Source organism: Medicago sativa, chromosome 4 (genome assembly GCF_051527215.1).
Source record: "Medicago sativa cultivar Bolivia chromosome 4, Bolivia_mono, whole genome shotgun sequence".
Classification (NCBI taxonomy): Eukaryota; Viridiplantae; Streptophyta; class Magnoliopsida; order Fabales; family Fabaceae; genus Medicago; species Medicago sativa.
Window position 1 is genome coordinate 26,855,940 of NC_140752.1, and position 72,089 is coordinate 26,928,028.

The 72,089-nt window shown below is 34.9% G+C and overlaps 2 protein-coding genes, 1 non-coding gene and 1 pseudogene across 5 annotated transcripts; all 4 read left to right on the forward strand.

Annotated features, from left to right (window-relative positions):
- Window positions 1-5,104: 5,104 nt before the first annotated feature.
- LOC146927372 (putative serine/threonine-protein kinase WNK5) lies at window positions 5,105-17,789 on the forward strand. 3 transcript variants are annotated; one of them, XM_085700657.1, is made up of 7 exons: window positions 5,105-5,907; window positions 6,790-7,055; window positions 7,615-7,838; window positions 8,280-8,437; window positions 10,384-10,708; window positions 10,907-11,272; window positions 17,138-17,789. In XM_085700657.1, exons 1-7 carry the CDS (start codon window positions 5,833-5,835, stop codon window positions 17,584-17,586), a joined length of 1,863 nt encoding a protein of 620 aa, XP_085556783.1. In that variant the 5' UTR covers window positions 5,105-5,832; the 3' UTR covers window positions 17,587-17,789. The 3 variants fall into 3 exon arrangements, with proteins under 3 accessions (XP_085556783.1, XP_085556785.1, XP_085556784.1); XM_085700659.1 differs by having other exon boundaries at window positions 17,258-17,789; XM_085700658.1 differs by lacking the exon at window positions 17,138-17,789 and adding an exon at window positions 11,966-12,767.
- Window positions 17,790-18,859: 1,070 nt separating this feature from the next.
- Window positions 18,860-19,530, forward strand: LOC146927373 (uncharacterized). The gene is made up of 3 exons (XM_085707063.1): window positions 18,860-18,985; window positions 19,131-19,181; window positions 19,276-19,530. Exons 1-3 carry the CDS (start codon window positions 18,860-18,862, stop codon window positions 19,528-19,530), a joined length of 432 nt encoding a protein of 143 aa, XP_085563189.1.
- Window positions 19,531-42,617: 23,087 nt separating this feature from the next.
- On the forward strand, window positions 42,618-42,812 carry LOC146927374 (U2 spliceosomal RNA). Its single transcript, XR_015009042.1, has one exon. It is a non-coding gene; the product is annotated as a U2 spliceosomal RNA (small nuclear RNA).
- A 4,542-nt stretch (window positions 42,813-47,354) lies between these two features.
- On the forward strand, window positions 47,355-51,141 carry LOC146927375 (uncharacterized; annotated as a pseudogene).
- The last annotated feature ends 20,948 nt before the right edge of the window (window positions 51,142-72,089 follow it).

Consider the following 72,089-nt stretch of genomic DNA (forward strand, 5'->3'; position numbering starts at 1 on the left):
ATGATTCCAATGGCGATGTGGAGAGATACAAAGCTTGTCTTGTCATATAAATGGTTTATACAAAAGAAAGCTTGTCTTGTCATATAAATGGTTTATACAAAAGAAAGGCATTGATTTTAAAGAGACTTTCTCTCTAGTTTATTTGAAAGACTCTTTTAGGACTAAAATGACATTGGCGGCATATTTTAACCTTGAGTTATATCAAATGGATGTAAAGACTTTGTTTCTAAATGGCAACATTGACGAGACACTTTATGGTGCAACTAGAAAACTTTGTTTCAAAAGATTCAAAGGATATGGTTAGCAAACTTAAGAAATCCATGTATGGGCTCAAGCAAGAATCTCGACAATGGTATTTCAAATTTCATCAAGTGATCATCTCGTTTGGTTTTGAGGTGAATTTGGTTGATGATTGGATATATCATAAGTTCTGTGGGAGTAAGTATATATTTTTTTATATGTTAATGATATTTTGCTTGCTAATAACAATATAGACTTGTTGCATGAAACCATGAGATTTCCAGCAAGAATTTTGAGATGAAAGATCTTGGTCATGTATCTTTGGTATTGGGCATTCAGATATACCGAGATCGTTCTCGGGGTATTCTTGGATTATCCCAAAAGAGCTATATTGAAAAAGTTCTAAAAAGATAAGGCATGCAAGATAGTAAACCAATAGATACCCCTGATGGCTAAGGGAGACAAGTTTAGTCTCAATAAGTGCCCTAAAATGATTTTGAAGAAAAGAAAATGCAGAGGATTCTCTATGCATAAGTAGTAAGGAGTCTAATGTATGTTCATGTTTGTACGCGTCTAGATATTGCGTACATTACAAGGATGTTGGACATGTATTTAAGTAATTCAGGTTAGAGCATTAGAAAGCAGCCAAACGGGTCATGCGGTACTTAAAGAGAACAAAAGACTACATGCTCACATGTTGGAGGTCAGATCAGTTTTGAGATCATTATGTATACTGACTCCAACTGTGTTGGATGCAAAGATTTTATTTTATGAGGCATCTAACCATAGTACATAATTGAGATAATTTGTCACGGGGCTGCACATAGTGAATATGGAATTGAAAGACCACTAAAGTTATTTTGTGACAATTTATCATCAGTTCTATTTTGTAATAACAATAGGAACTTGACAAAGTACAAACACAAAGAGATCAAGTTATTGGTTATTAAAGAAAGTTTTCAGAGTGAATAGTTGTCTATTGAGCATATCAGGACAAACTCCATCGTTGCGGATCCGCTTATGAAAAGTTGTCACCCAAAAGGTTTCATGAGCATACTGCTCGTATGGGTTTTATGGCATTAAGTGATATTCAGTTTGTGTGGGAGTTTGTTATTTTAAATGCTTTTATGATATAGACATATTTCAAGTTAGGTAAGGCTTAAGGATATTTTCTACAGAAATAAAGTTTTGGTAGTTTACACTCTGAATTTGGTTAAGGTTTGATCTCACTAAGGATTAAGGAGGACCAATTGGAATTAGGCATGTTTAGATCACATGACATGAAAATTCCATGCTACATATCCACATCATGATCCATGTCATTCTTTTGTGTTAGCATATGTGACCATTGATGAGTTTAGTTACGATAGTTGTAACGAAAACTGCTTTGATCCTATGTTGGCATTATCGATGGACCGGATTGGTTATAGATACATTCAGTAACAACAGTCATTTGAGCTCATAAGGATAATTTTTGCAATGCATAATTATAGGGTTGCACATATAGTCCAAGTGGGAGATTGTTGGATCATTAATCCAACATTGGCCTTATATGTGAATAATTATGTTTTGTGGACTGTCATTTAAGTTAAGCCCAATTAAAGTGATCTTATAAGGTTTGGCTAAAGTGGGCTTATGAGTATCTAATAGGGTGTGGGCCTTTAATGTGTAGAGACTAATGGGTAATTCTATTTTTATGATGGGCTAAAATAGAAATACCAATAGTTAACCCTAGTTTGGGTGCTATAAATAAAGAGGTCATGGTCCCCAGGTCACACACCAAGCCGCCGTTCTTTGTTGACATCCCATCATCACAAGGAGATCAAGAGAATAACAAAGGGTTCTCTCAGTGAGAGTGTGTGTTGATCTGGAAGGCCATTACCGCATCAACAATCTCCGAATATGAATTCAGGTACGCTTCCGCATATTGATTTGTTATTTCTGATGATTAACATGATTGACTCTAGGGTTTAAAATTAAGTTTGGTTTCAACAAAGAAAGGAGCGGAAGAAGAGAAACCCTAGTGCAACAAGGTCAAGTCAGAAACCAGATTTTTCAAACGAATCGAGGGGAGGGAAAGAGGGGAGGGAAAGATTATTTTACTCATGGGTATTTTAGCGGTCTTGGATAGAGGGGTTTGCGCTTGACCTCGACTTTGGCCTAGTTTGTGTGTGTTTGATGTTTTAATAAACCATTTATTGTCTATGTGATTGTTATTGATAGTGAATATTTTGAGTTGTGCTAAATGCGTTGTGTGAATGGCTAGTTGATAAATTTTATTCTCCAAGATATTGTGTTTGCCAAGTTGGATGTGGTTGAGGGCGCCACATGCGATAGAGTGCTACTATAGGATGACCTGATAGGAATTTATCCATAATTGAATTAGGAGAGCTGGTGAATAGTTGATTTTGAGCTAGTGATCAATGTAGTTGGATAAGTTACTATAAGAATCTGTAGAATTTTTGTTACATTGATTACTTGAGTGTTGTAGGTCTAATTGGAATGTAAGATTTTACTATTGTGAGTGTCATTGGCTCTCAATATTAATCGCATGGATAAATGCAAGGATGGTTTGTGGATGGTTTTTAAGTGAGCGTGCTCAGAAATAGTGCTTGTTTGCTGGATCTATATTTAGTCTCTTTTTTTTCTTATTGTATGCATAAGTTAATTGAGTTTGGAATTGATCAAGTATATGGCCTTTATTTTGGAGGATTCATAGTATTATATTACATAGGGGAATACAGATATAAGACTCAGCCAAATTTGTGAATTTTAGGATACTTTAGTAGCTTATTTTGAATTTTTACTTGAATCCTATAGATATTATCATGTTAGTTTTTTTCTTATGGCATGTGTATAGTAGTTTTGATTAGTATTGGAGCATAGATAAAAGTTGTTATGAAAGTACTGTTCTGTGGTATAAATTATAATTGATGAGTTGAGATATCCCTTTTAGTCATATCAGTGAAAACCATTGGAGAATAAAGAAGTGGCTTTGTGAATCTAGCGTTATAATGTGACCTGTGGTGTGCTGCCAAACATTGTCAAATGCCTTCTAGGATTGAATTAGATCACTTTAAGAATGGTCTTAAGAGGGAATCTTACTTGGGATGAAATACTTTCCTCTTATTCTAGTTTTTAGTCTCACGGTGGATATATAAAAGAGTTTTGTTATTTGAAGGGTTAATGATGTTTTACTCCTGTAATTTTTTTTATTTACCCCTTAATAAGTCATTCGAAAACGAAAATTTTTGCAAAAAAAAAAAGTTGGTTTTTGAATGACCTATTAGGGGGTATTCTGAAGAATTTTTTTTACAGGGGGTAAATCAATTTTTTTTACATGGGGTAAACCCGGAAATGACCTATATTACAGTGGTATGGTCCAGATGTTAGCTCAGGCTCAGGGGTATGGTCCTCATGATCATGGTGAGGCGGAGGAGCGAAAGCTAGATTGTTTCATGCGAAACAATCCATCGACGTTCAAGGGACATTTTGATCCGGATGGTGCACATACATAGATGCAAGGTATGGAGCGGAGTTTCCGTGCTATGGTTACCAGCGACGATCAGAAAGTGAGGTTGGCTACGCATATTCTAGCAGAAGAGACTGAGTATTGGTGGGCAAGTCCTAAGAGGAAACTTGAGGTTGGTGGTGAAGTGGTATCCTGGGAGAGATTCAAGAGTGAGTTCTTGAGAAAGTACTTTCCGGAAGATCTGAGAAACAAGAAGGAGGTGGAATTCTTGTAGTTGAACCGTTGCGGAGTATGCCGCTAAGTTTGAGGAGTTGTCGAGGTTTTGTCCCCATATGACTTGATTTTATTTATTTATGTAAAAAAAAAGTGGTAAATGGACGTGTTTAATTTAGGATGTGACAAGTGTTAAATCCAGAAAATAACTTCTCCAATTACAAACTCACACCATTATTCCGATAGCGTTGACAAATTCATACGAGTATACATCTAGTTTTTGGCTGAGAAAGACTGAATTATTGTTTGTACAATACTAACAAAATACTTGAGCAAGTTGTCATGTTTATGAAACTAAAAAAATAAGTGACATAATCAAGATTGTGAATTTTTCAACTCTACCATTGTTTTACTAAATTTAATATGAAAACACCAATTAAATAATATAATTGACTTGTGCCTCTAGATTAAGTGAATTCCAAACTTATATATATTTTTCTCTATTTTTGTGGTGTAACTTATATACCTATTTTTTAATCAATGGCATAGACCCATTATTGTTATAATTAATTATCATGACATGAACGTTAACCCATTATTGTTATAATTAAGGAAAATGCTACATCTCGCGAAGCCAGGCTTCACGAAAGCTTCCCGAGCGTGTTGCTTCTTAAGTAACAAGGTGGCAAATGTTTTCCTTTCTACTCAGTTGCACTGCTTCAAAGGTTAAATTCAACTTTTAACATAAATACGTTATTCAATTTTGACAGAGTTTTTTTTATCTTGAATAAGTACTAAGCTGTCTTGATTGTCCAAGATAGAGTAGGTAAATTTGTGGGAAGAAAAAATAGAGTAGGTGAAGAAAAGGTTGGTATGTGGAATCATGGAGAGAAGATTTGGAATAGTCTTTGTTGCAGAGGATTAGGAGGAACAAAATAATAGTGAAGAGGTGCAAGCGGTTATCACACAAAAAAACAGTGCAAGCGGTGTAAGTGCAACACTTTAACACAAGCTGTATGGTCATTCGTGAGGATTCGCGATAAATTATATCGGGACATATAGCATTGCTCTATAATTAATTATCATGACATGAACGTTAACTATGCAATGTAAAATATTTATATAATTCCCTACTTAGACTATTCTATATTACACCCCAACCACAACTCATTAATTTCCACAATCCACATAATTAACCAAATCCTTAAACCTATTAAGATTTCTTCTTTGTTCTTTCAACTCCAAAATTCAAATAACTCATACCCTATCATCCTTAGTTTCTTGTTTCCACTAATCCTAAACGATTTGATTTATCTTCATCTCTCACAACCACAAATGTTTCTATCAAAGCATGGCCCAAAATTCTTCAAGTTTAGAAGTCCGGTTTATTTCCTATGTCATATCTTTGGTCTATTCAATTTCTAAGATACCCTTTTAATTCTTTTCAAAATCTCTTCTACCACAAATATTTTCAACCAAAAAACTCATCACCCTTTTGGCTCATAACACACAATTAGTGGTGTGTGACTTTTTTGTGGGACAACACAAGCATCGTTAAATAGTTTCATTTCCTTACTATATAACTTCTTCTAAAATATCTTAAAGGACACCATCTCTTAATTTCTTGTTTTCTTCTTAAGATATTTTTTGACACCAATGGTTCATAAAAAATTCTACGAAATTTCATTTGGTTTTGTTGAAATGGCTTGGATTTTGCTAAGTGTTGACTATTCAAGACTTTTATGGCAATTATTTGGTGTTTTCTCATATGAAAATCATTGGAAGCCTCGGATCATCTAGCACCTAGCTACCTTGACTTGAATCTTATAAGCTATAGTTGAAATTGCATAAATATAATTTTCAGTACTTATATCTAAAAATTAAGGCAGAATATAGTTGTTAGAGCCATGTATAAGGGAAGAATAGGAGGCAAAGCTCAGCTTGGATATATTGAAACGGACCCTTCAGGTCGATATGGACGTGTAAGTATTTCTAAATGATTCTCATATTCATATTGTTAATTTTTTTGTAGACAAAATTATATGGTTAAGTTTTAGGGATGTGAAATGATAAATTCATGAAGTAAAATGAAAGTATGATTTTTAATTTTTTTTTAGAGGAAATGAAAGTATGAATTGAAATCCTTTCTTTTTGCATTGAGAATAGACCAAAGAATTTGAATTGATATGAAATTGGTATGAGTTGATATCAAACAAATTTCCTGAGTTGCATAACTATGCTGCTTAATTTGCACAAAATTAGTCTCCCTTGAAAATTGATTTTACTTTGTGTCTTGTAATTTAGAGTAATTTTGCAATTTTTTAATGATAATAATGGAGTAGATTTTCTTATCTTAATTATTTTTCAGTTTCCATCTATGATTGAGTCAATTAACTATAAACAAATTTTCTTATCTTAATTATTTTGTCCTATCACCAAGTCTTGGTTTCCCTTAAAAAAAAAGTCTTGGCTTATTACCACCTTGATCACACATGGTTAGCTCTCTAATACATCCAAGGGTCACTCATATAAAACCTGTATCAAATTGAATTATTGAAACTCACTTGATATATTATTACACCACACATATGAGTTTGACTTTTAAATAAAATTGTTAAACTAATATACATAAACTAATCAGAGTTTTATTCTAGACATCTAATGAATCCATAAATCACTAACAACAAAGCCTACACGACAATGATACTAACACATCGACATTGGTAATAATAAGAGAAAATAAATTAATTGAATGTAATCATATATATGTCGGTTTTGTGTCGGACACTGCCAAAGACACTGCACACAATTTCTAAAAGTGCATTAAAGATTATAACTAAATTATGATTACTTGGTGTGTATAGTTCAGGGATATCCTTGGCAAAGGAGCTATGAAGGTAGTGTATAGGGCATTTGATGAAGTCCTAGGAATAGAAGTGGCTTGGAACCAAATCAAGCTTGATGATGTTTTTCATTCACCAGATCAACTTCAACGCCTCTATTCAGAGGTTCATCTCCTTAAAAACTTGGATCATGACTCTATCATGACTTTCCATAGTACTTGGATTGATGCCAATTGTAGAACCTTCAACTTCATCACTGAATTGTTCACCTCCGGCACTCTAAGAGAGTAATTTTTCAATCGCTTATTGTAATTACTTTTACATGTTTTTGAATCATTTATGAAGGTTTTAAATCACAATAAAATTGTAGTAGTTGCCTTGTGATCCCTAATTTTACACGAAAATGATGACATATGTAGTTGATGCGGTCCAAATAGTAGTTGTGGACTGCAATTAAGAACCATAGACGATGTAGATAATCACAGTCATATAATAGTCACATAGAGTTAGACATGAAAAACTAGGGCGTAACAACCATAATTTTAAATTATAGTCCACAACCACAATTGTGGCCGCAATATAAATGATTTTGAGATCTCCGCAGCCGCATAGAAATTACAATTTCTACCACATTTCAAGCATACTCCTAATTTTTTATTTTTTTTTACAAAATAAAGGTTTGAAGCATAACCGCAAATGTGACCTCAATTTAAAATCATGGTTGCATTAAATTGCAGTTGTTGACATCTTAAAACCCTACCTTTTACCTTATTATACCATTTTATTAATTCATACATGATTATAATATTTGTATGACATTATTCCATGTATATATATTAATTTTAGGTATAGAAAGAAGTATCCTCGTGTAGATATCAGAGCAATAAAGAATTGGGCTCGCCAGATTCTAAGTGGTTTGGAGTATTTGCATAGCCATGATCCTCCTGTGATACATAGAGACCTAAAGTGTGATAACATCTTTGTCAATGGCCATATGGGAAAGATCAAGATTGGTGATTTAGGGCTTGCAGCAATTCTTCGTGGCTCCCAACATGCACACAGTGTCATAGGTATAGTTCCACTCATGGTGGCTAAACATCTTCATATAAGTATTTATGTAAAAAATATATAAAGTCGAAATATTTTTCATATAAGTTATAAACTGTTTTCATAAATCATCCTGAAGAGTTTATAAAAATAAGGTGAAAATAATTCATGGACATTTCATAAACTATTTCTTTAAACTCTTGTAAGTAGTTTGATGCTTATGTCAATACTGAAGAGTTTATAAAAATAAGGTGAAAATAATTCATGGACATTTCATAAACTATTTCTTTAAACTCTGGTAAGTAGTTTGATAAGTGCTTATGTCAATACATAGACTCAAATAAATTAATTCAAACAATACCTAACTCTTGTATTGTTGGTACTTCAATTGTTAACATAAGTAATCTATACTAAATTATGTCTATCAAGTTGATAGTTTTTGTGTGTTTGTTATGATTTTTCAGGTACACCAGAATTTATGGCACCAGAATTGTATGAAGAGGAATATAATGAGCTGGTAGATATATACTCTTTTGGCATGTGTATGATAGAGTTGTTCACTTCTGAGTTTCCATATAGCGAGTGCTCCAACCCTGCTCAAATATACAAGAAAGTTACTTCTGTAAGTTTTATTTAAAAAACCAACAATTTTTTTTTTTTTTAACAAATCAAAATGGATTATATTGCTCAAACGAGAAGTGATTCACCCCGCACAAGGTATGTTAAAAGTGATGAATCACACAATCTGTTACAAATACAAGGCCCCTAGCAAAAGGAATGCCGCCACCAACTCAAAACAAAAAGACAAAAACTACATGACATCCATACAAAGGAGCGGATGCCTCCACCAATCATGAAAACTAAAAGCTAACGGAATGCGATTCGAAGATAGCCAAAGAAAGGAATTAAACTTCACTTTATCAAGGATGCTTTGGGGATCTAATACCGCATTTTTGAAGACACAGTTGTTCCGTTCTTTCCAAATTGCTCAAGTAGTAGCGAGCCAAATTACCTTAAAGTAAATATGGGAAGATCTCGGCATACCCGCCAAATTCGTAAACTGTAGAAAATGATCAGTTACCAAACCTGCGAGAACATAAGAAATGCCAAGCCAATTACAAATTAAGTACCAAGCACTCCCAAAAATATTGCAGCCGATGAAAAGATGATTCGTCGTCTCTGAGTTTCCACACCCACCGACACACAGGTTGCCGTTCGGGTGTAAAGCATGTCTTCTTACCAAATTAACGCTGGTTGGAACTCTATCTTGAAGTAGTCGCCAAGCGAAAATAGAAACTTTAGAAGGGACTAGCTTATGCCAAACATTGGAATAAGCGTGATTCACCACGTATCTTCAACAGATGTAAGATAACGATATGTCTCACGCACCGAGTAGCCATGTATAGGATCAAGAAGCCACCTCCAAAAGTCCTGCATATTATCCTGCAAAATAACATTACTTAACAAATCACTGCACTCCCTGACACTCTCATCCTCCCACGCCAACAAACGTCTTTGCCAAACCCACGCCCCTCCACCATCCTCCCACCCTAAAGCTGCCATATCCGCCACCGAATACTCCTTATGCTATGATAAATCAAATAAGCGGCTGAACTGAAGCTTTAAAGGCACTCCACCCAACCAGTTATCAGTCCAAAAGTATGTATTCCTACCATTACCTACTACTCGCCTAATATTATCATCAAACCAATTCCCTACTCCCAACCTTACACCCTCCCTCACGTTACACAACATCCGCCACCAACCTGAACCATTTCTACCCCCCTCTTGTATGCGGCCTCCCACCTCCCCATAACGTGCTTTGAGCACTCGGTACCACAGTCCCTCCTTATCACACAACAACCTCCAACACCACTTCCCTAACAAAGATAAATTAAATTCCCCTAACCTCCTAACCCCCAAACCACCACAATTTACACGTAAACAAATAGAATTCCATTTTATCCAAGCAATTTTATTTTGAGAGACATCACACTCCCCCCCAAAAAAAAATTTAAAAATAGATTTTAAAAAAATTAGTGGATGGTGCCAAAATTAATGGTTTGGTTGACAATTTTCTCAATACAAAGTTAATTTGGGTGAACTAATTTAACTTCTTCGAAAAGAAAAAAAATAATTCTCTGTACAAAGGGAATAATTGCACTTATTGAAACCAACTCTCTCTTTGGATCAAAGTTTATCATATCATATAAACGGAACCTTGAACTTTTCTAACATACTATTTGTGTTTTTTGAAACCAACTCTTATATTTAAATATTAATAAATTGTTTACATTTATTCAACATCTTATTTTCTCTCTATCTTTCTCTTGCTACCACGTGAACAACATATCACATCTATCATATCATTTTCTCTGTCTCTCTCAAGGTGTAAATGAGTTTTGAATGTCTATGAATCTTTTTCTTTTCGACCGACTTTAATCACGGCAATATAAAAAATATCGTTTCCCATATAATTAACAAAAATGTATTTGTTATTAATAGTTTAATTATTCGGTCATATACACCATTTAACTTCAATACTAAATAATTCATTTATTTAAACAGGGGAAGCTACCAAAGGCATTTGACAAGATCCATGATGTAGAAACCCAAAAGTTTATAGGAAAATGTTTGGCAAATGTGTCAGAGAGGCTGTCAGCAAAAGAGCTCTTGATGGACCCTTTTTTAGCTACGGCCCATCATGACTCACCATTGCCTAGTCCAACTTTAGTTAGCAAACATACTCAACAAATCAATTTCAATGCAACAATTGCCAAAGAACAACCACCATTGAAGGACAAAACAAACAGCACACACATGACAATCACAGGGACTATCAATGAAGAGGATGACACTGTTTTCCTCAAAGTCAAAATTTCTAACAAAAATGGTAATGTATAGTTTCATTACAAGATACTACTTCCTTCGGTTATTATTATAAATCAAGATTTATTTGTCAGATTTATTGAATAATATATATTATCGATCAGATACATCAGATATTCAATGAATCTGAAAAGCGGGGTTTTGTTATAATAATGACCCGGCCCAAATTTGGGTTTCCTAAACAAATGTACTTTTAATACAGGGCACACAAGAAATATATACTTCCCATTTGACACCAAAAAGGACACTGCCATTGAGGTTGCAAATGAGATGGTCAAAGAACTTGAAATTAGTGACTTGGAACCAATAGAGATTGCTGAGATGATTGAAGAAGAGATATCAACTATAGTTCCAACATGGAGGGATTGTTGCAGTTCTGAGTATCAAAGACAACATAGTTTTATCTATGGTGAAGAGGATGATCATGATATTAGTAACCACCATCCTTTCTTGTCACCATCTTCTAGATCTTCCTCTCATGGTTCTCTTCCAATATTTTGTGCTTCCTATAACAACAATAGCAACCATTGTGGGAACCATTATTCTTTTGCTCAAGATTGGCCACAAGGTACTTTTCTTTTTTAAACTTATCATGCAAGTAACAACAATTTCACTTTGATCACTAAATAAAGTTTTTCTTAACAAATTTAAACGGAAGGAATCATCAATTTATGATTTCAACTTGTAGGGGTCCAACTATTTAGAATCTAAAGTAAAAAAAAAAAATTCAAAATGATCATTAAAATCGAAAGTACTTGACCACATTAGTCTCCGTCACATAATTTCAAATATTAAATTGAACAATCCGAAACAGATTTGCACCTACATCTCACATATTACCATTTAAATATATGTGAAGATATTTTAGAAAGTAAATTCATGAGTTCTACATGGATCATTTTGGCAATTGTTAGCTATCGCTCATAGTTTATCTATAAGTACGGTGAGGTCGTTTGAATATTCATCAAATTGTGGAGATTATTAGGTATGCCTCATAGTTATTGATAAATGGACAAGTTGCTCGGGTGGAAGTTGTTGAGTATGGCTCAATGTTAAACTTGTAAATAGGATCGTCGTATTTATGCACGAGTTTATTCTGTAGAATACTAAACTCCTTGATCGAACATCATGTGTTCTTTGTTTGCGTTTTTTCTATCTTTAATTTTGAACCAGAAGTGTTGTTCCAATGGCAATTTACTCGGTTTAAAAGTGATTGTTACTATTAATTTTAGTGTCACTTAAGACTTAGAACTATTTGCAGATGATCTTCATTATATGAATGATGATGCAAGCTCCCAAAGCTCAATTAATTCCTTCAAGTCTTTCAATTACCATTGCAATGATTCATGCAATGACGACGACCAAGGTACAAATCTAGTAGTAGGAGAAGAACCCCTTTGCTGCAATCCGAAGGGTCAAAACAAATGGACAAGATTTTGTCCTCCAGAAGATATGGTGGAGGCTGGTTTCACCAAACAGTTTTGTAACAAGAGAATGGATTCTCACAATCACACTCATATGAATCATCATGGTCAAAGACATGGATGTCAAAGGCTTACAAGGATTAACTCATGTGTTGATGTAAGGAAACAACAACTACAACGATCATTGATGGAGGAGATGCAAAAGATAAGGATGTTCAACACAGTTGGTGCCGTTGAGAATGTTGGGTTTCAAAATCCAGATGAAGGTGGATGGTTTTCTTAACCAATTCAAGCTCTATAGATTATTATTTTTTGAAGAAGCTAAATTTGTCCATCCAAATTAGCGTCTGGGAGAATCGAACTGAGACCTTGAGGAGGAGCGCATTCCCAGGTCTCAAGTCAATACCATCAAGTCAATCCAAGTGGGTTCAAGCTACATGAATTTAGATTATACTACTTTTCTTATTTCACCGCGTTTGGAGTGTTTATTAATTTGATGTCTTGCATGATATTGTAAAATAATTGTAATATATTTGGTAGAAAAGTGCTCTAATGTTGTACCAAAAAAATAATTGTTCTAATGTATTTCAATAATGTAAATAACAATGTGAAACTTGTTTTTTTTGTCAAAAAATAAAATGTGATACTTGTTTTTGTAGAAAAGTGCTCTAATGAAATAAATTGTTTCTTTTTTTAGTCATTCATTCCTTACTCTAAATCACTATAAAATATGTTGAAATAAGGATAAAAGTATAAGGAATTGATAATTGATCCAGCTTTCCAATATCTACATAAAATGGAGTTTTATTTTACATAAGATTTCTTGCAAAATATGAAGTGCCTTAAAATATATGGGTAAAATAACGTTATTTTGGCACCAACTTTCGTTTATAATGTAATAGATAGCAAAATGACGGACACTAATATCTTCGTGTGTATGCTTTTTTTATAAAAGCAAAATAAATTTTGAAAACAATCTATTAGGGTTTCCTAGCATGAGTGCCTCAAGATGTCAGAGCATCTGGTAAGACATCAGTTCACCAGAACGCACACACCCACATGCATTCATATCAAGCACATACTAGCATAAATCTATTCGAGTATAAGCAAGCTAGTAACAGATAAAGCTCCCCCTCAATGGTAGATCATAAAGAAAATTATGCTCCCCTTCAGGCAATGCTTCCTTAGTAAATGCATAATGAAAATCTACCATAACATTTGAGATCACATATATGAACTACTTCCTTGCATATCACATGTACTCATAGCAGAGCATATAGCAGAGTACTCCCCCTTAGATGTAGAACTCATGCATATTAGAAACATGTCAAAACAACATGCATAAAATCTAAGATATCTAAGATACATCTAAGATACTACTCCCCCTTTTTAGCCTAAAATTATGACAAACTTCCAAGCATAAAAAAATTAAGGGCAGCAAAGTAACAGAGTCCAGAGTAGAGATTCCAGGACATAAGTAGCTTGTCATAGACACAGGTCATAGTGGTGCAGAAAATAAAAGTGCAAAATGTAAAGTAGCAGGACATATAGTGTGATTATTATAGACCAGGCACATATAATGCTCAAGAATTCAGGGCATAGCCCACAAATGGAAAAAAATAATCAGAGAATCAAGCCTCAGCCTCAGCTTCAGAGTCCTCCTGATCATCATTCTCATCTTCTGTGTTCCGAGCTACTTCTCCATGTTCATCATCAATACTTCTTGCAGTTTCCTCTTCAGTGTTCCCATTAGCTTCCTCATCTTTGATGCCTCCGACATCATCATTCCCTTCACTCATATCTTCATCCTGATTTGACAGGGCCAGAATCATCTTATCCACACTTATCTTCCTCTCAGTGATGATTCTTATGGTCTCCTCTAGAGTCTTGGACATAGCTTTCAATTCCTCAATTATCCCTTCCTTTGTTGTAGAGCTAGCAGTCTCTTTCCCTAATGTCATGACAATGTTTGGGACATGTTTCCCTATGAACAACTTATAATGCAATGAAAGAGAAGATTCCCTTTTGCTTGCTACATCATCACTTACTAGGATTCCAGGGTGTTGATTTAGAATTATACCACATATAAGAGATGGAAATGCAATAGGCATCTTCACAGCAAAGGTGTTGGCATGCTTCATAGTTTGTTCAAATACATATGATCCAAAATCAAATTTAGTCTTAGTTCCAATCATATAAATGAACTTTCCCAACCTAGTTGCAATAGTGGAAGTGTGATTTGTAGGTACCCAGTTTGCAGCTGATAAGTGTTTAAAAGTGATATATTTCATATGGTAGTTTAGGCATTTTAGTGACTTGTTTTGCAAGATTCTCCATGGAAAACTTCAAATATTATGCAAATATGTCATTTATGCTTTTGAGCCTTATTCTACCCTTTTTGTGCAGGAAAATACAAGCAAGGAGCAAGAAACGTCAAAGTTCAAAGCCATACGCTATTAGCGTGTTCTACGCTATTAGCGTGAGCAAGAGATGCGAAAGTCCAGATAGATACGCCAATAGCGTACCTGGGGCGTGATTCTGGGCACATATGAAGAGATACGCTATTAGCGTGATTTACGCTATTAGCGTAACCACCCCAGAGAGATACGCCAATAGCGTACCTGGAGCGAAGACAAGGAAAAGTGATCAAGAAACACGCTATTAGCGTGAGATACACTATTAGCGTAAAAGCTCCAGAGAGCCACGCCATTGGCGTAGTTTGGGCGTAACAGGGCAAAAAGGACCAACGTGGCAGGCTTCCATTGGCCATTAAATAGGCCGACCTACTACGCTATTAGTGTACATTTCGCTATTAGCGTAGGTGTAAAAACACAGCCCATTTAAATAGCATTCTTACCTCTCTTTTAGGTCATTCACTATTCCATTGATATTTTTATACATTCTAAGAGAGAGGTCAGAGCTATTTCCAAGAGAGAAACACAAAGCAAGTGGTTTAGGAGTAGATTCAACTCAAGATCACTTTGGACACGAAGGATCTTGACATGGAATCTTCATCTTTCCTTCATCCTTTGCATAGTTTACATGTCTATGTGTAGCTATCATCTTCTATTGTAGTATTGAGGTAACAAAACAAGCTATTATGTAATCTTTTGATCTTTTAATGTATAAGGTTCTAGCTTAATGATTCAATATTGTTGTTATTCTTATGTTTAGCTACGATCCATCATGACTCACCATTGCCTAGTCCAACTTTAGTTAGCAAACATACTCAACAAATCAATTTCAATGCAACAATTGCCAAAGAACAACCACCATTGAAGGACACAACAAAGAGCACATACATGACAATCACAGGGACTATCAATGAAGAGGATGGCACTGTTTTCCTTAAAGTCAAAATTTCTAACAAAAATGGTAATGCATAGTTTCATTACAAGATACTACTTCCTTCGATTATTATTATAAATCAAGATTTATTTGTCAGAATCATTGAATAACTGATAAATCTGATATATATTATAGATCAGATACATCAGATATTCAATGAATCTGAAAGGCGGGGTTTTGTTATAATAATGATCCGGCCCAAATTTGGGTTTGCTAAACAAATGTACTTTTAATACAGGGCACACAAGAAATATATACTTCCCATTTGACACCAAAAAGGACACTGCCATTGAGGTTGCAAATGAGATGGTCAAAGAACTTGAAATTAGTGACTTGGAACCAATAGAGATTGCTGAGATGATTGAAGAAGAGATATCAACTATAGTTCCAACATGGAGGGATTGTTGCAGTTCTAAGTATCAAAGACAACATAGTTTTATCTATGGTGAAGAGGATGATCATGATGTTAGTAACCACCATCCTTTCCTCTCACCATCTTCTCGCTCTTCCTCTCATGGTTCTCTTCCAATATTTTGTGCTTCCTACAATAACAATAGCAACCATTGTGGGAACCATTATTCTCTTGCTCAAGATTGGTCAAAAGGTACTTTTCCTTTTTAAACTTATCATGCAAGTAACAACAATTTCACTTTGATCACTGAATAAAGTTTTTCTTAACAAATTTATATGGAAGGAATCACCAATTTATAATTTCAACTTGTAGGGGTCCAACTATTTGGAATCTACAATAAACAAAATTTCAAAATAATCGTTAAAATCGAAAGTACTTGACCACATTAGTCTCCATCACATAATTTCAAATACTAAATTGACCAACGGCCCGGAACAAATTTGCACATACATCTCACATTTGACCATTTAAATATATGTGAAGATAATTTAGAAAGTAAAATCATGAGTTCTACAAGGATCATTTTGGCAATTGTTAGCTATCGCTCATAGTTTATCTATAAGTACGGTGAGGTCATTTGAATATTCACCAAAGTGGAGATTGTTAGGTATTATTTGTTAAGAGTCACACATCGGATAGGAGATAGCCTGACAATGTGTTTATAAGTGGGGGCAATCCTCACCTCACAAGCCGGTTTTATGGGGTTGTGTTAAGCACAACCACGATTTCTAAGATGGTATCAGAGCCTCTTCAAGATCCATTGTGCCACCTGTTATCAGGTTTCCGCTATCGGACCACCCACCATTTATGTTCACGAACCAAGCTCAATAATGTTATGTTGGTCGTGAGGGGGTGTGTTAAGAGTCCAACATCGGATAGGAGATAGCCTGACAATGTGTTTATAAATGGGGGCAATCCTCACCTCACAGGCCGGTTTTGTGGGGTTGTGTTAGGTCCAACCACTATTTCTAAGATTATTCATACTTATTGATAAATGGGCATGTTGCTCGGGTGGAAAATTGAGTATGGCTCAACGGTAAAATTTTAATTAGGATCGTCGTCTTTATGCACAAGTTTTATTTTGTAGAATACTATACTCCTTGATCGAACATCATGTGTTCTTTGTTTGCGTTTTCTATATCTTTTTTAATTTAAAACTATAATTGTTGTTCCAATAGTAATTTACTCGGTTTAAATGTAATTGTTGCTAATAATTTTAGTATTACTTAAGACTTAGAACTATTTGCAGATGATCTTCAATATATGAATGATGATGCAAGCTCTCAAAGCTCAATGAATTCCTTTAAGTCTTTCAATTACCATTGCAATGATTTATGCAATGAAGATGAACAATGTTCAAATCTTGTAGAAGGAGAAGAACCCCTTTGTTGCAATCCAAAGGGTCACAACAAATGGACAAGATTTTGTCCTCCAGAAGAGATGGTGGAGGCTGGTTTCACCAAACAGTTTTGTAACAAGAGAATGGATTCTCACAATCCCACTCATATGAATCATCATGGTCAAAGACATGGATGTCAAAGGCTTACAAGGATTAATTCATGTGTTGATGTGAGGAAACAACAACTACAACGATCATTGATGGAGGAGATGCAAAAGATAAGGATGTTCAACACAGTTGGTGCCGTTGAGAATGTTGGGTTTCAAAATCCAGATGAAGGTGGATGGTTTTCTTCTTGAATTCAAGCTCCATGGATTTAGATTATACTATTTTTCTTATTTCACTGCGTTTAGAGTGTTTATCGATTGATGTCTTGTATTATATTGTAAAATAATTGTAATATATTTTGTTGTAAAGTGCTCTAAAGTTGTACCAAAAAAATTATTGTTCTAATGTATTTCAATAATGTAAATAACAATGTGATACTTGTTTTTGTAGAAAAGTGCTCTAATGAAATAAATTGTTTATTTTTTTAACCATACATTCCTTACTCTAAATCACTATAAAGTATGTTGAAATAAGGATAAAAGTATAAGGAATTAATAATTGATCTAGCTTTCTAATATCTACATAAAACGTAGTTTTATTTTTCACAAGGTTTCTTGTAAAATAAGAAATATATAGGTAAAATAACTTTATTTTGACACTAAAGTTGTCCTCGTGTGTATGCTTTTCTTAAAATATATCGGTAAAATAACTTTATTTTGACACTAAAATAAGGATATCTTACTTACTAAAGTTTGTCTGGTCAAAGCTAACCCTAACCCTAAATTTAATTTAGCAATTTCCCTCTCATTCTAACGCATTTAATTCCAAGTTTGACCTCCTCACCCTTTTAACACGCAATAAATTCATTTCATTTCAAATTGTTTGGCAATTTCTCAGGTTTGACCGTGTTGTTGTTTGGCAATCCATTTCATTTCATTCATTAAATAATTTAAGGCAATTCATTTCAAATTTGAGAGCATTTCCTAATCAGCCGATCTGAATTTATTCCTAGCTTTTCCCTTCCATTCCAACGCAATTAATGACACGGTTGCAAATTTCCTTCAAAAAAAAAAAAAAACACCGTTGCAAATTAAAATAATATGTTTCAAGTCAAATTGGGATGACATCATATTTTAGGTACTCCATATATTTTGCATGTTGAATATCTTTCTGGTATGATTGTAGAATATTTTTAAATCAATTATATATTAACTGCCATTAATAACACACGGTTGCAAATTTCCTTAAAAAAAAACCACACTGTTGCAAAATAAAATCAGTCTATATTATCATTACTATAATTGTTTAATTGATTCAGCCTCATTTCTTCTTCCATTATTCTATCATTGATTCAGGAAATGGAGGGTCGTGGTATTGAAACTCTGTTGTCCTATCTCGTTTGACAGGTGATACGGTTATTTTTTCTCACAATTACGATGTCTGTTTTCAATATCGTTTCCTATATTTTAAAGCTTTATAATGTTGCAAAGAGCAATCAGTTGGAGGTGTTGGTGGACAGAATTGATGGGTCTGTGTTTTTCCCCAAAGGGATGGAAATCCTTACGTGATTTTTATGGTATCATCTTGGGTGCTTGGGTTTCTCTCATATTTATGGATCAAATGAAGTTCGTGATTAAGTTGAAAGATAAGGTTTGGTAAAGTGATTAAGCCTCCCGTATTTGATCCTTATATGCATTTTATGATTGACAAAACAAATGTTGAGACAACTTTTGATCCTAATCTCCCCCCTTTCACTCCTTTGATTTCTTATCATCACGATGTCAACAACTTTCAGATAGAGTTTGTGAAGCAGTTAACAGAATTTGATGTAGCCAAGGGTTTTTTGGTATGGAAAATGTTTGTTGTGAGCATATTTATATTTATCAGCGCTTGTCTTTTTTTGTTAGGTTGTTGACATGTTAATTTATTTTCCGTGTTAGGTGCTGATTTATGAAGGAGAAGTTGCGAAGATGATGGATATCAGAACTACTTCTATCAGGTTGGTGGATGATTGTGGAAATGGCTGGGATTGCGTGTTGATTTTTGGATCTACTCCATACCAACACGCCATGATTGGTGGACAGTGGAAGCGTTTTATGGATGCTCGCAGGCTTCGTGAAGGGGTTCAGATCAGACTTGGTGTGCCAATGACTAGAGAGAATGATACAATCTATTTAATTGTCATTGTTGGTTAGGATTGGAGGTTGGGATGGTTTATTGTTGATGGAATTTGCCAATTTATTTTAATGTTTTCCCTTTCTGTTTTTTTCCTTTGCCTTTTCTTTTTATGGAGTGTAGTATGCTTCATCTTTTATGCTTTCTTTTTTGTTTTGTCAATCAAAAACTATGATGCTTCAGTTCTGGACTATCATTGTAATGAAGCATCATCTTGCCTTATTATGGACGCTATTTTAATTTAAGGAGATCTTTTCAGATTTTACCTTGCATTCTTCTCTCAATGTTGTTATATATATTACAAACAAAACTTTAGCAAGTAATTTCAGATTCTCTCAATGTTGCATTCTTCTCTCATTGTTGTCATATCTGTTGACCATATTTTTAGTTCGAACTTTAATTATTGTGATGCAATTTGTCCTTATTTACAATTTTTATTTTTTATATGGCTATAAATTGGATTTACTCTAAATTAGGTAATAATTCTTATTTTTCTTTTTTATTAGCAAATGCAAGCAAATCATTTTAATAAATTATGTTTTCAAATACGTGACAAATGGTACGATTCATATGTCGTTGAAGGACATATTAAGACACATTTTATCGCTATATTGTATATCTAATAAGGATCTGTCTAACATGTGCAACATTGCACATGTTAAAACAACTAAAAGTAACAAAAAAATTGAAAAAATATATTTTTTATTAAAAAATTATATATTTAATATAAAATGCACGTTTCAATACAAACTTACTATTTTGTTTAAAAAAAAATACAAAGTTATTATTTTAAACTTCTTAATATGTGCAAATTTGCACATGATGGAATAAATCATCTAATAATCACATGTGTTTTTCGATAGACACGTACATGTCACATCTTAAATATAACTTATTGATCATTATAACAGTCGATAGGACCCATGCGTCGCACGGGTCGAAAGTCTAGTTGTTGTAGTGCTTATAACTCGGAGGGACCATGAAATTATTCATATATTTAAATTTATATATATACAGGGCATATCAAATGAAAGAACTTTTAATGTGAGAGATGAGAGGATCAAATGATAGTCATTGGATTGAATTACATTAACATCAACAGCTTCTCTCTCGATACACGCTTATGTGTTTTGGTTTCTGAAACCCTTCATTCCCATTTTTTTTTCCAGAATCTGTTTAATGTTTTAATTGTACACACCTCATTTGATACAAGATCTACACAACAAAGTATATGTAGTCTTGTGAAACTAAGACACACCAAGTCACCCCCATCGTCAAAATTTAACTCTCCTTCATAGTAAGTTATTGTTATACCCTAATTTTGGACCTAAAAATACTTGTTTCTTCTCTTTCTTGCATTTCAAGTTATTTGAATTGTCACTGATCAACTGCATCTTTCTCTGCATTTTATTTCAATATTGTTTGCAAAATTCACAACAGAAGGCTATTTTAGTCATTTCCTATGTCAAAATTTCTTTCAGTCTTTTGAAAATTTGTTTGAGTCTCTTCATTTGGTTTGAATAAGTCTTTGTTTCATTCTATGTCAAAATCCAGTTCAAAGATTGCACTTGAAGTCATTTTAAGTCAAGTTTTGCCCCTAGGGGCATTTTGGTCTTTTCACATGTTAAAACCCTGTTTAAATCCTAAAAATTGTCTCTGAGTCTTTTAATTCTGCTTGTATGAGTCTTTGCTTCAATTTCTTGTAAAAAAATCCATTTCAAAATTTGTATCTGAGTCATTTTCAGTCGTTTTAGCCCTAGGGGCATTTTGGTCATTTCACACGAAATTTCGGCAGAGAGAGGTTACTTTAAAGTACCTCATTTAGGCCATTGGTTCGTTTTAGTCCGTTTTGTTATTTTTAGTTGTTTCGCTTTACGTTATTTTCCATTCACAAATTTTAATTCAATTTTCATTTAGTCCTAAAATTTCCAATAATGGCATTTCAGCCCCTTTTTAGTCTTTTTTATTATTTTTGCAGATTGGTCCTTTGTTTGTCATATTTTGCAGAAAAATTCCAAAGTCAAAGCAGTTACAAGGCGGTCAAAGTTTGTTACAAGCCTGTGTCCACATGGCAGTGCCTAATTGGTCCAGATATTCCAAGTGTCAGTCTATAAAAGGGGCCAAATCATCACAGATCCATTCAACACAGTCCAACTCAGCACTAACAACTTTTCTTTTCTCTCTCTCTTTCATTTTCGGATCAAACGCCACAGAATCACAGAAAAAAAAAACCTCAAGAACGTTCAAGAACAAGATGAAGATTCATCTTCATCTTCAACTCTAATCACCTATTGCCAGTTCCAGAATCCTCATCAATTACACGAGGCAAGCACAAATCATCAGAAAACGAAGCAAGAACAACGCTAATTCGAAGATTCACAGCAAATTCGAACAGCTCTCAGGTGATTTTCTTCGAAAATCTTCATCACTGAGCTGGTTGATTCCTCTCCTCGCAATCCAAGCCAGAGGCGATCACGAGAAGAAAATCAGAGAAGAGAAAAAGGAAAAATGAAGAATCAGTGAGTGTGAAGAGAAACGGTCCAGAAAAATCAAATTCAACGAAGATTCGAAGCAATTTCATCAGAATCGAATCAGTTTTGTCCCAAACCGAATCAACATTCACAGCAAAACCGGTTCGAATCCTCAATCTATGCCTAATCCAAAACCCTAGGGTTTCGAATTGGACACGAAATCAAGAAGCAACAGCAAAAAGATCTTGAACCTGCAAGAATTGGAACGGTTAGGGTTGAACAATTTCCAAGGAATCAAGAAGACGTAGACGGAAGAACGAGAAGGACGAACGAACAACAACAACGATTGTTCGAGCATCTCCAAACAGATCGAAAAAGAGGTAAATCGTCTTCTCCTTGTTCGTCTTTCTTCGTTTCATCCTCAAAAGCCGTAAGCATAAATACATGGATTCATGACTAGTCCTCCTTCCTCCTTCGAAATCAAGCTTGGATCCATAAAGAACATGAAAAAGGATTCACAAAAACTGAAAAGGATTTGAAAACCATGGGGATACCGAGTTTGACGGAGAAGACGAGAGCTTCTCTCTCTTCTCTGCATGTTAGAGAGAGAAGGAGAGGGATGTTATGAGCCTCTGGACCGGTTTTTGACTTATATAGGAAGGTGAACCGGACCGGTTCACGTGAACCAGTCTGGTTCACCTTTGGTTTGTTCTAAATGCCTGGCCGTTAGATCTGAACTAATGTGACATGTATGGCCTAGATTCGTTCCTGTTGTGTACTGGATCTGTGTTACCATGCGCCTTTCAATATAGACCATTAGATGTAGGGTTTGCTAGATCTGGATCGATCCAATGGCCCCTGAGGCATCTGGATGATCCAGATCCAGTATTAGTGTTGGGCTTGGGCCTAATATTGCTGGTAATTTCGTCTTCCTTCATTTTTTTGGCTATTTTTACACTATGTTTTGATTTTTACGCCACTGCCTTGCCTAAAATCCTTTAAAAAAAAAATCCTAAAAATTTTTCCTATGTGTTATCAATCTTTTTTTTGATATTTTTGTGACATTATCACATGTTGAATCTTGGTTAAAAAGTGTGTGGAATTTTCTTGTTAATTGTTTTCTATTTTTTGTAAAAGATTGTGAAAGATTAGATGTTTTGATGTCTAAAAATGCTTTAAAAAATTCTAAGAATTTTCATACACATTTCTTGATAATTTTGTGGTGTTCTTGTGATAATTTTGCATATTAAAAATTGGTGAACATAATGTGGCTAATTTCCCTACTATTTTGTGATATTTTGTGCTAAAAATGAATGAAAATTTGCTTGGTTTTAATCCAAATTGCTTGATGAATATTGGTGACCTATACCTCTTGATTTCATAGGGTTTTAGCTACTGTTTGTGTTTAATATTGTTGCATAATTGTGAATCTTGGTAGGTTACTTAGTTTACAAGTCATTGTGTAAGTAAATAATGTAAATGTACTTAGGTTTGCTTCTAAAATGTCAAGTTAGTCATGTTGCCTAGATATCCATTCCAAAATTTGATTCTAAACCTTTAAAAGTGTATTGGAATGTGAGAATTATAGGTCACATGAGCCTTGCACTTTATGAACAAATTTTAGTCATGTTTGCATTCATTTTGCCTTTATTTTGGTTTGTTTTCCATCCTTTATGTTATAGTGTTTTTCTTGCTTTATTTCTTTTGGTATTGCCTTATGCTACTAACCTTTTCATTTCATGTTTCATATTCATCATAAGCATCTCCATTTCATCCCATATTCATCTCTATCTTTCTTGCAATTTAATTTGTACCAAAGTTAGAATGTAACACTTAGGAATTTTGTAATATTCCTATGCTTTTAATTTCTTGGCAAAGAGGCCATAGAATGTATCTAGGGTATGATGTAAAGGACAATGGACTCTAATGATGTACACCGACACGAGCACCGACACATGCACACACATCACTCTAGGTATATAACTAGAATATGCATGTTTAGATGTATGTTTAGGATTGTATGTTTAGATGAATGATTAGGCTTTATACTTAGAAAAATCATTTTCCAAAAAATATGAACAAACTTCACTCAAATGGCTTTCTTAATAAACCTTGGGATCAAAATCCCATTGTAATTTTTCCTTTTATTTTCTTAATCAAATTTCAATGAACTCTAATCATGTTTAGACCTCATTTTGTAAATGACTAATCAAACCTCACCTTTTCTTAAATTCTCATGCCCTTGAGGCCTCTCAATCTCTATTCTTCAAAAATCCCATTTTCAAACTTAAAATCAACCAACAAAAACAAAAAAACATTTTTGGAAGAGAACTACGGTGGATTTGATCCCTTAAACGGGTACGTAGGCAAGGAACAAAATTCCTTCAATTCAACTAAAATAAAAATCCAAAAACATTCTTCTCCCTCCAATTCTTCACTTAGAACTCTTAGGTTTAAATCAACAATTTCAAAAAAAAATAGCATTTAAAAATAAAGTGCGCGCGTAGAAATTAAGGACGGTTCATATAGGATACTATAGTCGTTATGGGTGCCTAACACCTTCCCGTAGCGAAAACAACTCCCGGACCTCGATTCTCAAGGGTTTTGCTTACTTTTTCCCTTCCCAAGAAAAAATAAGATATCACCGGTTTGAAAGGTTCAAACGTAATCAATGTTTGACACCCGAAAACCAAGATAAAACAGCTGGCGACTCCACTGGGGAGATTCGAGAGTTACGCCTAGTCTTTATTTCCACGCTTGCGCTTGTATTTTTTACTTGCTTCTTTTACTTGCTTTCCTATGTGAATAAATGTTTAATTTCTTGCAAACGTGTGGGGTGAGAACATCAAAAGTCCTGCACCCGGGCTGAGTGAACTTAGGATTTAGGAGGGATGTAATCGACAATTCATTCCGGGGGTTGCCTCGTGTTTTGGATTATGCGATCAATCCCACATAGCTGAGGCATTTTGGGGGTGATGTTGTCGGCGCGTGTTGTCGCGTTTAGGCACTTTACTTCTAATTGTTCTATGACGCTATGAACCGTAGATAACCAAACCCATCCATGGCCATTTTCTAGGATGTAGTGCGGAGGCTAAACCGAGTGTTGTCTCGAGTTTTAGTCGTCACGCGATACTACACTCAAGTTAGACTTTCTTACGGATAATCGTGGAGCGAGTGTTGTCTCGTGACACCATGATATACGTCGGAGAGGTTGCAACTTGGGAACCTTTCTAGAACCCGGTTACTATCATCCTAAAGCCCTAGTTTCACCGGACGCCGTGTCCACCCACGACTCCTCGACTTTGAACTTCAAACCCACCATGTTTTCTCCGAATTTGAACATAATCATGCATTCATGCATACATGCATACATGCATAAACTTTTTGTCATGCATTGTTATCGAAGGGCTTAGACAAGTTGAATTTGTAAACATTGTAGGAATGAAGAAGACTAAGTCCTACAAGTTCAAGGAAGTGGATTTGGCTAGTTTGAGAGATTTGGCACTCAAGGTTAAGGATCCGACTGGTTTCCGACGTCGTTACGGGGCTTTACTTACTATTCTTCATACTAATGTGGATGAGAAGCTTGTGCACACTCTAGTGCAATTCTATGATCCGGAGTGTCGATGCTTTACTTTCCCCGACTTTCAGTTGATGCCTACTCTAGAGGCTTATTCTTCCTTGATGGGTCTATCTATTGCTAAGGGGGTACCTTTCTCAGGACTTGAGAATCCTCCTACTCCATTGGTTATTGCTAAAGATCTCTATCTCAAGACCACCGATGTCTCCAAGAATCTTGTCACTAAGGCACGTATCCGAGGGTTCACTTCAGAGTATCTTCTTGGGAAAGCCAACCTCAACACCACTTGTCAGGACACTCTCGAGGCTATTCTTGCACTTCTCATCTATGGGCTTATTCTCTTTCTGAATCTTGATGGCTTCGTGGACATGAATGCTATTATGATCTTCCACTCCAAGAATCCGGTTCCTACTTTGCTAGCTGACACATACCATGCTATTCACGATCGTTCCGACAAAGGTCGTGGATACATTCTTTGTTGTGTGCCTCTCCTCTATAGGTGGTTTATTTCGCACCTTCCGCAGTCTTTCCACGACAATCCGGGGAATTGGTCTATTTCACAGAGGATTATGGCTCTCACTCCTAATGAAGTGGTTTGGCTCACTCCCGCTTCTAGAGTTAAGGAAATCATCTTTGGTGGTGGAAAGTTTCTTAATGTACCTCTTCTTGGTACCCGGGGTGGAATCAACTATAACCCGGAGCTTGCTTTGCGACAATTTGGTTTCCCGATGAAAGATAAACCCATCAATCTTGCTACAGCTCCTTACTTCTTTCACTACTCCAATGCTCCCACGGGAATAAAAGAGGATTTCATGGATGCTTGGTCCAAGCTTCGGAAGAAAGAGGTGAAACACATGGGTGTAAGGTCCGGTGTTGCTCATGAGGCCTATACACAGTGGGTGATAAACCAAGCTGAGGAGATTGATATGCCTTACCCCTCTATGAGATATGTGTCCGCATCTGTTCCTACCATGCCTTTGCCTCTACTCCCACCTACCCAGGAGATGTATCAGGAGCATCTAGCTATGGAGAGTCGGGAGAAGCATCAGTGGAGGGCTAGATACTATGAGGCTGAGAATTTGATCATGACTTTGGACGGAAGGGATGAGCAGCAGACTCATGAGGTCCTGACACTGAAGAAAGAGTTAGCTAAGGCTAGGAGAGAGATTGAAGAGAAGGATATGTTGCTTATGAGAGACTCTAAGAGGGCTAGGGGTGCCCGTGACTTCTATGCACGATACTGCAGCTATGAGTCCGACTCTGAGGACGACGCTTCCACTTCCTATGCTTGAGGATTTCCATTTCCTGTTGTTATTTCCATTTGTTTATGTTGAAATTGTCGTGTAAAACTATATGTTGGTTGTTTGTTTCCCGTTTATGTTAATTGTTGTTTAGTAATGTTTACGAGTTTATAATTTGTCTAAAACCCTTCGGTAACACAAAAAAGAGTCTTTTTGCATATGCATTAACACATTTCATGCATCATATGCATTCATTGGTCACAAAAAACTTCTCTCGTGCTCATTGCCTCCTGGTTTTGTCCGCCGCAGTCTGAAAAGTGGCTCGTGTTCGCAAAGTCTACCAACCAGACAAAATTCATCAAACAAGATTTCACAAGAGAAGAATGATGGCTAACTTTGAAGAAGAAAATGCTCAGCTCCGTGCCGAATTGGCTGCTATGAAAGAAGACTTGGCTAAGGCTCATGATGCTATGTCCGCTATGATGGCTGCACAGGAACAACCAGCCACTTCTGTTCCAGTTACTGCTGAGGTGATTCCTTCTATCCCACTATCTACTGTGGCTACTGATGCTCGTTTTGTTATGCCCAACGGCCGTCCCTATGGCCTCTCAGCTTATTACTCTCCTAATACTGCTGCTGGTGTCTCTGGTGTTGCTGGTCAAGGACAGATTCCTGTATCCACTGCTATGCCTCAAGTGACTACTGTTGTCACCGATCCTATTGTACACACTGTGCAACAGGTGATTGATATTGACACTCCGCGTGGACAAAATCCCGCAATGGAAGCTATGAAGAGACAGTTGAGGGAGTTGGCTGGAGAACTCCGTGAGGTCAAGGCTAGCCGAGGAAACAATGGTGCTCCTGCTAAAGCTCGTGATCTATGCTTGGTGGCCCGATTTGAGGTTCCTAAGAAATTCAAAGAGCCTGAATTTGACAAATACAACAGAACTTCTTGTCCACAAAACCATGTCATCCGGTATGTCCGAAAGATGGCTAATTACGCAGATAATGATACACTGATGATCCATTGCTTCCAGAGTAGCTTGACAGATGATGCAGCAGATTGGTACACTAGCTTGAGCAAAGACAACATCCATACTTTTGAGGAACTCGCTGCTGCTTTTGAAGGTCAATATGAATTCAATACCCGTCTGAAACCAAATAGGGACTCTCTTAAAGCCCTATCTCAGAAATCAGATGAAACCTTCCGTGAATACGCTCAGAGATGGAGAGGGGCAGCTGCCCGTGTTTCTCCCCGACTTGATGAGGAAGAATTAACACAGACATTCCTGAAGACTCTAAAGAAGGAATATAAGGAGAGAATGATAGTCTCTGCTCCAAACAACTTCTCTGATATGGTTACGATGGGAACTCGTCTAGAGGAGGCTGTCAGAGATGGTATTATTGTCCTTGAGAAGGGTGAATCTTCATCCAGTGCACCAAAGAAGTATGGTAATGGTCATCATAAGAGGAAAGAATCTGATGTAGGGATGGTGTCTGGTAACCCATCTGCAGCTGCTACACAATTACCTCTGCCCTATCACTACATGCAATACTCTCAACATCCTTTCTTCCCTCCATTCTATCAACAGTATCCTCTGCCACCAGGTCAACCACCAGTGCCCGTCAATGTTATTGCACAGCAAGTACAACAACAGCCTCCTGCTCAACAGCAACGGCAGCAACAACAGGGTCCCCGACCCAAACCTTCTTTTCCACCAATACCAATGCGGTATGGTGAGCTGCTCCCAACTCTACTGGCCAAGGGACACTGTGTCACCAGGCCAGGCAAGCCTCCGCCTAATCCATTACCTCCCAGGTTCCGTCAGGACCTAACATGTGAATTCCACCAGGGTGCTCAAGGCCACGATGTTGAAGGTTGCTTTGCTCTGAAATATATTGTGAAGGACCTGATAGAAAAGGGACGGTTGACTTTTGAGAATAGTGTTCCTCATGTTCTAGACAACCCGCTTCCAAACCATGCTGCTGTTAACATGATCGAGGCCTTCGAAGGAGTCCCTGTTCCTCAGGAAGAGCCTATGTTGGATGTCCGCAATATTGTCACTCCCTTGGTGCCATTACATGTCAAGCTCTGCCAGGCTTCTCTGTTCAAACATGATCATACTTCTTGTTCAGAATGTCTTCGGAATCCTATGGGCTGTTGTGTTGTGCAAGATGATATCCAGGGTCTGATGGATGACAAACACTTGATTACCAGTGATGTATGCGTGATTGTGCCAGTGTTCCATGACTCTCCTGTTGAAAGTGTATCTCAGACGAAGAATGTTGAGCCTTTGGTGATCAGGTTACCTGGTCCGGTATCCTATACCTCTACCAAGGCAATTCCTTACAAATACAATGCCACCATGGTCGAGAATGGAGTGGAAGTACCTCTGGTATCCCCAGCTACGGTTGACAATGTTGCTAGTGAAATCACAACTCTGAGAAGCGGAAAAGTCCGTCCACCCTTGTTTCAAAAGAAGGTGGTTACACCCATTGCCACAATAACTCCACCAGTCGCTCCTCCTGTTGACAAGAACCTCGGCCCATCAAGCCAATCTATTGAAGAGTCTAATCTGGATGAAATTCTGAGGCTTATCAAGAAGAGCGACTACAAGATTGTTGACCAGCTGCTGCAAACCCCGTCAAAGATATCCATCCTGTCTCTGCTCATGAGCTCAGAGGCTCACAGAAAGGTGTTGATGAAGATACTTGAGCAAGCTTATGTTGACCACGAAGTCTCTGTGGATCAGTTTGATGGGATAGTGAGTAATATTACTGCCTGCAACAACTTGGGGTTTGGTGACGATGAACTCCCCGAAGCAGGGAAACACCACAACTTGGCTCTGCATATCTCGGTGCACTGCAAGTCTGATATGATATCCAATGTGTTGGTGGACACTGGATCGTCTCTGAATGTAATGCCTGAATCCACACTAAGGCAATTGAGTCATCATGGAATTTCTCTGAGGGGTAGCAGCTATCTGGTTAAAGCTTTTGATGGATCCCGCAAGGATGTTCTCGGGGAGGTAGACTTGCCAATTACCATCGGTCCTGAGACATTTCAGATTACTTTCCAAGTCATGGACATCAATGCTTCTTACAGTTGTCTCCTCGGAAGACCGTGGATTCATGACGCTGGGGCAGTCACTTCTACTTTGCATCAGAAGCTCAAGTTCATGAGGAACGGTAAGATTGTCACTGTACATGGTGAAGAAGCATTTCTGGTTAGCCAAGTATCATCTTTCTCTTGTGTTGAAGCAGGGTCCGCTGAAGGGACGTCGTTTCAAGGCTTGACTGTCGAGGGTGCAGAACCCCGGAGGGCTGGTGCTAGCATGGCCTCGCTGAAAGATGCCCAGAAGGCTGTCCAGGCAGGGCAAGCTGCTGGCTGGGGCAAGGTGATTCAGATCTTGGAAAACAAGCGTAAAGAGGGCCTTGGATTCTCTCCAACCTCTGGTGTTTCAAAGGGAACCTTCTACAGTGCTGGGTTCATCAATGCTATTACTGAAGATGCTGCTGAGAGTAGTTACGTGCCCACATTTGTTATACCAGGAGGCACTGTGAGAAATTGGGAGGCCATTGATGTTCCCTTGGTCATGCATGCTTCCATGTAATGTGTCGTGTTGCTCATGTTTTTCTGTTTTCAAAATAACAATCCTTTCGCTCTGCCCAAGGCGAAAGTGATATCATTGTAAGGGCGTGTTTGTTTCGGCATTGCCGTTATCAATAAAAGTTGTCGTCTTTTTTCACGACTCTTTGTTTTTTACTTTTTTAATGCCTTTTTCTAGGAAATAATGGTAATGCCAGAAAAAACCAAAACATCTGTATTTTCTTATTAATTTCAAAAATCTGCATGAAAAACATTTTTCTAAAATCATCCCAATCATATCATGCAGATTGAACCATAATAAACCCGTTGAACACAGTGACCCTACGGTTCCTCCAAATTTTGAATTCCCTGTATATGAAGCTGAAGATGAGGATGATGATGAAGAGATACCATATGAGATCACTCGACTACTTGAGCAAGAAAGAAGAGCCATTCAGCCTCACCAGGAAGAGATTGAGCTTATCAACCTGGGTACTGAAGAGAACAAGCGAGAGATCAAGATTGGTGCTGCACTTGAGCCCGAAGTGAAAAGGAAGATTATTCAGCTTCTCCATGATTATCCAGATGTCTTTGCATGGTCCTATGAAGATATGCCGGGTCTAGATCCCAAGATTGTGGAACATCGGATACCGACAAGACCTGAATGTCCTCCTGTCAAACAGAAATTGAGAAGGTCTCGCCCAGACATGGCTCTTAAGATCAAGGCTGAAGTACAGAAGCAAATTGATGCGGGTTTTCTCATGACGGCTGAATATCCTGAGTGGATTGCCAACATTGTACCAGTGCCAAAGAAAGATGGGAAAGTTCGAATGTGCGTTGATTACAGAGATCTGAACAAAGCCAGTCTGAAAGATAACTTCCCATTGCTTCATATTGATGTGCTTGTTGACAGTACTGCTCAATCCAAAGTGTTCTCTTTCATGGATGGATTCTCTGGCTATAACCAGATACGGATGTCACCTGAAGATAGAGAAAAGACGTCCTTCATTACTCCGTGGGGAACGTTCTGTTATAAAGTGATGTCGTTTGGCTTGATAAATGCTGGTGCTACCTATCAAAGGGGTATGACCACTCTGTTTCATGATATGATTCACAAAGAGATTGAAGTATATGTTGATGACATGATTGTGAAGTCAAGTGATGAAGAGCAGCATGTGGTATATTTGAAAAAGATGTTTGAAAGATTGAGAAAGTACAAGCTGCGATTGAATCCTAACAAGTGCACATTTGGTGTAAGATCTGGAAAGTTGCTAGGCTTCATTGTCAGTCAAAAAGGCATAGAAGTTGATCCTGACAAAGTCCGAGCCATCAGAGAGATGCCGGCCCCTCAAACTGAGAAGCAAGTCAGAGGTTTCCTCGGACGTCTGAATTATATTTCAAGATTCATATCTCACATGACTACTACTTGTGGTCCAATTTTCAAATTGCTCAGAAAGAATCAGCCTGTTGTATGGAATAATGAATGTCAGGAAGCTTTTGATAGCATCAAAGAATACCTGTTGGAACCACCTATCCTTGTCCCACCCGTGGAAGGAAGGCCTTTGATTATGTATCTGTCAGTGTTAGATGATTTAGTGGGTTGCGTTCTCGGTCAGCAAGACGAGACTGGTAAGAAAGAGCATGCTATCTACTATCTGAGCAAGAAGTTCACTGACTGTGAGACTCGGTATACAATGCTTGAAAAGACTTGTTGTACCTTAGCTTGGGCTGCCAAACGCCTGCGTCATTATATGGTGAATCATACAACTTGGTTGATATCCCGAATGGATCCAATCAAGTACATCTTCGAGAAACCTGCTGTCACTGGAAAGATTGCACGTTGGTAAATGTTGTTGTCTGAATATGATATTGTGTACAAGGCTCAGAAAGCAATCAAAGGAAGTGTCCTTGCTGAGCATCTTGCTTGTCAACCTCTTGATGATTACCAGCCGATTAAGTTTGATTTCCCTGATGAAGAGATCATGTATCTGAAAGCAAAAGACTGTGAAGAACCACTGATCAATGAAGGGCCAGATCCCAATAGCAAGTGGGGATTGGTGTTTGATGGTGCTGTTAATGCTTATGGTAAAGGAATTGGGGCCATCATTGTAACTCCGCAGGGGCAACACATTCCTTTCACTGCTCGAATAACTTTTGAATGCACAAACAACATAGCTGAGTATGAAGCATGCATCTTGGGCATTGAAGAAGCCCTTGATCTGAGAATTAAGCACCTTGACATCTATGGAGATTCTGCACTTGTTATCAATCAGATAAAGGGTGAATGGGAGACTCATCATGAGAAGCTGATCCCATACCGTGACTATGCAAGACGTCTGTTGACATACATTACAAAGGTTGAACTGCACCATATCCCTCGGGATGAAAATCAGATGGCTGATGCTCTTGCCACTCTGTCTTCCATGTTTCGTGTCAATCACTGGAATGATGTGCCCGTAATCAAAGTGCAACGTCTTGATAGACCCGCTCATGTGTTTACTATTGAAAATATGCCAGATCAAGCTGATGAGGTTGTGAATGATAAAAAGCCTTGGTATTACAACATCAAGCAATTCTTGCAGAATCGTGAATATCCACCTGGTGCTTCCAACAGGGATAAAAAGACTTTGAGACGATGGGCTAGCAAATTCCTTCTGGACGGAGAAATCCTATACAAGAGGAACTATGACATGGTCTTGTTAAGATGTGTTGACAAACAGGAAGCTGAGAAGTTGATGCATGATGTACATGATGGTACTTTTGGGACCCACGCTTCGGGTCACACTATGTCAAGAAAACTGTTAAGAGCCGGCTATTACTGGATAACTATGGAGCGTGATTGCCACAAACATGCCAAGAGATGCCACAAATGTCAAATTTATGCTGACAAGATTCATGTGCCTCCACATGCCCTCAATGTTATCTCTTCCCCGTGGCCTTTCTCTATGTGGGGCATTGACATGATCGGAAGAATTGAACCGAAGGCTTCCAATGGACACCGTTTCATTCTAGTGGCAATTGATTATTTCACCAAGTGGGTTGAAGCTGCCTCCTATGCAAATGTGACCAAGCAAGTGGTTGTCAAGTTTATCAAGAATAACATCATTTGTCGATATGGTGTTCCCAACAAAATCATCACTGACAATGGTTCCAATCTGAACAATAGCATGATGCAAGCTTTATGTGAAGAATTCAAAATCGAACACACAACTCTTCTCCTTACAGACCTCAGATGAATGGTGCAGTTGAGGCCGCTAACAAGAATATCAAGAAGATCGTTCAGAAGATGGTCACTACTTACAAAGACTGGCATGAAATGCTACCTTTTGCCTTGCATGGTTACCGTACTACAGTGCGTAGTTCAACCGGGGCAACTCCTTTCTCTCTGGTATAGGGTATGGAAGCAGTTCTCCCTCTGGAAGTGGAGATTCCATCTCTTCGAGTAATCATGGAAGCAAAGTTAACTGAGGCTGAATGGTGTCAAAGTCGGTATGATCAATTGAATCTAATTGAAGAGAAACGTATGGATGCTATGGCTCATGGACAGTTGTATCAAGTGCGAATGAAGAATGCTTTTGACAAAAAAGTCCGACCTCGAGAATTCAAGGAAGGCGAACTTGTATTGAAAAGAAGAATAAGTCAGCAACCCGACCCAAGGGGCAAGTGGACACCTAACTACGAAGGTCCTTATATTGTCAAGAAGGCTTTCTCTGGTGGTGCTTTGATTCTTACACACATGGATGGTGTTGAACTCCCAAATCCTGTTAATGCCGATATAGTCAAGAAATACTTTGTCTAGAAAGAAAAGAGCAGCGTGGTAGGTCGAAAACCCGAAAGGGCGGCCTAGGCAAAAATGCGCTTCCCGGTGGATCGAAAACCCGAAAGGGCGATCCAGGCAAAAGTTAGGGACACAAAAAAATGAATATGAAAAAGCTCGCTGAGATTGTACGCAACTCAGGCAAGAATGAGCGCCTCGATGAGCCAAAAACCCGAAAGTGCGGTTCATGCAAAAATGAGGTTGATAAAAAGACAAGTAACTATATCTGGCAAATCACCATCACCTCTTGGGGCATCTGCAACTGTCAATGATCATCTTCATCAGAAGTTTCTGTACTTGTGAATACAAAATTTCTATGAAATGTAGCGGTCATCGTGTTCAATGTATCACCAACCAATAAAATTACCATTTTCCAAGCTTTGTAAATCCATGAAGTCATGCCTTTGGCTGGCTTTCACTCTTCTACATCAATTTGAGCCTGTGCTATTGTTTGAAACTCTATTTTTTTTTCCTTTCCACTTTCAATGCTATATACAAAACATTTTCTTTCTATTTTGATAACGTCAATATCTGAAATAAACATTTTTGAAAATTGAAAAATCTTTTTCTGTCTATTTTGAAAAGCAAACCTGAGCAATAAGGTACATTTCAATGAAACATGCATGAATAAATGAGTGTCAATGTCTTTTTCAATACATGTTACAAGCAGGTTACTCCCTAGGATGATCTGTGGTCAATGGCAAGAATGAAAAAACAGAATGAAAATGAAAAAAATGATGAAAAATGAAAAATGAAAAGCTCGCTAAGTTGAAAACCCGAAAGGGCGGCTTAGGCAAAAATGAGCACCCCGCTGATTGACAACCTATGAAGGCAATTCAGACAAAAATGGGGCAATGAAAAGAATTTATTCCCCGGTGAATCGAAAACCCGAAAGGGCGGATCAGGCAAAAATGGGGTTTGAAAATGAAAAATGAAAGAATGAAATATTGAAAAGCATTGACCACAGATACGAATATCCAATGTTACCCAGCACTGACACGCCTAGCAACGGCGACCTGTATCCAAGAACCTTCCAAGGGTCCCTCCTTTACAAGTTTTATTGCCCTCAGCCATGGTTTCGATACGTCTCTCAACGACGGTCTCTCCAAAGAGGTTTTCCCCTGTGAATATGTTGCAGCACGAGCCACTACGTGCCCAATCTTCCAATGTTTCGTCTGCCTTGTGAAACTTCTCTGTCAAACTGCCAATCAATCATGCATTCCAAGCATTCATACATGCATAATCATGCATTTTATGTGCTCATACATCCAATAATCTTGTTATACCATACATACATGTTGCATATCCAACTTTCAACTGTCAAACTCAATTTCAATCACAATTCCAAATTCCAACTGTCAAATTCAATTCAATTTCAATTGTCAAATTCGATGCAATCTCAACTTTCCAATCTCAATTTCAAATCATGTCAACTGTCAAATTCGAAGCAATTTCCAATCTCAATTTCAATTTCAATTGTCAAATTCGAAGCAATGTCAATTCCAATTTCAATTCAATGTCAAATCCGAAGCAATCTCAATCTCAATTTCAACTGTCAAATTCGAAGCAATCTCAATTTCAATGTCAATGCCAATCTCCAATTTCAATCTCAATCTCAATGTCAATTGCAACTCTCCAATCCAATGTCAATGTCTATGTCTCAATTCAATTCCAATTTCCAATGTCTTTCTCAATTTCAACTCTCAATCCAATATTTATGTCTATGTCTCTGCTCAACCTCAACTTTCAATCCCTTTTTCAATGTCAACTTTCAATTCAATTCAAATCAATGTCAATTCTCTCTCAATTTACTCTTGGGCCAACAAAAATGGTCATGCCTATTTTCAAATCAAGTCAATAACAATTTACCCTCAATTGGTATCTTGTTAAACCAGACTTTCAATTTGTATCTTGTTAATGGTCAAGTGCCAGGTTCGATCCAAAAGAACCACTTGTACCTGCTTATATGCCTATGCTTCCGGACAAACGACAAGTTCGATCTGAAGAACAGTTTGTACCCAGCTTATGCTTTGTTATCGGTCAAACGGCAAGTTCGATCTAAAAGAACAGTTTGCACCTTCCCACATGACGTGGTGATAATCCAACAAGCAAGTTCGATCCAAAAGAACAGCTTGTATCAACCCTTTTGTCTATGTCTCCAGCCAAACGGCCAGTTCGATCCAAAAAGAACAGTTTGTGTCTGCCTATCTGTTTGTATCTTCAATCAAGTGTCAGGTTCGATCCAAAGAGCAGCTTGTATCTGCCTATATGCCTATGTTTCCGGTCAAACGCCAAGTTCGATCCCAAGAACAGCTTGCACCTATCCCTTGTTTTGTATCCCTCGGTCAAGTGGCTAGTTCGACCCAAAGAACAACTTGTACCCTATTTTCTATCCCTGGTTTGTCTACCCTGTCAGTGTCTATCTGAATCCCCAGTAACATGACAGGTTCCATAGACTCCAGTTGATTGTCTTGCATTCATAATCAAAGTATTGCATGACATTCATATTTTTGAAACTCTGAAAGCGTATTTTTATGTCCAAAAGCAGTGCAAATGTTAATATTTAAGTGTCTATGTCCCGTCACCTCAAAGACTCTGTCTCTTGACTCTCCGGACAAAGAAACTTAAATAGGGGCAGCTGTTATACCCTAATTTTGGACCTAAAAATACTTGTTTCTTCTCTTTCTTGCATTTCAAGTTATTTGAATTGTCACTGATCAACTGCATCTTTCTCTGCATTTTATTTCAATATTGTTTTCAAATTTCACAACAGAAGGGTATTTTAGTCATTTCCTATGTCAAAATTTCTTTCAGTCTTTTGAAAATTTGTTTGAGTCTCTTCATTTGGTTTGAATAAGTCTTTGTTTCATTCTATGTCAAAATCCAGTTCAAAGATTGCACTTGAAGTCATTTTAAGTCAAGTTTTGCCCCTAGGGGCATTTTGGTCTTTTCACATGTTAAAACCCTGTTTAAATCCTAAAAATTGTCTCTGAGTCTTTTAATTCTGCTTGTATGAGTCTTTGCTTCAATTTCTTGTAAAAAAATCCATTTCAAAATTTGTATCTGAGTCATTTTCAGTCGTTTTAGCCCTAGGGGCATTTTGGTCATTTCACACGAAATTTCGGCAGAGAGAGGTTACTTTAAAGTACCTCATTTAGGCCATTGGTTCGTTTTAGTCTGTTTTGTTATTTTTAGTTGTTTCGCTTTACGTTATTTTCCATTCACAAATTTTAATTCAATTTTAATTCAATTTTCATTTAGTCCTAAAATTTCCAATAATGGCATTTCAGCCCCTTTTTAGTCTTTTTTATTATTTTTGCAGATTGGTCCTTTGTTTGTCATATTTTGCAGAAAAATCCCAAAGTCAAAGCAGTTACAAGGCGGTCAAAGTTTGTTACAAGCCTGTGTCCACATGGCAGTGCCTAATTGGTCCAGATATTCCAAGTGTCAGTCTATAAAAGGGGCCAAATCATCACAGATCCATTCAACACAGTCCAACTCAGCACTAACAACTTTTCTTTTCTCTCTCTCTTTCATTTTCGGATCAAACGCCACAGAATCACAGAAAAAAAACCTCAAGAACGTTCAAGAACAAGATGAAGATTCATCTTCATCTTCAACTCTAATCACCTATTGCCAGTTCCAGAATCCTCATCAATTACACGAGGCAAGCACAAATCATCAGAAAACAAAACAAGAACAACGCTAATTCGAAGATTCACAGCAAATTCGAACAGCTCTCAGGTGATTTTCTTCGAAAATCTTCATCACTGAGCTGGTTGATTCCTCTCCTCGCAATCCAAGCCAGAGGCGATCACGAGAAGAAAATCAGAGAAGAGAAAAAGGAAAAATGAATAATCAGTGAGTGTGAAGAGAAACGGTCCAGAAAAATCAAATTCAACGAAGATTCGAAGCAATTTCATCAGAATCGAATCAGTTTTGTCCCAAACCGAATCAACATTCACAGCAAAACCGGTTCGAATCCTCAATCTATGCCTAATCCAAAACCCTAGGGTTTCGAATTGGACACGAAATCAAGAAGCAACAGCAAAAAGATCTTGAACCTGCAAGAATTGGAACGGTTAGGGTTGAACAATTTCCAAGGAATCAAGAAGACGTAGACGGAAGAACGAGAAGGACGAACGAACAACAACAACGATTGTTCGAGCATCTCCAAACAGATCGAAAAAGAGGTAAATCGTCTTCTCCTTGTTCGTCTTTCTTCGTTTCATCCTCAAAAGCCGTAAGCATAAATACATGGATTCATGACTAGTCCTCCTTCCTCCTTCGAAATCAAGCTTGGATCCATAAAGAACATGAAAAAGGATTCACAAAAACTGAAAAGGATTTGAAAACCATGGGGATACCGAGTTTGACGGAGAAGACGAGAGCTTCTCTCTCTTCTCTGCATGTTAGAGAGAGAAGGAGAGGGATGTTATGAGCCTCTGGACCGGTTTTTGACTTATATAGGAAGGTGAACCGGACCGGTTCACGTGAACCAGTCTGGTTCACCTTTGGTTTGTTCTAAATGCCTGGCCGTTAGATCTGAACTAATGTGACGTGTATGGCCTAGATTCGTTCCTGTTGTGTACTGGATCTGTGTTACCATGCGCCTTTCAATATAGACCATTAGATGTAGGGTTTGCTAGATCTGGATCGATCCAATGGCCCCTGAGGCATCTGGATGATCCAGATCCAGTATTAGTGTTGGGCTTGGGCCTAATATTGCTGGTAATTTCGTCTTCCTTCATTTTTTTGGCTATTTTTACACTATGTTTTAATTTTTACGCCACTGCCTTGCCTAAAATCCTTTAAAAAAAAATTCCTAAAAAATTTTCCTATGTGTTATCAATCTTTTTTTTGACATTTTTGTGACATTATCACATGTTGAATCTTGGTTAAAAAGTGTGTGGAATTTTCTTGTTAATTGTTTTCTATTTTTTGTAAAAGATTGTGAAAGATTAGATGTTTTGATGTCTAAAAATGCTTTAAAAAATTCTAAGAATTTTCATACACATTTCTTGATAACTTTGTGGTGTTCTTGTGATAATTTTGCATATTAAAAATTGGTGAACATAATGTGGCTAATTTCCCTACTATTTTGTGATATTTTGTGCTAAAAATGAATGAAAATTTGCTTGGTTTTAATCCAAATTGCTTGATGAATATTGGTGACCTATACCTCTTGATTTCATAGGGTTTTAGCTACTGTTTGTGTTTAATATTGTTGCATAATTGTGAATCTTGGTAGGTTACTTAGTTTACAAGTCATTGTGTAAGTAAATAATGTAAATGTACTTAGGTTTGCTTCTAAAATGTCAAGTTAGTCATGTTGCCTAGATATCCATTCCAAAATTTGATTCTAAACCTTTAAAAGTGTATTGGAATGTGAGAATTATAGGTCACATGAGCCTTGCACTTTATGAACAAATTTTAGTCATGTTTGCATTCATTTTGCCTTTATTTTGGTTTGTTTTCCATCCTTTATGTTATAGTGTTTTTCTTGCTTTATTTCTTTTGGTATTGCCTTATGCTACTAACCTTTTCATTTCATGTTTCATATTCATCATAAGCATCTCCATTTCATCCCATATTCATCTCTATCTTTCTTGCAATTTAATTTGTACCAAAGTTAGAATGTAACACTTAGGAATTTTGTAATATTCCTATGCTTTTAATTTCTTGGCAAAGAGGCCATAGAATGTATCTAGGGTATGATGTAAAGGACAATGGACTCTAATGATGTACACCGACACGAGCACCGACACATGCACACACATCACTCTAGGTATATAACTAGAATATGCATGTTTAGATGTATGTTTAGGATTGTATGTTTAGATGAATGATTAGGCTTTATACTTAGAAAAATCATTTTCCAAAAAATATGAACAAACTTCACTCAAATGGCTTTCTTAATAAACCTTGGGATCAAAATCCCATTGTAATTTTTCCTTTTATTTTCTTAATCAAATTTCAATGAACTCTAATCATGTTTAGACCTCATTTTGCAAATGACTAATCAAACCTCACCTTTTCTTAAATTCTCATGCCCTTGAGGCCTCTCAATCTCTATTCTTCAAAAATCTCATTTTCAAACTTAAAATCAACCAACAAAAACAAAAAAACATTTTTGGAAGAGAACTACGGTGGATTTGATCCCTTAAACGGGTACGTAGGCAAGGAACAAAATTCCTTCAATTCAACTAAAATAAAAATCCAAAAACATTCTTCTCCCTCCAATTCTTCACTTAGAACTCTTAGGTTTAAATCAACAATTTCAAAAAAAAATAGCATTTAAAAATAAAGTGCGCGCGTAGAAATTAAGGACGGTTCCTATAGGATACTATAGTCGTTATGGGTGCCTAACACCTTCCCGTAGCAAAAACAACTCCCGGACCTCGATTCTCAAGGGTTTTGCTTACTTTTTCCCTTCCCAAGAAAAAATAAGATATCACCGGTTTGAAAGGTTCAAACGTAATCAATGTTTGACACCCGAAAACCAAGATAAAACAGTTATTTTTAATTGTATATTTTTTGGTGGCTCGTGTTCTGTACTAATAAGTGAAGAAATGGAGTTAAGATCATCTACATTTATATGCATTTTAATTTCATCCATTCATAAAAAGAAAGACACAAAAAAGTTTTAAAAAATTATAAAATAATTAAAGTTAATAGGCCTTTACCCCCCTGCAATATAGGTCACTTTTGGTTTTACCCCCTGTAAAAAAAATTTGTTAGATTCCGTCCTTGTAAAAAAAATTTGTTTTGGAATACCCCCTAGGTCAGCTGACTGTGCATTTTCGCTGATGTGGCACGCTGAGTCACCGTTTTCTGATGATGTGGCGCGCTGACTGTATAATTATTAATTTTTTTTATTGTGTACACCTAGCATTTGTGATTTTTTTAAAAAAAATAATTAAAATTTTTAAAAAAAGGAAAAAAAAATAAAATTAATAAAAATGAAAAATAATGAAAACAAATGCTGAAAAAATAAAAAAATCTGAAAAAATACCGGAAAAATTAAAAAAAATTTGGAAAAATTAATAAAAATGATTAAAAAAATCAGGTAAAATGAAAAATAGTGAAAAAATTCTAGAAAAATTAATAATAAAATTCTGTAAAAATTTTAAAAAAAAATCTGGAAAAGATTAATATATATCAAAATTGTCGAAAAAATTATAAAAAAAAAAAATCTGAATTAAGTTCCTGAAATATTTTAAATTCCTGAATTTTTCCTTTTTTAATAAAAATTCTAACAAAAAATAACATTTCTTATAAAAAATTTAGGAACTTAAACTATTTCGAATTTTTTTAAAATAATAAGAAAATTTATTTCGAAATTTTTTAAAAAAAGTTCAAATTTTTTTCTGGAACTTGATCTTTTTTAGAATTTTTCAGGAACTTAATTATGATTTTTTTTTATAATTTTTTTGAAAATTTCGATACATATTAATTTTTCCAGATTTTTTTTATTTTTCATTTTACGAGATTTTTTTTATTTTTCCAGAATTTTTTTTATTTTTCCGGTATTTTTTTCATTATTTTTCATTTTTCTAGAATTTTTTTATTTTTTTAAAAAAATGACAAATGTCTCGTGTGCACAATAAAAAAATAAAAATAATTATACAGTCAACACGCCACGTCATCAGAAAAAAGTGACTCAGTGTGCCACATCAGCGAAAATACATAGTCAGTTGACCTAGGGGGTATTCCAAAACAAAAAAAAATTTACAAAGACGAAATCTGACAAAAAATATTACAGGGAAAAAACCAAAAGTGACTTATATTACAGGGGGTAAAGGCCTATTAACCTAAATAATTAATAGTGATGAAATTCATTTAATAATATGACAAATTATCATTTGTTGTGTCTGTGTCTCTTTAATTTATTTATTTTGATAAATAAAATAGTCCAAATATTTGGTTAGCATGTCATAGATGGAGAGGGCCCGTTAATATCTATCTATCTATCTAATCTAAATGTAGTAACGAAAATTTCTTGTGATGCCTTGTATTAGGGGGTAACCCGAAAAGGAGTTATCTCATTTTCATTTTCCCGTAAGATTATGACATGCATCTATCTTAATTATTGCTTAATCATACCCACTAAGCAAAACTTCACATCGAACAATAATGATAGTATTAAGGACACTAGTTTTGTTATGGGTCTTGTAAACAAGTGTCCAGAACATTTTTGAAAGAATCTCAATACAAAAATTATTTTTTAAGAAAGTCAAATATTTCAATTCCAAAGATTAATACACATATTTTGATAAAATATACCACTTTAGATGCTTAAAAAGTGTCACGGAGATACTCGTTAGCATTTCCCTTTTGAGTTATTTAATTAAATGGGCATGCGAACAAGTGGTACTCTAAGAAAATTGTTTTAAGAATTTATAAAAAAATGTTGTCTTAAAAATATAAGTTAAATACGTGTAGTATCTGTTCTTATCAGTTTAATACCTGACATGTGGCTCAATGGGTCACACGATATTAAATTACTTTTTTGAGAGGGAGAGATCACTTCAGTAGCTTGCTACTGAGCTTTTCATGTGTCGCTCATTCATTGCACTATTGCATGAGTCTGGCGCACCCCACCAAAAAAGGAAAAAAAAAGAGTCATAATTACATAAATTTTTATGTAAAAGTTGATACTTTTAATTCCTTAAACATGTCCTAAGCGAGTTAGGATCCTCTCCATTTAAACCATTTGAAGAGATAAAGACATAAAAAATCTTGAAAATAATTAATGATGATGGGACCTATTTAAGAATAGGACCTACCACATATTTTTATGTGTGTATATCTTTCATAATGGCAATCTTTATTTATTTTTATAGATGGAAAAGATCCCAACTCGTCCTAAGAGCACATGTTAGACTATTGTTAGCAACCACTTTCATATTAATTAGGGTCCTTCCATAGTTATCAAAATGCTTTTTTTTTTTTTTTAATAAATCAATATGCTTTTTCTATAGTACTATGTTTAATTTTGATCATGTGAACATAATAAATATTGCCAACTGGAATGAAATCAAATGATGATTTTTATGATAAGAGGATTGCAATGAGCATCCATTTTAGATGTTTAAGTGTGTTTTATACGTATACATCACTCAATTTCTTTAATTTAATGCCTCACAAAAAAAATCATTAAATTGGTTCTATCAATTATTTTATATCATTAAATTTTATCAAAAACAAATTTATTTATTTTAATACAATTTATTTAGAGGAATCCCAAAAAAGTGAACAAAGTCACATAGTGAATAAAATATACTTCTTTCGATCTTATATATATGCAAAAGTTGAGTCAGCAAAATAAATGTATTTGATCTAAATTGTAAACCAAATATATCCATTAATGTTGATCGATCTTTTGCTTATATTTGAGATCAAGGAAGTGATTTGAAAATGTGCATAAGATTGAAGGTGTACATTCTTGTCACAGGTTGTTATGTAATGAGTGAGCTATATATCCAACCAATGGCGGAGACACCACCCAGCGACCCCGGGCTCAATCGATAGGGTCGATCATTGCTTTTTTGACAAAGAATACTTCCAATTGACACATGGAAATGACCTTAATACCCCTGCGGTAGTTAACAACCGCTGGGAAACACGCCGGTCGTTAACTACCGCTGAGTGCCAGCGGTTGTTAACTACCGCTGTGTTTGTGATATATTCACGCCAGTGGCCATATTCCAAACAGTCCCTCCATCATCACTATCACCATAACAGTCTCTCAAAATTTCACTCTCTCTCTAAAAAAAAAACTCTACCAAATCATCCAAAATTTCTTCCACTAAATCACAAGTAAGTTATCACTTATGCTATTGTCATACATTTTAGTTAGTATATGTGTTTATATGTTTATAATTTTAGTTGTTGTTTAATTATTAAATTTTGAATATTTGTTTTTAATATAGTTATGGTTGTAGATCTGAAATGCTATTAACATATATTATGAATATCTGTTATAATGAACTTATATTGCTTAAATATATAATTTTTTTTCGAATTTTAATTTTTTTTTCGAATTTTATAAATTTTTTAGGGTTTGAATATTTGTTGTTAATATAGTTATGTTGTAGATCTGAAATGTTATTGACATATATTATGAATACCTGTTATAATGAAGTTATATTGATTGAATTTATAATTTATTTTCGAATTTTATGAATTTTTTAGGGTTTGTTTAGGATTTTTAGGGTTTATGTCAAATTTTCACTACAAGTGTTTGAATGAGTTTTTCATTGATTATTTTTAATTTCTATGTGTGTAGATTTGAAGCAATCGCCGGGTGGATCGACGTTCATGCAACATTCAACGGCGGAGAACCTCAGAGGTTGAAGGTTCGGTGCCTTGATGTAACGTTAAGAGATCTCAAGGATCAACTGAATGAATTCAACCAAGGAGTCAACCCAAGAGACACAAGGAGGGTGCAAAATGTTCGGTATAAACGTCCAAAGCTCGACGAGGGGAGCGTATCATTCACTTGGGTGGAGTTAAAGAACGACGAAAACGTGACAAGCATGTTTTGGGAGCACACCAAGTTCCAGTGCATCGATATGCGGGTGACGTTGCTGAGATCAACTGAAGATATCATCAACAGCTTGATTCCGCCAGAAGATTGTCATTAGTTAGGGTAAGGTGCATTTAAACTACAACATTTGTCTTACCTATGAAATGGGGTGATTCAAACTTGCCAAACGGCAAAGACTCAAGCATTTCGCTGGGCGTTAATGTTTTTCCTTTGAAAAGATTAAATTTTTGTTAGGCTTGCTTAGATGATGGTATTAAGTGTCAAGGAATGGACCTCATTTCCTTGGCACTTGAATACCATAATCTAAATCAAGCCTGACAAAAATTTATTCTTTTCAAAGGAAAGCATGAATGCCCAGCAAAATGCTTGAGTCATGTTGTTTGGCAAGTTTGAATTTACCCCATTTCAGAGGTAAGACAATTGTTGTAGTTGGAATGCACATTCCAACTACAACAATTGTCTTCCTTTGGATGGGGTCATTCAAACTAGTTAAATGGCAGGACACCGGCATTCGTCCGGGTGTGTTTTTGTTCCATTCTAAATGTTAATTTCTTGTTGGCTTCGTTTAAATGATGGTATCGAAGTGTCAAGGTCTGGACCTCATTCCGTTGGCACTTAGATACTATCATTTTAAACCAAGACCAACAAGAAGTTAACATTTGGAATGGAACAAAAGGACTTCTGGACGAATGCTGGAGTCCTGCTGTTTAGCTAGTTTGAATTGACCCCATTCAAAGGGTAAGATAATTGTTGTAGTTGGAAGGTACATTTCCGAATGTAATGTAATGATAGTTGACGTACATGTCTTTTACGTAATGTAATTATATGTAAATAAAATTGTCTAAGAATTAATGTTGTGTACTTATCGAATTTATTTATTCAATACGCCATTTTTATTTGAATTAATGTTGTGTACTTATTATAATTTACTTATTCGATACGCAATATTTATTCGAATTCACGTTAGATTTTATTCGAATTTTAATTATTTGAATTCACGTTAGATTTTATTCGGATTTTATTCGGATTTTATATAAATAAATGAAAATAAAAACTAAAATAAAGGAACACAAGTAATATATATAAAATCACATTTTATTAATATAATAATACATTTACAATGGGGTAAAACTAAATCTACTTCGTCGTACCAATAACATTAAAAATAACATCTTCGTCGTACATTTATTCCTTAATAGGTGAAGTCATCTTCGCCGTAAATTTATTGAGTGAGGATGAACCTGAGAAATACCAGACTCAATTTATTGACTGAGGATGAGCCTGAGAAATAACAGACTCACTTTAGTATTGACTAAGGATGAGCCTGAGAAATACCAGACTCACTTTAGTGAGTACATTAAGAAAGGAATCGAGGCAGATGATCTTGAGGAGCTTTACAAGAAGGTTTATGCTGCAATTCGTGTTGTTCCTCACTTGAATATATAACCAATGAACAAGTTCTGGTTGAGTTTCTTTGAGTACTGGACTATGACAAACAAACATTTTTTAGAAGAAAGAGTAAAGAAGTAAAGAGGAAATGAGAGTAAGGAGGAGAGAATGTGAGGAAATGTGAGAATGTGAGGGTTTTTATAGGGGAAAAATGTAGAAAAAATAGGTTGAATGAATGATGGAAAAAGAGGTTGAATTTAGAAAAAATAGGTTGAATGTTGAAAGAAAATAGGTTGAATGTGGAAAATATGTGTTGAATGAATGAAGAAAAAGAGGTTGAATGGTGAAAAGGACGGTGCATCCTAGAACGCACGTAGCAGCTGTTAACTGCCGCTGGAAGACTCCAGCGGTTGTTAACTGTCGGCGCATTAACCAGCGGCTGTTAACTGCCGCTGGGGGTAAAATGGTCATTTCCATGTGTCAATTGGAAGTATTCTATGTCAGAAAAGCAACCTTCTATTTTCTTTATACTAAGCCCAATCCAATAGCCCATCAACCCAATTAAAAAAAAAGAGCAAACTCTAATATTTTTTCATTATGCGCACACAACACAACAAAAGGCAAAAAAATGTTCACGCTCTATAAAATTTCTGACTCCGCCACTGTATCCAACCGAGATTATTCCAAGATTTAACTTTAATAAATTCTAAAAAACAAAATTGATAACTTGTTATGTAATGTCTGAGTTATATACCCCACCCTAATTATTCCAAGATTTGGCTTTAATAAAATCTAAAAAAGAAAATTGATAACTTTAATCACATCAACACGACATTATAATTAATATTAATATACTTTTTACATCCAATAACCTAGTAGTTAGAAATTCATTTTAAGGTGAATAAGTTCATCCAATAACCTAGCAGTTAGAAATTCATTTTAAGGTGAATAAGTGAATGTCCGGAGTTTGAACTTTGATCTTTGTATATTAATGCCAGGCTCGATTTTGGAGTAGTGCAAACAGCTCAACCAAGTCGGGCCTCCAAAATGCATGGACCTAAAAAAAATTAGACTATTACTTTTTCCACCCTGTTGCCTTCTAGCGCGCCCTGCGATTTTGACCAAAATACCCTTTGTCCGGATTATACAATCCAGAAAGAATTCGGATCCAATTATCCAAAATGATTAGCAAACCACCCTGATTCATGTGGCATTTGATACTTGGGCTTGGTGAGGGTGAAAGGTTATCCGGAAAACATAATCCGGCCACCATGGTTACATTCCGGAATAGAAATTTCGCACACCCTGCATTTAAACTGAGCGGGAAAAATAGTCGTTTATTTCTGGAAAACGAAATCCGGACAGCTTGGTTATATATAGTTCTCCAGAACCTAGCTAAAGCAGACCACCTTTATCACAAACACTCACTACACCTCCAAAAACTCACCATTTAGGGCGAAAACATGGTTTGGAGCAGCAATCTGGCCATCAAGGGAGGTTAACATCATCATTTTTGACTGAATGCAAAGGTAATGTGTATATAAATCTTCCCCCATTCGTTTTTTAGGCAATTTTCTTTTGATCACGTCATATGATCTGTACTGTACCATTTCGGAATATGCAATCTGCACTGAATTCATGTGTTTCGGATTGAGTAATCCAGACTGCACCAGTACAAAAACTGTGTTCATTGTCTGACTCTGCTTCGCACTGTTTTCAGTCATGGTTGTTCCAGTTGATGCCCCAAATGGTGATCCACCTCAGAATGAATCTCCTATTGTGTTGCCACTTCTTTTACTTGAAGATGCGCCTGATTTCGGAAATGCCAAATCCGAGAATCCCCACCACCACCACCAAAACTTGAAATTTATCTAGCGGTTCGAAAGTAGAGGATGCTCCTCCTCCTATTCCTCCTGTTGTACCACCTCCAGTTGTTGTTGTTTGTATTGACCAGCAAGAACATTTTACCACCAAACAGAAGTTTGCAACACGGAATGATTTGTTGGAGTGGGTTCGAGAGAAAGCTAGGAAGCTTGGTTTTTCCACTGTTATTGGTAAATCCGATAACGGTGGCAATGGAAGAAGCGCATTTGTTACTTTGATATGTGAAAGGGGAGGTTCATACACAGAGTACAAGAGAAAGAGTCGGCGTGAGATAGCTGGTTCGGTTAAATGCGGGTGTCCGTTTCGGCTGAGAGGTTACTTGTTGACTGGTGGTGATTGGAGCCTCAAAGTTGGTCATGGTGTACACAACCATGACATGACAGATGTGTTGAAAGGTCATAAAACCGCCGATTGTCTAAACCCAAATGAACGTGTTTACCTTTGAAGAGATGGTGGATTCAAACGTTCCTCCGAGGAAAATGCCTACCAACTTAAAGAAGAGGAACCGTACCACTTCAACTACCATCAAACACGTTTATAATGCTACTTACAGGTTTAGGCGGTCCATTAGGGGTACGAGGAATGGCATGCAACATCTCTTGAAGTCTTTGGTTGATAATAATTATGTTTATCATTGTAGGAATTATCCTGATTTTGAGGATGTCAGTGATGTTTTTTGGGCACATCCAGATTCTATCAAGTTATTTAACACGTTTTCCACTGTGCTTGTGTTGGATTTAACATACAAGACAAATAAGTATCATCTTCCATTGCTTGAGTTTGTCGGTAACACTTCTACCATGAAAACATTCTCTATTGCTTTTGCTTATATGATGTCTGAGAGGCAAGACAATGTTTATTGGGCTCTTGAGAGGTGTCGTGAGATGTTGCACTTCAAAGATCTCTATCCCAAAGTAGTTGTCACTGATCGGGACAATGCTTTGATCAATGCTGTGGAAAAGGTTTTCCCTAAAGCTACTACTTTGTTGTGCTCATATCACATTGGACAAAATGTGAGAGCAAAGTGTAAATTGGATTGCAAAGTGACGGATCTCAAAGGCAAGAATGGGCAAGCGATTAAGCCTGCTTCGGAGGTGAAGACTGTGATGGCTGCATGGATGGATATTGTGGACTCCGACACAAAGGAAACATATATTGATAATTGGACCCGGTTCAAAGTTCTATGCGCAAAATTTCCCAAGTTTTTGGAATATGTTGAAACGACAATTTTGGATCCGGTTAAGGAGAAGTTTGTGAGGTTTTGGGTTGTCAAAAACCTTCATATGGGGAATACTACAACAAACAGAGCTGAATCTGCATACGCTCGGTTGAAAAAGTATCTGAGTAGTAATATGGGTGATTTGAGTACAAACTAGCAATCCGTTCATAACATGCTAGAGTTGCAACATACCGCAATACATGCTTCATTTCAGACGAGCATAATAATGCTTGAATATAGGTTCAAAGGAAAGGTGTTGTGGTCTAATTTGATCCGGGACATTTCAAGGGAAGCTTTACATAATCTCATAGTGGAGTACAATAAAGCACTTGAAATTGGTACGAATAAATCAAAATGTGTTTGTTTGAGTTTGATCACTTACGGATTACCGTGTGCGTGTATGATTGGTTTAAAGATCAAGAACAGAACCACCCTTCGTTTGGATGAAATTCACACCCACTGGAAGAGGTTGAGGTTCGAGTACGAGGTTGACCCGAAGCTGTAAAAAAAGGAAGACATCTCTATATTGCCAGAATGGGATATTCTTCAGGTAATTTTTAAAAAAAAACTGTGTTACTTTAGGTTCTGCCCAGGATTTCTGTTTTAATTTCCTGTACTGGTGCAATCTGGATTTTATAATCCGGACCATGGTAATGAGTTCCTGATTATAAGGCTCATGCAAAGGGTGTATCGGGAAGTTCCGGATTTTAGATTCTGAATTCTATAATTGATTTCTGAAATTTAAAATCCAGATTGTATCAGTGCACAGACCAGAATGCATGTTTCTGCCTATTTTTCAACAACCGCTAGAATGACAGTTTTCTTACACATTGCAGGCTCGGTTCAAGGTCGCCGATTACAACATGAAGTTGCATTTGAAGGAACAATTCCGACAATTTGTTTTACCGGAAACCACCTATATGCGTCCACCGCCAAATAAGGTCACCACCAAAGAAGCTCCAAAGCAAGATAAGCAAAACATTCGATCAACAAGGAGGTCCCTTTCCCTATGGGAGATTGTTGACTCCCAGGACCAAGAAACACAAGGTTCACAGACACGGTCAACAGGGACGAGTAGAAAGAGTGCACGTAAAAGCAACATGTCTCTAGTCCTCCTAAGCCAACTCCAAAAAAATCCGAAGAAGCCAACACCCGTTGAAGTCCACATACCACACAAAGACCAAATCCCAATTTGGATGCATGGCTTTATTGAAAATGTTACGGATGTACCCGGTGATGGCCATTGTGGGTTCCGAGCAGTTGTGGTCCTACGTAACTTGACTGTTGATGATCACACAATAGTCCGGTACAACCTTTACAAAGAGCTTATCGGTAATGAAAATGCCTGTTATCGGAGGATGATTAATGATGATAGGCGATATAAAGAGGTCTTAGACGCTCTATCCTACGCCGATATTGGCAATGCACCACGGGATAAATGGATGACAATGCCGGATATGGGTTTCCTCATCGCACAGAAATTCAACCAAGCGGTTGTTGTGTTGTCCATTGGATTAGGGCGCTCGGCAACCTATTTCCCTCTATGTGGTCCACCGCCACCGCCAAGTATCTCTCCGTAGATGTGTCTAGCATATGTGAATGACAACCATTTTATGGCATTGAAATTGAAGGATGATTGTCCAATTCCTCCCACTTGCAACCTATGGAGACAACACCATCGAGAGGATGCAAACAGCTGGCCTGATAGATATGCCAGTCGGATGGTAGATTATAATGAGCTAAGTCGGAGGGCGGGTCAAGAGGTGGTAGAAGATGATGAAGAATTGTACATTATTGAAAATCTTGATCCCGATGAGAGGGTTGGTCTTGTTGATCTAGGTGTGAAGGTTGAAAATAAGGATAGTTCCATTGATCTTTCAGCGCCATAGATTAGATATATATAATTAGTTTAGTTGAAATGTATATCATTAGGTGAAATGTGTAATGATATCGATTCAACTCTTTTTTTGGTATAATGATATATATATATATATATATATATATATATATATATATATAATCATTTTTTGATATAATATTTAAGTTAATTGCCTTTTATACATACATATATAATGATTTATTGAAAAACAATGATAAAAACCACAATGACGTGCAAATCTGTTTTAGTTATGTGTACTGGTTGAATCCAGATTATACAATCCGGACATGTTCGGATTATATAATCCGGAAAGCTCCGAGGGTAATTTTGGAAAAAAATAGGGCGCACGAGGAAATGCATAGAGTGGGAAAAGTAATAGTCAAAAAAGTATAACCTAATACCCACACCCCACTCAAATAAAAAAAATAAAAAACATGTTTGGGCTTTCTTTCTTCGGTACGCGTTTGAGTTTCTTCTTCTCACTCAACACCTCTCTTTTACTTAATATTTTATATTTCGGTTCATGTTTAGAAGTTCTTCTGATTTTGATTTTTTAATGAAGCTTAGCTACATGAATTTTGTTATATGTTGCTTAATGCTTACTAGTAATTAATTTTTTAAATTTAAGTGTATGATTGCTAATTTTGTTGAATGTTGCAAATATATGGTTCTAATATAAGTTGAATGTTGAATGTCGAAATTTTTGTTATATGTTGAATGTTGAAAAATATAATTGCTAATTTTGTTATATATTGAACGTTGAACGTTGACAAATTTAGGTATATGTCGCTAATATATGCCTCCTAAATTTTTAGGTTCTACATTTTTTTCAGTCTTCCTCTATGCCTCCTAAATTGCTTCTTAAGATTAGAAAGTTTTAAAAAAAATTGCGTTTTTATTTTACTTAGACCGATTATACATTAAGAGTCAAGCCTCTTATTTCATAAGAACCGCACTGATTTGATCTATGTTAAGACTTTTCTCCATTAAAAAAGGATGTTATGTGTCACATCAAATATCTTACAAATTTCCTCAAAAATAAGAAAAATTTCACTGATTTGCGTATCCAACAAATTGCTCGACAAAGATAAATCATTGTTAAGGGTGGTAGATATTGGTATTTACATGGTTAGAAGAAAAAATATCCAAAACAAATTAACTGTTACATCTTTTATGTTATATTCCAGAATATAGTTTCACATTTCACGTAAGATGTAATATTTTTCTACTTTACCTTACACACGAAGTGAAATCTGACATGATGGCCCTCATGTGTTTGCTTGAAAGAGTATGAAGAGAATCATAGATCATCACAGACTCACAGTTTAGGCTAGGCTGTGCAGGTAAGCTATAAGTTATTGAACTGTGATGATATGCGATGGTACAAAAAATTGACAGTGATTTTGGTTACTGAAATCAGCAAGGGATGAATGAGATGAGATACACAAAGCAAAGTACTAAAATGACTTTTGAGGTATGAGACATTGACATACTCATGTTAGTTTAATTATTTGGGTCACCGGGGGAGGTGGAAGGACCAACCATGTTGAGTTCAGAACAATCGTAACCTAAAATCTTAAAACAATTGGTTTTTATTTTAACTGATGTAAGACTTCTAACTCATACTTGATACACAACAATTTCTCCCTGAGTGTGAGTTCATCAATTTATCATGTTTACCTCTCAAGTAGAACTTTCATTCGTGCACACTTGCTTATACTTACACCACCTAACAATCGAACTTGGAGTCAAATAATAGAAAAAGTTGAAATAATGATATAAAAATGTATATTTATCTCTCATTATGTTGCTAACATTAAACTTTTGCAAGAGAGAATTATTTTTTTTTAAGGAACAAGAGAAAATTTGATAATGTATTAAACATGACATTAAAAAAAATGGTATAATACACATAAATTGACTTAAAAGTAGAGACTAAAAGTAGTGATCAATTTTTTTTATAAAACTAAAAGTTGAAGGAAAAGTTTGAAGAGATTAAAACGAAAAGTTAGAAATATTTATAGAGATGAAAAACATATTTAACTATTTTGTTTATATTTATAGTAAAAAGTCATTGTGAGCTTAGCTCAGTTGGTAGGGACAATGCATAATATATGCAAGGTTCAGGGTTTAAACCTGACGACTAAAAAAAATATTTATAGTAAAAAAAAAAATAAGTTCTTTTGTTTATATTTGACTTGAGGAGAGACAATATTTTTTCCAGCAGCTAAAGATTCACATTCATACTATACTTATGAGCAAACCTAAAATCTTATCTCATACTCGTTTTCAGTGTGTGCTGGATGGATCATAATTTTATTCATATGGTGTTGAAATTGATGACTTTGGGCAGCATGAAACATTCAATTTTGTCCTTTCTTTTAGCCACATGTAAATGATAGAGAAATTAAGATTGAATATTGTTCATTAAACCAGATAGAGACACAAGATGCTTGAGAGTCAGCCTATACTTTTAATTAGGGTTAATTAAGTTTTTAGTCCCTATAAATATTCACAGTTTTGTTTTTAGTCCCTACAAAATAAAATCATACTTTTTAGTCCCTGTGACATTTTTCTTAAGCATTTTAGGGACTAAAAATGCTGATGGAAAAATTTTATAGGGACTAAAAAAGTTGTTGGAAAATTTTATAGGGACTAAAAATGTTGATGGAAAATTTTATAGGGACTAAAAAGTGTGATTTTATTTTGTAGGGACTAAAAACAAAATTCTGAATATTTATAAGGATCATTTACTTAATTAACCCTTTTAATTACAGGTACACTGGGATGTATAAAATGATCGACCCATTTCAGATTTCACAAGATTTTTGTCTCCTGCACGTGCATGTATCCTTCAATTTATTTCATCTCCTTATTGTTTTCACTTTGACACGTAGTACAATCTTTTTGACAAATGTTACAATTTATTTATGGTAATAGTCACTTTGTCCCTGAATGTGTAGCAAGTAGTCACAATAGTCCTTCAATGTATCAAAATTCCAAAATAGTTCCTGATTCTCCACTTTGTTAGTCAAAATAGTCCCTAAAGCTTAAATAACCCCTTAATACTCACAATAACTCTTTTGATATAAGGACTAAAATGATAATAAGTAAGTACGTATAAGGACTAATATGAAAATAAGTAAGTCTATTGAAGGACTAATATGACAATATTAATGAAATATTTTAATATCAAGGACTATTTTGACTAACAAAGTGCACAATCAAGGACTATTTTGCTATTTGGATACATTGAGGGACTATGGTGACTACTCGTCACTCATTCAAGGACCAAAGTGACTATTTCCCCATTTATTTATCCTCATATTTTTTCTATATAAATACTCTTTCGTACCCATATATGTTTTCTTTTTAGTTTTCAAAGGGTAATTGTTAATAATATAAAAAGAAGTCCCCGCGAATTTATCTCACTAATAGTTGGTATGAACATTACATTATATTTGTAATAGTCGGGATTTGAATTCTAGACACCGCACTTATTCACTTTAAGAGATGAATTTATAGTCGTTATACTACACGACTAAAAAATGAAATAATAACATAAAAAGAAAATAAATAGCATCTTTTATTTGTGAAAGTTTCTTACTTCTAATTCTATGTAGGTTATTACCCTTCAAGGGTATTTTTTTTTGGAACAGATTTCCTATCGCTTATCATATTAAGTCTTCCATTTGGCATGGTATTAGACTTCATATTGAATATGTTTGCTTTCGGGTTTTTGCTACTATACTAAGAAATGCATGTATTTAAAGATAAAGGTAGAACGATAAAGCGATGAAATACTAAAAATAGGTTGTGCTTGCTTGATTTTGTGTAATTTAACATGTGCCGCCTTACTCATTGTTCCTTAAGGTTAGTAGTGCAGTGCTACAACAGGAAGTGTGGATTTCATGCTTCATTGTCATTTTTTTTATTTGAAGAAGTTAAATTAGCTTATTAGAATAGAGAATTTAAGGAGGAGTACACTTCAAAGATCCAAGTCAATATCACCACTCACCAGACCAACGTAAGTGGGTTGCTTTATTGTCTATTTTTACTAAGCTTTCGCTCAGTTTGATGTCTTCAAGACACATGTACTTGGTAATAGACTTGGTTGTCCCTTATTTGATTAAAATAATATCTGCATAACATTCCAACCATTGGAGTGTGTGATTTTCTACTCTGTTAAATAGGTTTGGATCTCATCCCAAAAACTAGCTTAAAGAATGTGGGTACTCAAGCATATTTATAGACTCAATAGCCTGAGAACCTGAACAACATGGGACAAATAACAAACTACAACCAACTTCAAAACCAACTTCAGCATCCATCCTCACGTCTAGTGTGGACCTGAGTCTAATTCTCACACTACAAACTTTAACTCAGCTTAATACCATGTTAAATAGGTTTGGATCTCATCCCAAAAACTGCTTCAAAATATGAGGTACTCAAACGTATTTATATACTCAACGGCCCGAAAACCTGAACAATATGTGATAAATAATAAACTATAAATAACTTTAAAACCATCTTCAACATCAACTAGTATACGGACAAAGTATTTATCTCAGGGTAGTTTGTGATTTTCGCTCACAATTAGTATAGACTCAAATAGTTTAGTCATTTCACTACCTAGGGACAAAATAATTAATTTGTGTACAACTAACCCAACAAATTTATATACTAATTTTATTTCGGTCAAAATAAAACACGCACACAGACAGGAAAGAAAAAAGAAAATCTTAATTTTTGTCTTTATGCAATGCAGCCAAGTCTTGAAATTTCAAGCGTGCAAAAAATGTAAAGTAGGAACCACACACATACGTGCAAGATTTTAGTGGTGGCATGTACTGCATACTACACCAATAATTGAAGGGAGAATTACAATAACCTCCCCTAAGGTTTGTTGAAATGTCACTCACACCCCTTCTATTTTTTAAAATGACACTGACCTCCCCTACTTAGTATTACATGTGACAAATACCTCCCTTTTTAGTTAACGGTGTTTAGGTCTGTTACTTAAAACTAACAAATGTAAAATTCCCTTTTTTTCTGCAACTTCTCACACATCTACACACATGTTGATGTAGCTACTCTGAAATTCCTTATTCTTTTCTGTCATAATTAACATAGCACACTTAGCTATTTAAAAAAAAATTAAGATTTACATATTTGTGTTGAGCAGCACGACAAGAAGCATGGTCATGGATCCCAAAAAAACATGGAACAGAGGATCTAAGCCTTGAGAGAGGAAATTAGAGGATATACGGCCATAAAAAATCGCAAAAATTTCCTCCGCAAATGAATGTGTTGCCGGAGTTGCCGTCGCTGAAAGTGGCGGCGCAGGAAGTGAGGTTTTGGTTTATGTTTTGGTAAATAGAGATGAACTTGCAAACTGATTTAAATTTATCTGGGAAGAGAGGATGAGGGATAGAAAGAGAAAAATAAAAGAGTTGTTGGAGAAGAAGAATGAGAGAATGGGTTCTATATCATTAGGTGACAATCGTACTCAATTTTTCCTCTCTTCCACCTCATCTCTGAGTGGAAACAATAGTATACTAAAACAAGACACCTCCTCTTCTTTATCTACTTCGCCTTTACCATTTTTCCCATCGATTACGTTTTCACTTCATTTTATTGTCAAACAATTATTATGAGGAAAATATTAGTCATTAGAGCTTCTGTTCTTTAACGGTGGTTAACAGTGTCAAAGTCAGGGGAGGAGAATGTCAAGTTTTAAAATAGAGGGGGTGTGAGTGTCATTTTGATGTACCTCAGGGGAGGTCAATGTAATTTTCCCATAATTGAATTGATGAAAAACATTAATATTTTAACGAGGGTTCACAGAGTAAAGGTCATGTTAACTTGTGCTTAAGGACATAAATTAAGGAGCTTAAAATAGAATTAACAAATAAATTTTATATTTAAATGATAATTTTTGAAACTTTCAAAATATTGAATACACAACTTTTAAAAAAAAGTTTCTATATTTGGTACCTTAACTTATACCCTAAGAGCACAAGTTAACATTTCGTTTAAATACTAACTACCAAACACCTATGTTGTAGGTAGGTACATGCACCTCCTATATTCATTCCTTTCCTTCACCTTGTTCTTTTCGATTTTGGCTTCTTATGTATGTTTTTCATTCACCGTCACAGCCACAAACAACAATAATTGGACTGAATAAGAGACATTATCATGATGATATGATATATGGTCACAGCCAATTAAAAATAGAACCCTGAATCTCCGCATAATTTGTATTATTATTAGGAGTATTATTTTTATAATAGTATAATAGTAGTGTTTTATTTAGCTTTTATGATTGGAAAAAGTACTCCTATCTCCTATCGTTCATAATAGACATGAGTCTCAACGTGCCTTTTAACTATTAGCATTGTTATTTATCTAGAGTGTTTTTATCAAAAATTTATCTCAGCCATTTAAATTTGCTATTTGTCGGAAATCAAAGGAAGATAATAGTGTGTAATTAAGTAAAGGTGTTAGTAAATACATTGTTTTAAAATTTCCTTGATACATTTTATCATTGTATCTATCATTTCCCTTTAACTATATATGTTTGGATGAGTTGTATAATTTCAGAAAGGGAAAATATTTGGGTGACATAATGTCACCGTGACATTAAATCTGGGACACACAAAGGTGTTGTGTTGTGTGGCCCAGATGTGTTGTATGTGTTGTGTGGCCCAGATGTTGTGTGGCAATGTGTGTTGTGTGGCTCAGATTTAATGTCACGGTGACATTATGCCACCCAAGTGCTTCCCTTCAGAAAGTGGCGATGGCACTTTTATTTTCGGCAAAGTTAGTAATACGTAATTTTGCCAAAATTGTGATGGTTTATGGTGATTTTATAGATTTCACCTCAAATATGGTCATATATATATATATATATAATATGAGAAAGTTTAGTAAATAATAATTGATGCATCTTACTCAAATTTTAATTAATATATCAACTTTTGTTAACTAACTTTCTTTTACATTATGTTATCTAACTTTCTTTTTCATATATATGTTGGAACAATAATTTTTGGTCATTGAAGACATTATTAAGCTGAGTCACGGACTATGTCGCTCTCTTGAAACGGTTCGTGACACTGATTAAAATTGTGCAACCATACTATCAATTACAACGTCTCCATAATAAAACAGTCTAGTTGCAACAATATCAAACTCTTGCGCCATTGTAGGTTCCGTTCTAAAAAGACACCTTAAAATATGGTGTTAATACCACTCCAACATGGTATTGAGACCACTATAATATGGTGTTTCTATCATTATAACTCCTAACTTCTGAAGGGCATAAAACATTGAAAGAGACAATATTCTTAATTTCATTCTTATTTTTTAAGGGACAATTTATCTCGAAATGGACTATGAACTTAAGAATACTCTTAATTTTCAAGGGACAAAAACTATCGAAAGGACCATGCCCTTAAGACCATTATTATTTCTAAAAGGACATTAAAACTCTAAAGAATCCTTAGTGCCCTCACCAAAAAATAAACTCTAAGAAACCCCATTTTTGAAAGACAGAAAATGCTTATGCCAACAAAAAACGAACCGATAAAAGCATATGTTCCTTGCGGCTACATGGTCTCCTCTTGCGGCTTGAAGAATGTACAAACCCCCAACATTAATATCTTTTGGATTGTATATGTCTCTGCAAAATCTCTAATTTGCATTTGAACTAGTGGACCGTTAGTTTTTTTTTTTTTAACATATATCAAAATTTACAATTAGTTGAATTGAATAAAGTATATATATATATATATATATATATATATATATATATATATATATATATATATATATATATAGACACACACACATACACACACACGTCAAATAACTTTTTATTTATAACCCTTGGAAAATTAAGTTAGAACAATTTATTTTCTAGAATTTAAATAGTGATATTAATATTAATAACATATCATTTTATAAATAAAAGAAGATTCATTGAATGTTACATTTTACATTGGGGAATTAGTCACTTTAGTCCCTGAATGGGGAACGATTCGTCAATTTAGTCCCTGAATGCAGATAAATTGCAAAATAGTCCCTGAATGTAGACTTTGTTAGTCAATTTAGTCCCTGAATGCAGACTCCGTTAGTCAATTTAGTCCCTGAATGCAGACTTCGTTAGTCACTTTAGTCCCTGAAATTGACCATGCAGGGACTGTTTTGCATATTATCTGCATTCAGGGACTAAATTGACGAATCGTTCCCCATTCAGGGACTAAAGTGACTAATTCCCCTTTTACATTTGTTTTCTAAATTAAATTTGATTTGACTCCATGCTTGCTGAAGTGATGGAAAGCACATTTTGGTGGGTAGTGAAGATTTTTTTTCTTACAATTATTAATATTAAAAAGATACTCCCTCCGTCCCAATTTATCTGATCCCTTGACTCATTTCACACAGATTAAGAAAAATGTATAAATAAAGGGGAAAGTGGAATATATTGTATTGGGAATGATAAAAGTAGTATTATTTAGTGTTATATTGTATTGGGAATAATGAAAGTTGTATTGAAAATTGAAATGACTCAGTTATTTTGGGACACTTTTTTTGAGAAAATGGGTCAGATATTCCGGGACGGAGGGAGTATCATTTTATAAATACAATAAGACCTATTAAATGTTAAATTGTACATATTTTTTTCTGAATTAAACTTGACTCCATGCAGGTGAAGTGATTTGAAGTGATGGAATGCTAATTTTGGTGGGTAGTGAAGATTTTTTTCTTACAATTATTAATGGTAATAGTCTAATCGATTCCGTGTACATATACCGTACCACAACTTTTAAAAATATAAAAATAATTTACCAAAAAGATGAATATAAATAAACAAAGAAATGTGAATGGGCCAAAATAAATCTCATACTAATACTTTTTTTTTTGAAGGAAAATCTCATACTAATACTTAAAACTTATTGTTTTTTAGCAAAAAATAAAATGCAAGTGAATTTAACAAAAAGTTGAGCAAATAATAATCGCAATCAAACTCAACGTTCCAAATAAATAACTTTTCAACACAATAAATTCAAACCAAAGACAAGAGGTAAAAGAGTGTAAAGAGACAAACACCAAGATTCTTATTCAGTTCAATTCAAATTAACATATGTTTGATGGAGGGAGTAGCTCTTTGATTCATTATCAACGAGACTTCACAAAAGATATAAAAGAGTTACAAGGAATCAAGTTCCAATGTTCAACAAGAACTAACCCTAATTTTCACAATTTTCCTTTCTCTCAAGAGAGTAGCAAAATTACCAAGAAATTATTCTTAATCGCTCACCAAGAAACTCGATTTTGGAAAATTAGGAACAACTGGAGCCACTTGGGAGTCAAGGAATCATCAATCAATGATCCTTTATTTTATTTTATTTTATTTTCCTTTTCATATTCAATAGTTTAGGTTTATGAAGCATGAGTAACTATTTCTCTAGGTTAAGTCATAAAGGAGGAATTTCTCTATAATTGTTTAATCATGTAACTTATTATCCTTTGAATATAATTGATTGCTTTGAATTTATTCGGTTAAATTTATCATTAATATTTTTATGTGTTTACAAATGCTCATAAATCGATCTATGTCTCATGACTACTAACCATATCTTTAAGGCTCAACTTAATTTAACCGTTAAACCTTTATTAGCTTTACGAATATTCAATTAATGCTTTGTTATGATAATTTGGTGTTCTTGAAAACCTTCAATGGCTATGGACTCACCTTACACATTAGGGTGCCATAAACAGTGAATAGTGTTCCAAGATATTATTGGTCTAACCAAATAATTCAGAGAAGGAAATCTGACATGACCTAGTCGTTTTAACCTATTTTAAACATATCCTAATCACTATTGTGGTCGTTAAGTTGGAATTACAGAATCCTTATGAAAACGAACTTATAAATTTTACTACTTGCCGACGAATTAGTACACTTGCTATTTTGTTTCACAGATTCAACTCATCATACAAATGTGGAGCACAATTTAACATACAAAACTTGGCAAATGAAGATACTTAAAATTCACATGATTCAGAAGTTGTAGATGCAACAAAAATGAAAAATGAGCAGGAATTGGAGATTGATAGAGCAAACACTGAACAACATTAGCATCTTGGTTCTTGTAGTTCCAGCCATTCATGTCGTGGTCTCGCAAGATATGTAATTTATGAGAGAATCATTGGTTAATTTGGCTGATAATGAAGAGAATATTGATGATTTGAAGGTCGTAAATCCAATTGATTATGATGGAAACACAAACCATCGGTTTCAATTAGTGGTCCCAAAAGAACAAGCAAAGTTGCACACGATGAAGTTAATAAAGGGAATTTACACAACCAAGTTCAAGGTAATTAAGTACTTCTAAAGGTTTGTCTCTCTAGTCCTTTGGATGAATTATTTAGTCACAAGATGGTCATATATATATATATTTAATAAAAAATAAATGTAGTATTGTTTTTTTTTTAAATAAAATGTAGTATTGTTAATGTGCGGGGAAATTAGAATTCCTCTAATACAATTAAATAAGATTAATGTCTAGTTCTCTCAACAGAAAACAAAAAAGGTTAATGTCTAATTAGTACGAACACAAATGCACGTTCTTGTAATCCAAACACATTTGTCTGCAGATTATTTGGAAAAGTTAATAATAAATTCATTACATTCATAAATAATAATAAAATTCTTGACCCAAAAAAAATAATAAATAAATAAATAAATAAAATAATAATAATAATAATAATAATAACCAACGTTTTAAACTTAATCAACAGTTCCTTACTAACTCCTTGGATCTATATGCTTGTGATTTGATTAATCGAAACAAAGAAAAACACTATATGCTGCTTGTCTGATTCTTTAATTTCTTGCAATGCAAATGTTGTGAATATATATGATCGGTAGGTAGTTAAGTCTTTTTTTCTTTATCTTTGTGCTTGTTCCTTTCGGTTGTTGTGAATACTCACTACAGTTAAGTCACTATTATTTAATCTGCTCTCTGCATTTCCTACACGATACCTTTAATTGACACTATATACATACAACGTCACAGATGTTAAATTAGCCATGGTTGTTGATTGAAGATTTATTCTGTCATTTGTTGACCCAACACTGTATATTTTACTTTTTAAATAAAAGGAAAAGTTAAGTTACAATGCAAAGTTTTTTTTTTGGAGAATTAGTCATTTTAGTCCCTGAATGGGAGAGGATTCGTCACTTTAGTCCCTGAATGAAGAGAAATTGCAAAACAGTCCCTGCATGGTCAATTTCAGGGACTAAAGTGACTAACGGAGTCTACATTCAGGGACTAAATTGACTAACGAAGTTTGCATTCAGGGACTAACTTGACTAACAAAGTCTACATTCAGGGACTATTTTGCAATTTATCAGCATTCAGGGACTAAAGTGACGAATCCCTTCCGATTCAAGGACTAAAGTGACTAATTCCCCTTTTTTTTCATTAGAATTGATCTCAATACAACTAATCTAAAGCAAAACTCAAACAAAAAACATTTCAACAAAAATAGTCTTATTAATGTTAATCATATAATTTAATTTAAATTTTACTTTTCTTATTTTTGAATTTTTTTAGTTAAACTATGGAGCTTGTGCAAATACATAAGGGTTAATAGTACTTTTCACCCCTATAATATAGGTCATTTTCGGTTTTCGCCCTATAAAATTTTCGGTTTGATTTGCATCTTTGTAAAACTTTTTTTTTCGGGAAAACACCCCTCCTGCATCCAACTCATCAAATGCTCATATGTGGCGCTCACTTGGCTTTTTTTATTTATTTTTAATTGTCCACATCATATTTTATTTTTTAAAATATCTGAAAATTAATTTTCAAAAATAAACAAAATCCAAAAAATAGAAAAATATTCAGATTTTTTTTCAAAAAATTTAAAAAAAAAATATATATATATTTTTTCAAATATTAAAAAATCAGAAAAAACGATATGATTTTTTTAAAATTTGTTTTTTTTTTCGAAATTCAAATATTAAAAAAATCAGAAAAAATATCCGGTTTTTTTAAAATTAATTTATTTTTAAAGATTTTGGAGTTTAATTTTCAAAATAAAAAAATTTAAAATTAGGAAAAACAAATTCGAAATTTTTAAAAAAAATTCAGTTTTTTTCCGAAAAAAATAGTTTTAAAATTTTTTCTACAAAAAAAAGGTCTGGAAAATATTTTTTTTTAAATCTGGATGCAAATTTTCTAAAAAATTCAGATTTTTTTTCAAAAATTTTATTCCTGATTTTTATAAAATCATTTTTTAAATTAAAATTTTAGAAAAAAATCATTTTCTAATTTAAACAAAAAATATACAATTTGGAAAAAAAAATCGTCATAAAAAAAATTCCTGAATTTTTTTATTTTCAAAAATTAATTTTCAAATTTTTCAAATTATTTTTATTTCTAAATTAATATAAATGAATTTATATTATAATTTTTTTAAAAAAATAGGCACAAATGCCACGTGTACCCTTAAAAAAATAAAATTAATTATACAGTAAGCACGGCACATAAGCATATATGCACAGTCAGCATGCCACACAGTGTACCACGTCAGCAAATATGCACAGTCATATGGGGGAGGGGCGTTTTCCGGAAGAAAAAAAAAGTTTTACAATGATGCAAATCAAACTGAAAATTTTATAGGGGCAAAAATCAAAAATAACCTATGGGGTGAAAAACACTATTAACCCAATACATAATGACGAGGAACCGACATTTGAGCTATACGGCACCTCAAACCCTTGACAATCAATTGCATCACATTCTTAAATATTAGGTTTAATCACAGTTTTGGTCTTCTTATTTTCACTCACTCACGAATTTGGTCCTCCATTTTAAATTCATACAATTTTAATCGCTCTTTCATAATTTTAAATTGATGCTTTAGAGGTTTTTTTTTTTATATAATTTCATGGTTTTTTTTTTTTTGAGAGGAATTTCATGGTTGTTGGTCATTCCACTTTATCATATTGTATGACTAGTCATTTAAATATATCACATCATCATTATTTTTTAGTACAAAAATAGGGAAACTTGACCAAAATTAAGTGATTCTAAAAAAGGAAAAGCAATTATGTGAGTGAGTGAGTAAAAATAAGAGGGTAATTAAACCTAATATTATTAATAAAAAAGAAAAGGAAAAAAATACAAAGTTGGAGGACCTTCAAAATTGTGAAAACCCTAATCTATTTAAAATTTAAATATTTTAAAATACTAGCATAATTTGACGAGGTTGTTCTGGAATGTATCCCTCCAATAGAAATCTTTCAAACAAATGGACTAGCTTAAAACGCTTTTCGTTATAAAATCATAAAGAAACATTTCGATAAGATCATTGAAGTTTGAAGAACCATATGATGGGTTTTCTATAGATTTAGCTTTTAAAACTCTTTTAATATTCATTCTCCTGAGTGGAATATACCCTTTGTTAAGAATCTCGCAAGCACATAATTATACAAAAAGGATTCACGTGTTAATCTCTTGAAGTGTAATATTGTTGATAGTCGAAACCAAAGTGGTTGATCTGTAGCGCCGCTCGAGCGGCATCTCATCATCGATCTACACAAACATAACTTCTTTCATTAGCGGTGCTAGTTGTGATTGAACATAAGCTTTTTCTAGAGAGATGGTGCAGATTTTGATTTTCAGAAAATTAGGGTTTCTGAAATAGTGAATTAGGTTAGGTGTGTAAAGTGCTTAAGCAAAATGTTCTATTTATAGAACCACTTATGTGGTCAAGAAGCTAATCACTTAAGCATAATGTACCTTACGGTGTACCAAATTTCACTTAACTGCGTTGTACTGTACGATGAACTGTGATTCTCTATTTTTTGTAAATCAAATAATAACTTATACTTAATAATTTAATTACTAATCAGTCTCACTTATTATTTTATAACAAGTCTTACTTATTTGTTTCTCTTATCTATATGTCATATGTGTGTGACGTTGTAGATTCTCGTTATGTTGACATTAATATTAAATCATATCTTTAATATTATAAATAGTGAGCGATATCTAGTAACACACCACTACAATCCAAGTGGCAAGAATGTCATTTGATCTGACAAATCTTTATGCGATAATTATTACTATTGGAACAAGAATCGTCTTGTACAATTTCTCTAAGGTTTTAATGATAACAAAGTATCGAAGAACAATTGGACATACTAATATTTGTTACGTGTGCAGGATCATAGAATATATCCATCAAATATTGAACAAGTATGAAAGCATCATAAATACAAGAGAAGCTCAAAGACTTTGGTAGAAGATCTGAAGAAAGGTCAACCAAAAGTCAACACATTGGATCAGAAGAATGTGACGCCTCCTAAAAGCTGAAGAGATCATCAGATTTTATAGAGATCACCAGACTGACAAGTTCTAGTAGGACACAAAAGACCCCATCAGACTCCAGAAGCACCTGAGGGACCCAGACTCCACGTCAGTTTTGTCGTATTCTGTAGCTGGCCACATCAAAGGATTTGAGCACAGATTTGTCTTCTTCTGACCACGTGTAGAAACAGACAAAGGACTTGAAAGGCAATAAGAATGAACGGATACTTCCTGTTTCAGCAAAGTGTTTTCGAATGACTATCTAACGGAATTATCCAAATCCGACAATGGCTCAACATCCTTGATATGAAGCTTCTCAATGACTCTTTATGCGCTGACACTCTTCTCCAACGTCTCTCAAATCCCTGCCTATATAAGGAACTGAAGACCATGAAGAAGATTAACAAGATTCTTCTATTTTAACTGTGTCATTACTCTGCCACATCTAATTGCGCATAAACACTTAGGATTTTTTTGTTTCAACTTATGTAATCTTAGAAATCCTTGAAAGTTTAAAGAGTCTATTAAAATTATTCAGTTTACAACATAAATTGTTAAATCCGGTGTAAGAACAAGTTTGTTTATATTTGTTGTAAACAAACATATGCCTCTTGCTTGTTAAGGTTGAGAAACATAAGTCTTTTGATGAAACCTTGAGCATCAAAGTCTCATTCGGTTGTGATTGAGCACCAGAAGTCTCAATCAGTTATGATTGAGCATAAAAGTCTCTTAGGGGAGCCATTTGAGCAAGGAAAAACTCTTGCATACCTGCTTGAGCAATATAAGTCTCTAGGTGAAATCTTGAGTGCTAGAAGTCTCTTGGAAGTGTCCTTGAGCAAAGGAAGTATCTTGGAGTTGTCCTTGAGCAGTGGAAGTCCCTTGGTAGTGACCTTGGGCAAAGAAGTCTCTTGCACGAATGCTTGAGCATTGGCAAGTCTCTTGGAAGAGTCATTGGGCAAATGTAAGCAGAGTGATTATAGTAAAATCCCTTGTAAGTGCAGGAGACTGGACTACTCCTGTGTTGTGGGAGGAACCAATATAAAATTTCTTGTGTTTGCTCACTCTCTCTCTCTCTCTCTCTCTCTCTCTCTCTCTCTCTCTCTCTCTCTCTCTCTCTCTCTCTCTCATCTGTGTTCTGTATTCTGCTGCACTCAGACTTTGTATCAGAATCTATACTCATCAGATTCTGGACAACTTTTAACACTTAGAAAAGGAATCTAGAAAAAGCCAACATAATTCAACCTCCCTTTCTTGTGTTTTTCTCACCTTAAATTACATATATACTTACGTTTTTGCCCCTATGTCTATATTGAACACAAGACATACACCGTGTCACCATTGTCCAACTCAATATTAGGCCCTTTGAAATTTCTCCTGTTATGTCGGAGAGGAAAATTTCATCTAGGTCACTCATGTCCTTCAGCATGATTTATATAGTGCTCATCAACCGACTTTATAGTCGTCCTTTTCCGAACAACGTTTGAACGACAACAAAGTACTCGACTCTTACATATAGGTACATAGTTGTTTCAGGTCGAAGGGTATAATACACCACTATCACTTTGAGAATATTTTATGACACTTTTCCTAACTCTTACTATGTAGTATTCTCACGACGGTCAATCTAATATAAATAAATAGGAAAATGCTAGATATCAAGAATGATTTTATCAAGAAAGATTAAAGAATGACATGGCAGAATAATCACCCTTAGATTTCAGTCTTATTTATTAACCTTTCATAAAAAAAAATACATAACACCCATCACCCCATGATTTTCGGTCAGGTTGAGAGATTTTATTGGCTAACATTAACTTCGGGACAATTTCTTGATAAAATCCAAGGGTGATTATTCTGCCATGTCATTCTTGAAATTTTCTTGAAAAAATCTTTCTTGATATATAGCATTGCTCAAATAAATATTACTCCTAATATTTATACTTATGTGAAAAGTTAATAACTCGTAATTAATGATTCGTGAGATGTGATCATCATTATACCCACTTAATAACTCTTTGTTGTTATTTAGGGATGGCGAGAAAATCCGCACCCGTGGATATCTGCGGATAAAATCCGTCACGGACACGGAGCGGATACCTTAATGGATATCAATGGATAAAATAAACGGATTTTTTAACTACCTGCTAATTAATGGATACGGATGCGGATTTAATGGTATCCACATCGTGGATATCCATACCCGCTATTAAACCGAGTAAATTAAATAAATAACCTCAAGACCATTCGACTTCCTAAGAAAAAACCCTAGGTATTGTGAGTGTTATTAGTTATTACGCTCCTTTAAAAAGAAGTGAAAATGGTTGGGATTGTTGAAGCAAGAGCTTTGTTTTTGTTGAATATGAAGAGCTTTATTTATGTTTTTGTTATATCAAAGAACTTTATTTTTATTAAATGTAAGAGACTTTATTTATGTTTTTGTTGAGTCAATGATCTTTGTTGTTATTGTAATGTATGGATATTACGTTTTGCTAAAAAGAAAATAAAATGCATGTGAAGAACCTTTGTTTCTAAATTTTAGCTAAAAAAAATTAAACAGATTTTTTATTTTATTTTTATAAATGTTATCCATAGATATCTGTATAAACCCGCGGATACCTCAAAATCCACGGATTACCCGCTAAATGGATATCCGCGCGGATATGGATAGGATACGGATTTCATATTTATCCAACGGAGCGGACACAGATATCACACTATCCACATCCATGGATATCCATTTACATCCCTATTGTTGTTGCTGTTGTTGTTATAATTACTATATATATATATATATATATATATATATATATATATATATATATATATATATGGGTTATGTTACAAGACACCTTCATAAAAAGTAGTGTGGTGTCTTTTATCAAGTCACACCTCAAGGTGTGATTTTCACTTTTTTAGTTATAACTTTGATAAAAGACACCTTCATAAAAAGTAGTTGGTGTCTTTTAACAAATGCTCATAGAGTAACTTGATAAAAGACACCTTCACAAAAGGTGTCTTCTATCATAACCCTATATATATATATATATTGATTATCAGGGCTTACTCAAAAAAGGTAATTTCAAAGTCATTACTATTAATGCATGACTTGTTTTATATCATAGCAAGAAAGTAAAATGAGTAATGCCACCAACACTATTTTTTAACACTTTTTCTAATACTCACTCTCTTATTAGTTTAAATCATTGTGGGTCTACACTTTTGAAAATTGAACCCACACAAAGTGATGAGGCATACATTGATTTCATCCAATAAACAAATGAGTGCTAGCTCGTATTGAAAAGTGAATATCGCTGACATTCCTCAATTAAAATACCGAGCATTTGTTTATGCCATAGTTGGTGACAGTGGCGGAGCCCTTCATGGGCTGGTGGGCCACGGCCCGCCCGGAAAAATTAAAAAATCAACGATTATAGGTGTATTTTGCGAGATTTTATATAATTTTGTGTTGGTTTTAGGTTTCGGTTGATCCAAATTCCCGCAAAGTGATGTAGTGGCCCACCCGAAAAATTTAAATAATTCAATTATATGTCTATTTTGTGATATTTTATACAATTTTATGTCGGTTATAGGTTTCGGTTGATCCAAATTCCCGCAAAGTAGTGTAGTGGCCCACCCGAAAAATTTAAATAATTCAATTATAGGTCTATTTTGCGAGACTTTAAACAATTTTTCAACGGTTAATTTTAGTGGCCCACCCCAACTTTTTTTCCTGGCTCCGCCACTAGTTGGTGATGAGTTGTATAAACAATTGTCATATGAAACTTTATCAAGATGCGTACTGCTTAGGTGAAGATGCTTATGAGCCCTAGCGGAAGTACATGAAAGTAATTGTGGCGTCCACCAAACTGATTATAAAATGAATTGAGTATTAAAAAGACAAAACCTATAGAGTAATGGTTAAAGATTGTTTCAAGTTTGCTAAAGTTTTGTAACCAAAAAAAAGTTTGCTAAAGTTTCAACGAATTTTTTTTCTCTTTTCAATATTGAAAAAAACCTAAGTTTCACGTCGGATAGATAAGACTTTTGACAAGAGTTTATAAATGCGAGACACTCCTCACAATATAAGTTAGTTTTGTAAGGATAAGTTAGAGCCAATTTCGTAAGAATGAGTTAAACCCCAAATTTCAACGTTGAATATGATTTCCCGAATCCTTGGGGTTAAGAATACGACCACAGATTGTAACACTTTTTCATTATCAATAATATGGTTTTTTTGTTCAATATCTCAAACTTGATAAACTCTGCAATTACAATTACTGAGATCATTTAAAAATGAAAAAAAAAAATAAAAAAATTGGACCTACCATGAGGCTAAAGCTAATTGTGTGAATTGTTCATCCCCTTAAAACTAGAAAACAATATATGTAAATATATAATCCAAAGGACAGGGTACATGAGAGAGTCCTAACAAACAAGAAGAACCTCTATGCCTTTATGGTTAAAGTCTGTATCCCCTTTTTGAAACAATGGAAATAACTTTTTTTCTTTAAATTTGAAAGTAAAACTCCCCCCCTTCAAACAAGCTTCAAAAAATTAACGCAACTGCATATAAGTTTGAATCTAGATACTCCTTTTTACGAACTCAGGTAATTTGAAAATGTTTCTACTAATCAAGTAATTGAACTCATGTAATTTATTTATTTTCTAAGAACTTAAGTGGTTGATAAACTGCATCAAAGACAAATTATTCAAGAAACAATCTAGTACGATGGAGAGTACTACATCATGACGACAACTTGTGTGTTGGAGGGTGCGGCTCCTCCGAGACCGCGGTTCATCTTCTTTTCGGTTGCGACATCTTTGGAAGCGTGTGGCTCCTTGTTTACCAGTGGCTCGGCATTTCATTTATTGCACCAGACATGGTTCATGATCATCTTCTTCAGTTTGGGCACTTGGCGGGGTTATCGCGATTTACACATGCTTTCCTGAAGATAATCTGGCTTTTGCTTGTGTCTGGATTATTTGAAAGGAAAGGAACAATAGGATTTTCAATGTGAATTTGGATTCGGTTCACATTGCAGACAAGGTTACATTATTGTCTTTCTTGTGGTTAAAGGCCAATATGCACACTTTCGCCTTCAATTATCATGATTGGTGGCGGCACCCTTTACATTGTATGGGTGTTATGGTGTAATCTTCTTTTTTGTTACTATTTCGTGGTGATTTTTGTTAACTATGTAATGTGTTTGAGTGGTTCTCTTTTGCACGCCTTGTGCGAGATGAACCATTTATGGTAATTTAATATATTTCATTTTGGCTTGTTCAAAAAAAAATATTCAAGAAACTATGAGTTCAAAAAAGAATTTGTCAAACTTTTCTTATCTTGTTGCCAAATTCCATATTATCAGGGCTTCTTTTCATGAAAACCGGATGGTTAACACAAAAAAAAATCTTCATCCATCTTAAACCGTGATTTTGTGAAGGTTTCACAATCATGATATTTAATCTCTAAGAAAAGTTATGCTAGTTGCGATGCTTGATAATTAAAAAAGAATTTGGTTTAAATGTTGTTTAAATGTAATTTTTAAGTCATTTTTTATGATGTGACCTATTTATTTATGACAAGATTGCTTATGACATGGATATTCGGTGTGGCCTAATCAGCAAATGCTACCTCATAAGTGAGTAGACTACATCAAAAAAAGTTACCTAAAAATAGACTAAAAGTAAGAATAAAAAGTTAAATTGGGGATAAAAAATCTTTTTATAAAACGGAGGACCAAAAATTCATTTTTCTTTAATATGGGGAGACCAAATATGAATTAAAGTCAAAGAATTTTTAGTGTTTATAATTATATGTATATTTTTTTTGTGTGCTTACCTACATGTAGTCCTACAAATTATAGTCTTACCTCTACATATCCAAACCATCAAAGCCAAGTTGCCACCATCTTTTCTACAATCGATTCTACTTCTAAATTGTACGTTTTGACCATGATATTTAAACCGTTTAACTTGTGGTATGATGTAATCTCCAACTTTCGCCTCTTTGTTAGAAATGTTTCACGTTTTGCTAAGGTTAATTTCATATTCTATGTCTTGGTTATACTCAGGTAGAAACCAGACACTTCTAAGGCTTGTCTCCATGTTTTCAATCTCCTATTTATTATCTCCATCGACTCTCCAAGTAGGACTATATCATTTGCAAAAATAATGGATATCGATGCTCACTTTTGGGTGTGTTTTATAAGTACGTCCAAAACTAAAGTAAATAGATAAGGGCTTGGAGTTGACTTTGGTTGTATTCTTATCGTCATTAAAATTCTTTTGTGTCCTCGCACTAGTAGAGATCTTCTAAAACATTTTCTTGAAATCATGAATATATACAATCCTAACCTATTTCTTCTCCTGGGTTTTTCTGCAAATCTTTGTAAGAAATTTATTATACACCTTATCCAGATCATGAAAATAAAGTGCAACTCTTTGTTATCCATCCAATATTGCTCTATCACAAGTCGTTGTAAGTAGATCGTTTTCATGGTCGACCTCCAAACATAAAACTAAATTGATTATCAGTTACTTGCATCCTTTTTCATTGTCTCTA

What these genes read in the sequence shown, in the direction of transcription:
- LOC146927373 (XM_085707063.1), top strand. Translation starts at nt 18,860, where the DNA reads ATGGGTCTGTGTTTTTCCCCAAAGGGATGGAAATCCTTACGTGATTTT. An exon ending in TGATTAAGTTGAAAGATAAG is followed by an intron (nt 18,986 to 19,130) that starts GTTTGGTAAAGT and finishes AACAACTTTCAG; the next exon opens with ATAGAGTTTGTGAAGCAGTT. An exon ending in ATGTAGCCAAGGGTTTTTTG is followed by an intron (nt 19,182 to 19,275) that starts GTATGGAAAATG and finishes TTTCCGTGTTAG; the next exon opens with GTGCTGATTTATGAAGGAGA.
- LOC146927372 (XM_085700657.1), top strand. Translation starts at nt 5,833, where the DNA reads ATGTATAAGGGAAGAATAGGAGGCAAAGCTCAGCTTGGATATATTGAA. An exon ending in CTTCAGGTCGATATGGACGT is followed by an intron (nt 5,908 to 6,789) that starts GTAAGTATTTCT and finishes TGGTGTGTATAG; the next exon opens with TTCAGGGATATCCTTGGCAA. An exon ending in ACATGCACACAGTGTCATAG is followed by an intron (nt 7,839 to 8,279) that starts GTATAGTTCCAC and finishes ATGATTTTTCAG; the next exon opens with GTACACCAGAATTTATGGCA.